The following is a 71657-nucleotide window of genomic DNA, read 5'->3' on the forward strand; positions in this document are numbered from 1 at the left end:
CATGGGGAGATGGGGGGGTTCTGATGCGCTTGGGGTGCTCTGAATCCCTATGGGATGCTCTGGAGCTCTGTATTATGCTGTGGTTGTGTGATGCTGTGAATCTCTGCGGGGTGCTCTGCTTGGTGGGATGCTCTGGAGCCCTGTGGGATGCTCTGGTGCCCTGTGGGATGCTCTGAATCCCTCTGGCATGCTCTGCTTGTGGGATGCTCTGAATCCTTGTGGGGTGCTCTGATTCCTTATGCGATGCTCTGACTGTGGGATGCTGTGAATCCCTGTGGGATGCTCTGCTTGTGGGATGCTCTGAATCCCTATGGGGATTTAAGGTCCCTTCCACCCCACACCACGCTGTCTGACTGTAAAGTACGATTTGCATTTGGCTGCAGAAGAGCTCTCAGCACTGCCCAGGCCCAGGAGCAGGTGCAGACATTTGTGCAGAACATCCTGTCTCTGCTGCTGGCCTTGCCAGAGGCCACTGGAGACCGCTGAGGGCAGGTCAGGCCTGGAGAACAGCCAGGATCAAGGGCAGCAGCGCCACCTCCTCTGAAGGAAGCCCAAGGGCTGAGGCTCTGCCGTCTCTCCTTTGCCCTGCACCACCCTTGGCTTTCAGCCCCACAGCAGAGCCCTTCTGCAGCCGCCTCTCAGCTCTTGTTGTTCGCTGGCAGCTTCCAAAGGCACTTGTGCCTCTGCCGGAGCCAGAGCAATGGCCCAGCCCGTGCTGCGGTGTGTGGGGCGCTCTGATGGCACCATCAAGGGAGTGCAGGGCTCGGCAGCGCTGGCAGGAGCAGAGCTGTGGGGCCTGACCCTGCTCCCGGGGCAGACGTGGGTGAGCTCCAGCACTTGGGGTTTTTGGGGAGGAACCTTGAGCAGTTAACCCCTAGGGTTAACTCCGGTTAGAGGTAACCCTAACCTTAACCCTAACCCTAACCCTAACCCTAGTTAACTCCGGTTAGGGTTAACCTAACCCTAAACTTAAGTCTAACGCTAAGCCAGACCCTAACCCTAACCCTAAGCCTGTGATTAAACCCGCAACTAGTGTTCATTCTGATTAGGGTTAATGCTAACACTAATCCTAACCCTAACCCAGGGGTTAACTCCGCCCCCAGGCTTAACTCTGGTGAAGGTTAACCCTAACCCTAACCCTAAACCCTAACCCTAATCCTAACCCTAAACCTGACCCTAACTGCAACTCTAACCCTAACCCTAAGACTCAACCTGGTCTTAACTCCACCCCTAGGGTTAACTCCGGTTACAGTTAACCCTAACCCTAACCCTAAGCCTGTGATTAAACCCGCAACTAGGGTTAATTCTGATTAGGGTTAATGCTAACACTAATCCTAACCCTAACCCTGGGGTTAACTCCGCCCCCAGGCTTAACTCTGGTGAAGGTTAACCCTAACCCTAACCCTAAACCCTAACCCTAATCCTAACCCTAAACCTGACCCTAACTGCAACTCTAACCCTAACCCTAAGACTCAACCTGGTCTTAACTCCACCCCTAGGGTTAACTCCGGTTACAGTTAACCCTAACCCTAACCCTATCCCTAACCCTAACACGTAACCCTAAACCTAACCCTATCCCTAAACCTAAGACCTAACCCTAAACCTAACCCTGTACCTAACCGTGACCCTGACCCTAACCCTAAAGCTAACTGTAACTCTAAACCTAACCCTAACCGTGATCCTAAGCCGTATAATATTCCTGGACCACGACCTGCCGTATCCAACACTTGTGGGTCTCGGCATTGGCCCAAGCCACGTCCATGATTCTGAGCATCATGAAGCAATCCGTGGTGAAGCTGGGAGGGAGTGGAAGAGCAGGGATTGGAGCCATAGGACAAGGGCTGATGGGTTCCGACAGGGAATTGCAGGCTGGAGATAAGGAAGGGATTCCCTAAGAGGGTGCTGGGGCACTGGGATGGCATGGATGGAGAAGGTTTGGATGCTCCATCCCTGGCAGTGCTGCAGGCCAGCTTGGAGCAAGCTGCTCTATGGAAGGCATCCCTGCCCATGGCAAGGGGTTGGAAGTGGATGATCTCAAGCTCCTTCCCACCCCACCCCACTCCATGATCCATAACCATTGCATTGCATTCCATTCCATTTTAATCTATTCTAATCCATTCTATGGAGAAGAGGGATGGGAAGGAGCCACATTCCGGCTGCTTCCCAAAGGAAAGCAGTGTGCCTTAGGCTCAAGGGCTGTCAAGCTGGAAGCAGCCTTCTCCTGAGCGCTCTTCCCAGTGCATCCAGGATGGGGAAGGGGACGGGCTGGGAGCTGCTCCTGGCCTATTCCCTATGGCTGCAATCCCTTCTCCCCCTTACTTTTGCCCGACGAAGCAGTGAGTGGCTGTGAGGACCCATTGAGGGGTGATCATAGAATCACAGAATCATAGAATAGTTAGGGTTGGAAAGGACCTTAAGATCATCTAGTTCCAACCCCCCTGCCATGGACAGGGACACCTCTCACTAAACCATCCCACACAAGGCTTCATCCAGCCTGGCCTTGAACACCGCCAGGGATGGAGCACTCGGAACCTCCCTGGGCAACCGATTCCAGCGTCTCCCCACCCTAACAGGAAAGAATTTCCTCCTTATATCCAATTTAAACTTCCCCTGTTTAAGTTTTAACCCATTACCCCTTGTCCTGTCACTAGAGTCCCTGACAAAGAGTCCCTCCCCAGCATCCCTGTAGGCCCCCTTCAGGTACTGGAAGGCTGCTATGAGGTCTCCACGCAGCCTTCTCTTCTCCAGGCTGAAAAGCCCCAACTTCCTCAGCCTGTCTTCATACGGGATGAGGGACCCCCCGCAGATGTGCGAGAATGCGGTGGCTGTGGGGAACTGGATGCTGAGCACCCGCGGCCAGGCGCCCTGGTGCGCATCCGTGCCTCCGACGATGCGCGACATCCCGTAAGAATCAGCCATGGGACGGGTACCGCAGGTCCCTCTTGAAGCGGAAGCCCAACACTTGATGCTTAGGGATGAAGGGCGAGCATTGTCCCGCCCCATTGGGTGCTGCAGGGAAAAGGGACCCTACGCAGTGTCCCAGAGATGAGCATCATCCTGCCTCCTAGGGTGCCGCAGGACACAGGACCCTATGGGGTGCCCCATAGCTGTGCTGTGCCAGCGCATGGGGTGATGGCAAGCAAGTGGGGCTCCTCAAATCCCACCTCCCCATTGGTGTGACCGTGGCTGGGAGCAGCAGCATCTCCCTATGGAATACCAGGAACCCTGGAGCCTGGAGCCACTCACCCACAGCTGTCCCAGGAGCCTTGCACCAGCCAGGCCGAAGCCAGCAGGATGATGACACGGAGCAAAGCCATCGCTGCCACCACCGCTAAGAGTGACACCAAGGAGGTGACACCAAGGAGCTGCAAGCAAGGAGCTGCAAGCACCACTGCACCCAAAGCGCAACTGCCCCGGGGATACAGGTGCTGGATGCAGGTCCCTTGGAGCTGGGGCTGATGTCATAGAGAGGCAGGTTCCATGGGGGGAGCTCCATGGGGAGGGGGGTGGGTCAGGGGTGTCGATGGGGGCTTCCATGGGGAGATGGGGGGGTTCTGATGCGCTTGGGGTGCTCTGAATCCCTATGGGATGCTCTGGAGCTCTGTATTATGCTGTGGTTGTGTGATGCTGTGAATCTCTGCGGGGTGCTCTGCTTGGTGGGATGCTCTGGAGCCCTGTGGGATGCTCTGGAGCCCTGTGGGATGCTCTGAATCCCTCTGGCATGCTCTGCTTGTGGGATGCTCTGAATCCTTGTGGGGTGCTCTGATTCTTTATGCGATGCTCTGACTGTGGGATGCTGTGAATCCCTGTGGGATGCTCTGCTTGTGGGATGCTCTGAATCCCTATGGGGATTTAAGGTCCCTTCCACCCCACACCACGCTGTCTGACTGTAAAGTACGATTTGCATTTGGCTGCAGAAGAGCTCTCAGCACTGCCCAGGCCCAGGAGCAGGTGCAGACATTTGTGCAGAACATCCTGTCTCTGCTGCTGGCCTTGCCAGAGGCCACTGGAGACCGCTGAGGGCAGGTCAGGCCTGGAGAACAGCCAGGATCAAGGGCAGCAGCGCCACCTCCTCTGAAGGAAGCCCAAGGGCTGAGGCTCTGCCGTCTCTCCTTTGCCCTGCACCACCCTTGGCTTTCAGCCCCACAGCAGAGCCCTTCTGCAGCCGCCTCTCAGCTCTTGTTGTTCGCTGGCAGCTTCCAAAGGCACTTGTGCCTCTGCCGGAGCCAGAGCAATGGCCCAGCCCGTGCTGAGGTGTGTGGGGCGCTCTGATGGCACCATCAAGGGAGTGCAGGGCTCGGCAGCGCTGGCAGGAGCAGAGCTGTGGGGCCTGACCCTGCTCCCGGGGCAGACGTGGGTAAGCTCCAGCACTTGGGGTTTTTGGGGAGGAACCTTGAGCAGTTAACCCCTAGGGTTAACTCCGGTTAGAGGTAACCCTAACCTTAACCCTAACCCTAACCCTAACCCTAGTTAACTCCGGTTAGGGTTAACCTAACCCTAAACTTAAGTCTAACGCTAAGCCAGACCCTAACCCTAACCCTAACCCTAAGCCTGTGATTAAACCCGCAACTAGGGTTCATTCTGATTAGGGTTAATGCTAACCCTAATCCTAACCCTAACTCTGGGGTTAACTCCGCCCCCAGGCTTAACTCTGGTGAAGGTTAACCCTAACCCTAACCCTAAACCCTAACCCTAATCCTAACCCTAAACCTGATCCTAACTGCAACTCTAACCCTAACCCTAAGACTCAGCCTGGTCTTAACTCCACCCCTAGGGTTAACTCCGGTTACAGTTAACCCTAACCCTAACCCTAACGCTAACCCTAACACGTAACCCTAAACCTAACCCTATCCCTAAACCTAAGACCTAACCCTAAACCTAACCCTGTACCTAACCGTGACCCTGACCCTAACCCTAAAGCTAACCCTAATTCTAAACCTAACCCTAACCGTGATCCTAAGCCGTATAATATTCCTGGACCACGACCTGCCGTATCCAACACTTGTGGGTCTCGGCATTGGCCCAAGCCACGTCCATGATTCTGAGCATCATGAAGCAATCCGTGGTGAAGCTGGGAGGGAGTGGAAGAGCAGGGATTGGATCCATAGGACAAGGGCTGATGGGTTCCGAAAGGGAATTGCAGGCTGGAGATAAGGAAGGGATTCCCTAAGAGGGTGCTGGGGCACTGGGATGGCATGGGTGGAGAAGGTTTGGATGCTCCATCCCTGGCAGTGCTGCAGGCCAGCTTGGAGCAAGCTGCTCTATGGAAGGCATCCCTGCCCATGGCAAGGGGTTGGAAGTGGATGATCTCAAGCTCCTTCCCACCCCACCCCACTCCATGATCCATAACCATTGCATTGCATTCCATTCCATTTAAATCTATTCCAATCCATTCTATGGAGAAGAGGGATGGGAAGGAGCCACATTGCGGCTGCTTCCCAAAGGAAAGCAGTGTGCCTTAGGCTCAAGGGCTGTCAAGCTGGAAGCAGCCTTCTCCTGAGCGCTCTTCCCAGTGCATCCAGGATGGGGAAGGGGACGGGCTGGGAGCTGCTCCTGGCCTATTCCCTATGGCTGCAATCCCTTCTCCCCCTTACTTTTGCCCGACGAAGCAGTGAGTGGCTGTGAGGACCCATTGAGGGGTGATCATAGAATCACAGAATCATAGAATAGTTAGGGTTGGAAAGGACCTTAAGATCATCTAGTTCCAACCCCCCTGCCATGGACAGGGACACCTCTCACTAAAGCATCCCACACAAGGCTTCATCCAACCTGGCCTTGAACACCGCCAGGGATGGAGCACTCGGAACCTCCCTGGGCAACCGATTCCAGCGTCTCCCCACCCTAACAGGAAAGAATTTCCTCCTTATATCCAATTTAAACTTCCCCTGTTTAAGTTTTAACCCATTACCCCTTGTCCTGTCACTACAGTCCCTGACAAAGAGTCCCTCCCCAGCATCCCTGTAGGCCCCCTTCAGGTACTGGAAGGCTGCTCTGAGGTCTCCACGCAGCCTTCTCTTCTCCAGGCTGAAAAGCCCCAACTTCCTCAGCCTGTCTTCATACGGGATGAGGGACCCCCCGCAGATGTGCGAGAATGCGGTGGCTGTGGGGAACTGGATGCTGAGCACCCGCGGCCAGGCGCCCTGGTGCGCATCCGTGCCTCCGACGATGCGCGACATCCCGTAAGAATCAGCCATGGGACGGGTACCGCAGGTCCCTCTTGAAGCGGAAGCCCAACACTTGATGCTTAGGGATGAAGGGCGAGCATTGTCCCGCCCCATTGGGTGCTGCAGGGAAAAGGGACCCTACGCAGTGTCCCAGAGATGAGCATCATCCTGCCTCCTAGGGTGCTGCAGGACACAGGACCCTATGGGGTGCCCCATAGCTGTGCTGTGCCAGCGCATGGGGTGATGGCAAGCAAGTGGGGCTCCTCAAATCCCACCTCCCCATTGGTGTGACCGTGGCTGGGAGCAGCAGCATCTCCCTATGGAATACCAGGAACCCTGGAGCCTGGAGCCACTCACCCACAGCTGTCCCAGGAGCCTTGCACCAGCCAGGCCGAAGCCAGCAGGATGATGACACGGAGCAAAGCCATCGCTGCCACCACCGCTAAGAGTGACACCAAGGAGGTGACACCAAGGAGCTGCAAGCAAGGAGCTGCAAGCACCACTGCACCCAAAGCGCAACTGCCCCGGGGATACAGGTGCTGGATGCAGGTCCCTTGGAGCTGGGGCTGATGTCATAGAGAGTCAGGTTCCATGGGGGGAGCTCCATGGGGAGGGGGGTGGGTCAGAGGTGTGGATGGGGGCTTCCATGGGGAGATGGGGGGGGTTCTGATGCGCTTGGGGTGCTCTGAATCCCTATGGGATGCTCTGGAGCTCTGTATTATGCTGTGGTTGTGTGATGCTGTGAATCTCTGCGGAGTGCTCTGCTTGGTGGGATGCTCTGGAGCCCTGTGGGATGCTCTGGAGCCCTGTGGGATGCTCTGAATCCCTCTGGCATGCTCTGCTTGTGGGATGCTCTGAATCCTTGTGGGATGCTCTGATTCCTTATGCGATGCTCTGCCTGTGGGATGCTGTGAATCCCTGTGGGATGCTCTGCTTGTGGGATGCTCTGAATCCCTATGGGGATTTAAAGTCCCTTCCACCCCACACCACGCTGTCTGACTGTAAAGTACGATTTGCATTTGGCTGCAGAAGAGCTCTCAGCACCGCCCAGGCCCAGGAGCAGGTGCAGACATTTGTGCAGAACATCCTGTCTCTGCTGCTGGCCTTGCCAGAGGCCACTGGAGACCGCTGAGGGCAGGTCAGGCCTGGAGAACAGCCAGGATCAAGGGCAGCAGCGCCACCTCCTCTGAAGGAAGCCCAAGGGCTGAGGCTCTGCCGTCTCTCCTTTGCCCTGCACCACCCTTGGCTTTCAGCCCCACAGCAGAGCCCTTCTGCAGCCGCCTCTCAGCTCTTGTTGTTCGCTGGCAGCTTCCAAAGGCACTTGTGCCTCTGCCGGAGCCAGAGCAATGGCCCAGCCCGTGCTGCGGTGTGTGGGGCGCTCTGATGGCACCATCAAGGGAGTGCAGGGCTCGGCAGCGCTGGCAGGAGCAGAGCTGTGGGGCCTGACCCTGCTCCCGGGGCAGACGTGGGTGAGCTCCAGCGCTTGGGGTTTTTGGGGAGGAACCTTGAGCAGTTAACCCCTAGGGTTAACTCCGGTTAGAGGTAACCCTAACCTTAACCCTAACCCTAACCCTAACCCTAGTTAACTCCGGTTAGGGTTAACCTAACCCTAAACTTAAGTCTAACGCTAAGCCAGACCCTAACCCTAACCCTAACCCTAAGCCTGTGATTAAACCCGCAACTAGGGTTCATTCTGATTAGGGTTAATGCTAACACTAATCCTAACCCTAACCCTGGGGTTAACTCCGCCCCCAGGCTTAACTCTGGTGAAGGTTAACCCTAACCCTAACCCTAAACCCTAACCCTAATCCTAACCCTAAACCTGATCCTAACTGCAACTCTAACCCTAACCCTAAGACTCAGCCTGGTCTTAACTTCACCCCTAGGGTTAACTCCGGTTACAGTTAACCCTAACCCTAACCCTAACCCTAACCCTATCCCTAACCCTAACACGTAACCCTAAACCTAACCCTATCCCTAAACCTAAGACCTAACCCTAAACCTAACCCTGTACCTAACCGTGACCCTGACCCTAACCCTAAAGCTAACCGTAATTCTAAACCTAACCCTAACCGTGATCCTAAGCCGTATAATATTCCTGGACCACGACCTGCCGTATCCAACACTTGTGGGTCTCGGCATTGGCCCAAGCCACGTCCATGATTCTGAGCATCATGAAGCAATCCGTGGTGAAGCTGGGAGGGAGTGGAAGAGCAGGGATTGGAGCCATAGGACAAGGGCTGATGGGTTCCGACAGGGAATTGCAGGCTGGAGATAAGGATTCCTTAAGAGGGTGCTGGGGCACTGGGATGGCATGGATGGAGAAGGTTTGGATGCTCCATCCCTGGCAGTGCTGCAGGCCAGCTTGGAGCAAGCTGCTCTATGGAAGGCATCCCTGCCCATGGCAAGGGGTTGGAAGTGGATGATCTCAAGCTCCTTCCCACCCCACCCCACTCCATGATCCATAACCATTGCATTGCATTCCATTCCATTTTAATCTCTTCTAATCCATTCTATGGAGAAGAGGGATGGGAAGGAGCCACATTCCGGCTGCTTCCCAAAGGAAAGCAGTGTGCCTTAGGCTCAAGGGCTGTCAAGCTGGAAGCAGCCTTCTCCTGAGCGCTCTTCCCAGTGCATCCAGGATGGGGAAGGGGACGGGCTGGGAGCTGCTCCTGGCCTATTCCCTATGGCTGCAATCCCTTCTCCCCCTTACTTTTGCCCGACGAAGCAGTGAGTGGCTGTGAGGACCCATTGAGGGGTGATCATAGAATCACAGAATCATAGAATAGTTAGGGTTGGAAAGGACCTTAAGATCATCTAGTTCCAACCCCCCTGCCATGGACAGGGACACCTCTCACTAAAGCATCCCACACAAGGCTTCATCCAGCCTGGCCTTGAACACCGCCAGGGATGGAGCACTCGGAACCTCCCTGGGCAACCGATTCCAGCGTCTCCCCACCCTAACAGGAAAGAATTTCCTCCTTATATCCAATTTAAACTTCCCCTGTTTATGTTTTAACCCATTACCCCTTGTCCTGTCACTACAGTCCCTGACAAAGAGTCCCTCCCCAGCATCCCTGTAGGCCCCCTTCAGGTACTGGAAGGCTGCTATGAGGTCTCCACGCAGCCTTCTCTTCTCCAGGCTGAAAAGCCCGAACTTCCTCAGCCTGTCTTCATACGGGATGAGGGACCCCCCGCAGATGTGCGAGAATGCGGTGGCTGTGGGGAACTGGATGCTGAGCACCCGCGGCCAGGCGCCCTGGTGCGCATCCGTGCCTCCGATGATGTGCGACATCCCGTAAGAATCAGCCATGGGACGGGTACCGCAGGTCCCTCTTGAAGCAGAAGCCCAACACTTGATTCTTAGGGATGAAGGGCGAGCATTGTCCCGCCCCATTGGGTGCTGCAGGGAAAAGGGACCCTACGCAGTGTCCCAGAGGTGAGCATCATCCTGCCTCCTAGGGTGCTGCAGGACACAGGACCCTATGGTGTGTCCCATAGCTGTGCTGTGCCAGCGCATGGGGTGATGGCAAGCAAGTGGGGCTCCTCAAATCCCACCTCCCCATTGGTGTGACCGTGGCTGGGAGCAGCAGCATCTCCCTATGGAATACCAGGAACCCTGGAGCCTGGAGCCACTCACCCACAGCTGTCCCAGGAGCCTTGCACCAGCCAGGCCGAAGCCAGCAGGATGATGACACGGAGCAAAGCCATCGCTGCCACCACCGCTAAGAGTGACACCAAGGAGGTGACACCAAGGAGCTACAAGCAAGGAGCTGCAAGCACCACTGCACCCAAAGCGCAACTGCCCCGGGGATGCAGGGGCTGGATGCAGGTCCCTTGGAGCTGGGGCTGATGTCATAGAGAGGCAGGTTCCATGGGGGGAGCTCCATGGGGAGGGGGGTGGGTCAGGGGTGTCGATGGGGGCTTCCATGGGGAGATGGGGGGGTTCTGATGCGCTTGGGGTGCTCTGAATCCCTATGGGATGCTCTGGAGCTCTGTATTATGCTGTGGTTGTGTGATGCTGTGAATCTCTGCGGGGTGCTCTGCTTGGTGGGATGCTCTGGAGCCCTGTGGGATGCTCTGGAGCCCTGTGGGATGCTCTGAATCCCTCTGGCATGCTCTGCTTGTGGGATGCTCTGAATCCTTGTGGGATGCTCTGATTCCTTATGCGATGCTCTGCCTGTGGGATGCTGTGAATCCCTGTGGGATGCTCTGCTTGTGGGATGCTCTGAATCCCTATGGGGATTTAAGGTCCCTTCCACCCCACACCACGCTGTCTGACTGTAAAGTACGATTTGCATTTGGCTGCAGAAGAGCTCTCAGCACTGGCCAGGCCCAGGAGCAGGTGCAGACATTTGTGCAGAACATCCTGTCTCTGCTGCTGGCCTTGCCAGAGGCCACTGGAGACCGCTGAGGGCAGGTCAGGCCTGGAGAACAGCCAGGATCAAGGGCAGCAGCGCCACCTCCTCTGAAGGAAGCCCAAGGGCTGAGGCTCTGCCGTCTCTCCTTTGCCCTGCACCACCCTTGGCTTTCAGCCCCACAGCAGAGCCCTTCTGCAGCCGCCTCTCAGCTCTTGTTGTTCGCTGGCAGCTTCCAAAGGCACTCGTGCCTCTGCCGGAGCCAGAGCAATGGCCCAGCCCGTGCTGCGGTGTGTGGGGCGCTCTGATGGCACCATCAAGGGAGTGCAGGGCTCGGCAGCGCTGGCAGGAGCAGAGCTGTGGGGCCTGACCCTGCTCCCGGGGCAGACGTGGGTGAGCTCCAGCGCTTGGGGTTTTTGGGGAGGAACCTTGAGCAGTTAACCCCTAGGGTTAACTCCGGTTAGAGGTAACCCTAACCTTAACCCTAACCCTAACCCTAACCCTAGTTAACTCCGGTTAGGGTTAACCTAACCCTAAACTTAAGTCTAACGCTAAGCCAGACCCTAACCCTAACCCTAACCCTAAGCCTGTGATTAAACCCGCAACTAGGGTTAATTCTGATTAGGGTTAATGCTAACACTAATCCTAACCCTAACCCTGGGGTTAACTCCGCCCCCAGGCTTAACTCTGGTGAAGGTTAACCCTAACCCTAAACCCTAACCCTAATCCTGTGGGAATCGCCGGGAGACGAGCTCATCCGATGATGACCGACAAGTCTCATTTATTGCTAAGCAGATGGATACTTATATACCTTGCTTGCATGTTTATAGTTTGGTTACAGAGAGATCATTGGTTTATAGCTTCTACATGTTACAAGATCATTGATTTATAGCTTCTACATTTTTTTGCAGCTACACCGTGCACCCCCCCACCATCCTCCTTCTCATGCACTTATCACTTAGTGGCCTTGGCTGTGATTGGCCATAGTATGTTGCTGTTTGCCATTGTCCTTCATTTCCTCATTATCTGGCGTGAGAGGTTTGCACCATGTTCTACACAGATGTCTTGTTTCAGCTCGTTGATGGGAGCGTGACCTTTTGACCTTTTTCAACAAGCCAATCCTCCACAATTCCCCCTTTTTCTTTATAAAGGAGTAAGGACTGAGTCAGGAGTCGTAAACCAGCAGAACAACATTGCAAAGCATAACAAAATAACAAACCCCCTATAATTATGATACCTATAACCGCGAAGCAGCTTGTAAAGCAAACGTATATGCAGCTCTATGAAGTGAAACTTCTGAAATCAGCTAAGTATTTCTGAAGCGCTATAAGCGGGTTACATAAAAGATAATTTGACAGAATATACAAAAAGTCTTTGTTTCAGCTAACTCTGGCGAAGATGCCTTATAGACTGACAACCACCACAATATAATTCTACTGTAGGGTCACACTGATGACAAAAACTACAGAGTTATCGAAGCACTTGTTGTATCACCAATCTCAGTTGTACCACTATATGCCTGTGGCCATGGACCAGATCTAGGAGGGCAACCGTGCTCAACGAAAGCTCTGTGTTGACTAAGGAGTTAAGTTCTTCTATTAGTGGCTGTAGCGCTTGGCGCAAGCAACGCTCCTCCCGGGCCTGCGAGTCAGGGTCCATACACTAGCTCGGAGACGCCATCACTGGAGCTTCTGCAACAGCCGGTCTTAGTCACTTGGATGGTACCCACAAGGGTCCTGCAGGAGCAGAAACACAGGCGTAACCACGGCCCAGATATATTACTTCTGCCGGTCCCTGCCACAAATCTGTATTAGGATCTTGATAGTACGCCTTAAAAGAAGGCTTTATCTTCTGTTTGTACAAAGTGCTTAATAACCGCTGGAGTTTGTTCATCACCAAAGTGCATAAATAATTTAACGTAATTTCACCCATATAATCAGCATCGATGACACCTGGAACAATGAGCAGTCCTTTCAACGCAGATGATGATCTCCCCAGTAGCAAGGCTAGTTTCATAGATTCTTTTAACAATTCTGGACCTAGCTGGACTTGAGCCTCCTTAGTGGAGAACTGTCCAGTTCCCATCAGGTGTTGTAATTGCACCCCAATCAGGGGATCTCCCTGGCCTCGCTGAACTGCAACTGCCTCTTGACAGGTTTTCTGCCAATACATGTTCCATAACAACAACTGCAAAGGGGTGAGGATTAATTTCACAATACTTTTAATATAACAGCAAATCTGTTCCCCAAATATATGACAACATCTGCCTAGTGGGTTCAAACTGAATGCCTGTAGAAATAACAGTTTGCCTTAACTGAGATAGCAATTTCAATTTAAGGGAGACATTTCAGCATTTACTGCCTGACCTTGAGCGTTAATCTGGTACTTAACAGGAAAGGCGAGAATCTTTTCCTGCAACAATCAAAATCATTGTTTGACAGAGCCTCTCTAATAGATTTCCAATCTATCACCTGGATTCGCATTTGTCTACCTGTGCTCTGCAACTTTACCTTCCTTTCTTCTCTCCCCACCCCCTCTTTTTTTATTTATTTATTTTTTTTTTTTTTTTCCCAAAAGTTGTTCACTCTGCTTTGCACGGCTACAAACAGCAGCCTGCTCGGCAGCAGCTACAGCTGCCTGCCTGCTTCAGCAGCAGCCATAAATACCTGTCAGCAACCACACTTTTGCATTAACCCTTTCTTGCCTGAAATGTTAAACCACTACCTGTTAAAAACTTTTACATGAACACGATAACAAAAAAAAAATACATAGCACACCATCTGCTCTCATCACACACACACACACACATACATACAGAATCACAGAATCACAGAATCCCAAGGGTTGGAAGGGACCTAAAAAGATCATCTAGTCCAACCCCCCTGCAAGAGCAGGGTAACCTACAGTACATCACACAGGAACTTGTCCAGGCGGGCCTTGAATATCTCCAGTGTAGGAGACTCCACAACCCCCCTGGGCAACCTGTTCCAGTGCTCTGTCACTCTTACAGTAAAGAAGTTCTTCCTGATGTTAACGTGGAACTTCCTATGTTCCAGTTTACACCCATTGCCCCTTGTCCTATCACTGGATATCACTGAAAAAAGCCTAGCTCCATCATCCTGACACCTACCCTTCACATATTTGTAAACATTGATGAGGTCACCCCTCAGTCTCCTCTTCTCCAAGCTAAAGAGACCCAGCTCCCTCAGCCTCTCCTCATAAGGGAGATGTTCCACTCCCTTAATCATCTTTGTGGCTCTGCGCTGGACTCCTTCAAGCAATTCCCTGTCCTTCTTGAACAGAGGGGCCCAGAACTGGACGCAATATTCCAGATGCGGCCTCACCAAGGCTGAGTAGAGGGGGAGGAGAACCTCTCTTGACCTACTAACCACTCCCTTTCTAATGCACCCTAAGATGCCATTTGCCTTCTTGGCCACAAGAGCACATTGCTGGCTCATGGTCATCCTCCTATCCACCAGGACCCCCAGGTCCCTTTCCCCTTCACTACTTTCCAGCAGGTCAACCCCCAACCTGTACTGGTACGTGGGGTTCTTCTTCCCCAGATGCAAGACTCTACACTTGCCCTTGTTAAATTTCATCAAGTTTCTCCCCGCCCAACTCTCCAGCCTGTCCAGGTCTCGCTGAATGGCTGCACAGTCCTCTGGTGTGTCAGCCACTCCTCCCAGTTTTGTGTCATCAGCAAACTTGCTGAGGGTGCACTCAGTTCCCTCATCCAGGTCATTGATGAAAATATTAAACAGCACCGGTCCCAGCACCGACCCCTGGGGAACTCCACTAGTCACAGACCTCCAGCTAGATTCTGGGCCATTGACCACAACTCTCTGCCTTCTTCCTTTCAACCAGTTCTCGATCCACCTCACTACTTGATCGTCAAGCCCACACTTCCTTAGCTTATCTATGAGGATGGTGTGGGAGACAGTATCAAATGCCTTACTGAAATCAAGAAAAACTACATCTACCGCTCTACCATCATCCCTCCACCTAGTCACTTCCTCATAGAAGGCTATAAGGTTGGTCATACATGACTTCCCCCTCATAAAACCATGCGTATGCATATGGGATCCCACAAGCACATTTCACACAACTACAATGTTTGAAACACAAAATCCAGACAATCATTACTCGCACTACACAGTCCCACGTACAGAACGTGGCACAAGGACTCTGTGAAGACAGCTCCAACAAGCTCCAACAAGCATCATCGCAGTGTGAGGTGGCAAGCTCAGCCCTAGCGAGCGTCCCCGCAGAGGATCTGCCTCCCTCACATCGCATGAGGTTTGGGCTTTTATACTGATCAAAATGCACACTCATTCTGACACAGGTGGCCAGCCTATGTCAGTAGAAGTGGCCAGCAATATCTATAAAGGTTTCCAAGCATCAATAGAATCATAGACATTTGCTAACTTCTAGTACATGAGTATCACAGAGAGACTGTATCAAATGAGTTGTATATGGGGCCCCAAGTCCACAGTCCGTCACAGTCCACCACAGTCCTCCCAATACCCCTGATAAGGGCATACGAGACCTTCCCACCGCGGGTCTTGATCCAGCACATACATCACAGGGAAAGCACACAATACATCTGCATCCCACACCCATCTCGCTTCTCCCTTTACAGCTGTCCATTTATCATGAGGATCTGGGGGATATAAATTAGGCTTCTTTTCCGGCTCCATGTCAAAAGGATCATCCAGGTCAGCATCAGAATTAACAGGCGTCAGAACTTCAGGAGCAGCAACAGCAGCCTGATGAGCATGCACAGGCTCTTTCTTGGGGTCAATAGGGTCCGGGTCAAAAAGACTGTCTTCATCTCTGTCTTCAGACTTTGCAGCCGCGGCGGCAACTGGCAGAGGCTCAAGGGTGGCCAGGGGTGGGGGGGGCACTGGGTTCCACGATCTCACTTTTTGACTTTAACATCTCTAAAATAGTTCTCCAAATGACCAACAAATGTTTCACAGTGTCACTGCCTTCCGTGGCTGCATTCTTCAGAGCTTTCCCGATCCCTGCTGTCTTCCCAGCCTGTTGTTTTAGCAGGGTATTATATATAGCTTGCCAAATCTTATCTCCAAATTTTCGCCATTCTGCTAATTCATGGACAGTGTGAGGGTTAACAAAACATCCCTTAGACTGTCCATAAGCTAACAGTCCCTGCAGCTCTTTCTGCAGGTCGATCCCTTTAACCTGCCGCTTTTGTAAGAAGGCAGTAAATAAATCATGCGCCGCTTGCCTTTCCATACCTTAGCGCGCTTGTTGCAGCCCCTTCAGGATTCGGCGGCGCGTATCGGCCGGGCTCGTCTATACGGTCACACAGGGTCCGGCGCTTAAAATCCTGAGATCTTGGCGCTTTGACCGTCCTGTGGCTGCGATCAGGACCCGAGCAGAACTTACGTCGTCCCACCGTGGTGTTCGAGGGATCACGTCGGGGTCATCATTTGTGGGAATCGCCGGGAGACGAGCTCATCCGATGATGACCGACAAGTCTCATTTATTGCTAAGCAGATGGATACTTATATACCTTGCTCGCATGTTTATAGTTTGGTTACAGAGAGATCATTGGCTTATAGCTTTTACATGTTACAAGATCATTGGTTTATAGCTACTGCATGTTACAAGATCATTGATTTATAGCTTCTACATTTTTTTGCAGCTACACCGTGCACCCCCCCACCATCCTCCTTCTCATGCACTTATCACTTAGTGGCCTTGGCTGTGATTGGCCATAGTATGTTGCTGTTTGCCGGTGTCCTTCATTTCCTCATTATCTGGCGTGAGAGGTTTGCACCATGTTCTACACAGATATCTTGTTTCAGCTCGTTGATGGGAGCGTGACCTTTTGACCTTTTTCAACAAGCCAATCCTCCACATAATCCTAACCCTAAACCTGATCCTAACTGCAACTCTAACCCTAACCCTAAGACTCAACCTGGTCTTAACTCCACCCCTAGGGTTAACTCCGGTTACAGTTAACCCTAACCCTAACCCTAACCCTAACCCTATCCCTAACCCTAACACGTAACCCTAAACCTAACCCTATCCCTAAACCTAAGACCTAACCCTAAACCTAACCCTGTACCTAACCGTGACCCTGACCCTAACCCTAAAGCTAACCCTAATTCTAAACCTAACCCTAACCCTAAGCCGTATAATATTCCTGGACCACGACCTGCCGTATCCAACACTTGTGGGTCTCGGCATTGGCCCAAGCCACGTCCATGATTCTGACCATCATGAAGCAATCCGTAGTGAAGCTGGGAGGGAGTGGAAGAGCAGGGATTGGAGCCATAGGACAAGGGCTGATGGGTTCCGAGAGGGAATTGCAGGCTGGAGATAAGGAAGGGATTCCCTAAGAGGGTGCTGGGGCACTGGGATGGCATGGATGGAGAAGGTTTGGATGCTCCATCCCTGGCAGTGCTGCAGGCCAGCTTGGAGCAAGCTGCTCTATGGAAGGCATCCCTGCCCATGGCAAGGGGTTGGAAGTGGATGATCTCAAGCTCCTTCCCACCCCACCCCACTCCATGATCCATAACCATTGCATTGCATTCCATTCCATTTTAATCTATTCTAATCCATTCTATGGAGAAGAGGGATGGGAAGGAGCCACATTCCGGCTGCTTCCCAAAGGAAAGCAGTGTGCCTTAGGCTCAAGGGCTGTCAAGCTGGAAGCAGCCTTCTCCTGAGCGCTCTTCCCAGTGCATCCAGGATGGGGAAGGGGACGGGCTGGGAGCTGCTCCTGGCCTATTCCCTATGGCTGCAATCCCTTCTCCCCCTTACTTTTGCCCGACGAAGCAGTGAGCGGCTGTGAGGACCCATTGAGGGGTGATCATAGAATCACAGAATCATAGAATAGTTAGGGTTGGAAAGGACCTTAAGATCATCTAGTTCCAACCCCCCTGCCATGGACAGGGACACCTCTCACTAAAGCATCCCACACAAGGCTTCATCCAACCTGGCCTTGAACACCGCCAGGGATGGAGCACTCGGAACCTCCCTGGGCAACCGATTCCAGCGTCTCCCCACCCTAACAGGAAAGAATTTCCTCCTTATATCCAATTTAAACTTCCCCTGTTTAAGTTTTAACCCATTACCCCTTGTCCTGTCACTACAGTCCCTGACAAAGAGTCCCTCCCCAGCATCCCTGTAGGCCCCCTTCAGGTACTGGAAGGCTGCTATGAGGTCTCCACGCAGCCTTCTCTTCTCCAGGCTGAAAAGCCCCAACTTCCTCAGCCTGTCTTCATACGGGATGAGGGACCCCCCGCAGATGTGCGAGAATGCGGTGGCTGTGGGGAACTGGATGCTGAGCATCCGTGGCCAGGCAACCTGGTGCGCATCCGTGCCTCCGACGATGCGCGACATCCCGTTAGAATCAGCCATGGGACGGGTACCGCAGGTCCCTCTTGAAGCAGAAGCCCAACACTTGATGCTTAGGGATGAAGGGCGAGCATTGTCCCGCCCCATTGGGTGCTGCAGGGAAAAGGGACCCTACGCAGTGTCCCAGAGATGAGCATCGTCCTGCCTCCTAGGGTGCTGCAGGACACAGGACCCTATGGGGTGCCCCATAGCTGTGCTGTGCCAGCGCATGGGGTGATGGCAAGCAAGTGGGGCTCCTCAAATCCCACCTCCCCATTGGTGTGACCGTGGCTGGGAGCAGCAGCATCTCCCTATGGAATACCAGGAACCCTGGAGCCTGGAGCCACTCACCCACAGCTGTCCCAGGAGCCTTGCACCAGCCAGGCCGAAGCCAGCAGGATGATGACACGGAGCAAAGCCATCGCTGCCACCACCGCTAAGAGTGACACCAAGGAGGTGACACCAAGGAGCTGCAAGCAAGGAGCTGCAAGCACCACTGCACCCAAAGCGCAACTGCCCCGGGGATACAGGTGCTGGATGCAGGTCCCTTGGAGCTGGGGCTGATGTCATAGAGAGGCAGGTTCCATGGGGGGAGCTCCATGGGGAGGGGGGTGGGTCAGGGGTGTCGATGGGGGCTTCCATGGGGAGATGGGGGGGTTCTGATGCGCTTGGGGTGCTCTGAATCCCTATGGGATGCTCTGGAGCTCTGTATTATGCTGTGGTTGTGTGATGCTGTGAATCTCTGTGGGGTGCTCTGCTTGGTGGGATGCTCTGGAGCCCTGTGGGATGCTCTGGAGCCCTGTGGGATGCTCTGAATCCCTCTGGCATGCTCTGCTTGTGGGATGCTCTGAATCCTTGTGGGATGCTCTGATTCCTTATGCGATGCTCTGACTGTGGGATGCTGTGAATCCCTGTGGGATGCTCTGCTTGTGGGATGCTCTGAATCCCTATGGGGATTTAAGGTCCCTTCCACCCCACACCACGCTGTCTGACTGTAAAGTACGATTTGCATTTGGCTGCAGAAGAGCTCTCAGCACCGCCCAGGCCCAGGAGCAGGTGCAGACATTTGTGCAGAACATCCTGTCTCTGCTGCTGGCCTTGCCAGAGGCCACTGGAGACCGCTGAGGGCAGGTCAGGCCTGGAGAACAGCCAGGATCAAGGGCAGCAGCGCCACCTCCTCTGAAGGAAGCCCAAGGGCTGAGGCTCTGCCGTCTCTCCTTTGCCCTGCACCACCCTTGGCTTTCAGCCCCACAGCAGAGCCCTTCTGCAGCCGCCTCTCAGCTCTTGTTGTTCGCTGGCAGCTTCCAAAGGCACTTGTGCCTCTGCCGGAGCCAGAGCAATGGCCCAGCCCGTGCTGCGGTGTGTGGGGCGCTCTGATGGCACCATCAAGGGAGTGCAGGGCTCGGCAGCGCTGGCAGGAGCAGAGCTGTGGGGCCTGACCCTGCTCCCGGGGCAGACGTGGGTGAGCTCCAGCACTTGGGGTTTTTGGGGAGGAACCTTGAGCAGTTAACCCCTAGGGTTAACTCCGGTTAGAGGTAACCCTAACCTTAACCCTAACCCTATCCCTAACCCTAGTTAACTCCGGTTAGGGTTAACCTAACCCTAAACTTAAGTCTAACGCTAAGCCAGACCCTAACCCTAACCCTAACCCTAAGCCTGTGATTAAACCCGCAACTAGGGTTAATTCTGATTAGGGTTAATGCTAACACTAATCCTAACCCTAACCCTGGGGTTAACTCCGCCCCCAGGCTTAACTCTGGTGAAGGTTAACCCTAACCCTAACCCTAAACCCTAACCCTAATCCTACCCCTAAACCTGATCCTAACTGCAACTCTAACACTAACCCTAAGACTCAACCTGGTCTTAACTCCACCCCTAGGGTTAACTCCGGTTACAGTTAACCCTAACCCTAACCCTAACCCTAACCCTATCCCAAACCCTAACACGTAACCCTAAACCTAACCCTATCCCTAAACCTAAGACCTAACCCTAAACCTAACCCTGTACCTAACCGTGACCCTGACCCTAACCCTAAAGCTAACCCTAATTCTAAACCTAACCCTAACCCTAAGCCGTATAATATTCCTGGACCACGACCTGCCGTATCCAACACTTGTGGGTCTCGGCATTGGCCCAAGCCACGTCCATGATTCTGACCATCATGAAGCAATCCGTAGTGAAGCTGGGAGGGAGTGGAAGAGCAGGGATTGGAGCCATAGGACAAGGGCTGATGGGTTCCGACAGGGAATTGCAGGCTGAAGATAAGGAAGGGATTCCCTAAGAGGGTGCTGGGGCACTGGGATGGCATGGATGGAGAAGGTTTGGATGCTCCATCCCTGGCAGTGCTGCAGGCCAGCTTGGAGCAAGCTGCTCTATGGAAGGCATCCCTGCCCATGGCAAGGGGTTGGAAGTGGATGATCTCAAGCTCCTTCCCAACCCACCCCACTCCATGATCCATAACCATTGCATTGCATTCCATTCCATTTTAATCTATTCTAATCCATTCTATGGAGAAGAGGGATGGGAAGGAGCCACATTCCGGCTGCTTCCCAAAGGAAAGCAGTGTGCCTTAGGCTCAAGGGCTGTCAAGCTGGAAGCAGCCTTCTCCTGAGCGCTCTTCCCAGTGCATCCAGGATGGGGAAGGGGACGGGCTGGGAGCTGCTCCTGGCCTATTCCCTATGGCTGCAATCCCTTCTCCCCCTTACTTTTGCCCGACGAAGCAGTGAGTGGCTGTGAGGACCCATTGAGGGGTGATCATAGAATCACAGAATCATAGAATAGTTAGGGTTGGAAAGGACCTTAAGATCATCTAGTTCCAACCCCCCTGCCATGGACAGGGACACCTCTCACTAAAGCATCCCACACAAGGCTTCATCCAACCTGGCCTTGAACACCGCCAGGGATGGAGCACTCGGAACCTCCCTGGGCAACCGATTCCAGCGTCTCCCCACCCTAACAGGAAAGAATTTCCTCCTTATATCCAATTTAAACTTCCCCTGTTTAAGTTTTAACCCATTACCCCTTGTCCTGTCACTACAGTCCCTGACAAAGAGTCCCTCCCCAGCATCCCTGTAGGCCCCCTTCAGGTACTGGAAGGCTGCTATGAGGTCTCCACGCAGCCTTCTCTTCTCCAGGCTGAAAAGCCCGAACTTCCTCAGCCTGTCTTCATACGGGATGAGGGACCCCCCGCAGATGTGCGAGAATGCGGTGGCTGTGGGGAACTGGATGCTGAGCATCCGTGGCCAGGCAACCTGGTGCGCATCCGTGCCTCCGACGATGCGCGACATCCCGTTAGAGTCAGCCATGGGACGGGTACCGCAGGTCCCTCTTGAAGCAGAAGCCCAACACTTGATGCTTAGGGATGAAGGGCGAGCATTGTCCCACCCCATTGGGTGCTGCAGGGAAAAGGGACCCTACGCAGTGTCCCAGAGATGAGCATCGTCCTGCCTCCTAGGGTGCTGCAGGACACAGGACCCTATGGGGTGCCCCATAGCTGTGCTGTGCCAGCGCATGGGGTGATGGCAAGCAAGTGGGGCTCCTCAAATCCCACCTCCCCATTGGTGTGACCGTGGCTGGGAGCAGCAGCATCTCCCTATGGAATACCAGGAACCCTGGAGCCTGGAGCCACTCACCCACAGCTGTCCCAGGAGCCTTGCACCAGCCAGGCCGAAGCCAGCAGGATGATGACACGGAGCAAAGCCATCGCTGCCACCACCGCTAAGAGTGACACCAAGGAGGTGACACCAAGGAGCTGCAAGCAAGGAGCTGCAAGCACCACTGCACCCAAAGCGCAACTGCCCCGGGGATACAGGTGCTGGATGCAGGTCCCTTGGAGCTGGGGCTGATGTCATAGAGAGGCAGGTTCCATGGGGGGAGCTCCATGGGGAGGGGGGTGGGTCAGGGGTGTCGATGGGGGCTTCCATGGGGAGATGGGGGGGTTCTGATGCGCTTGGGGTGCTCTGAATCCCTATGGGATGCTCTGGAGCTCTGTATTATGCTGTGGTTGTGTGATGCTGTGAATCTCTGCGGGGTGCTCTGCTTGGTGGGATGCTCTGGAGCCCTGTGGGATGCTCTGGAGCCCTGTGGGATGCTCTGAATCCCTCTGGCATGCTCTGCTTGTGGGATGCTCTGAATCCTTGTGGGATGCTCTGATTCCTTATGCGATGCTCTGCCTGTGGGATGCTGTGAATCCCTGTGGGATGCTCTGCTTGTGGGATGCTCTGAATCCCTATGGGGATTTAAGGTCCCTTCCACCCCACACCACGCTGTCTGACTGTAAAGTACGATTTGCATTTGGCTGCAGAAGAGCTCTCAGCACCGCCCAGGCCCAGGAGCAGGTGCAGACATTTGTGCAGAACATCCTGTCTCTGCTGCTGGCCTTGCCAGAGGCCACTGGAGACCGCTGAGGGCAGGTCAGGCCTGGAGAACAGCCAGGATCAAGGGCAGCAGCGCCACCTCCTCTGAAGGAAGCCCAAGGGCTGAGGCTCTGCCGTCTCTCCTTTGCCCTGCACCACCCTTGGCTTTCAGCCCCACAGCAGAGCCCTTCTGCAGCCGCCTCTCAGCTCTTGTTGTTCGCTGGCAGCTTCCAAAGGCACTTGTGCCTCTGCCGGAGCCAGAGCAATGGCCCAGCCCGTGCTGCGGTGTGTGGGGCGCTCTGATGGCACCATCAAGGGAGTGCAGGGCTCGGCAGCGCTGGCAGGAGCAGAGCTGTGGGGCCTGACCCTGCTCCCGGGGCAGACGTGGGTGAGCTCCAGCACTTGGGGTTTTTGGGGAGGAACCTTGAGCAGTTAACCCCTAGGGTTAACTCCGGTTAGAGGTAACCCTAACCTTAACCCTAACCATAACCCTAACCCTAGTTAACTCCGGTTAGGGTTAACCTAACCCTAAACTTAAGTCTAACGCTAAGCCAGACCCTAAGCCTAACCCTAACCCTAAGCCTGTGATTAAACCCGCAACTAGGGTTAATTCTGATTAGGGTTAATGCTAACACTAATCCTAACCCTAACCCTGGGGTTAACTCCGCCCCCAGGCTTAACTCTGGTGAAGGTTAACCCTAAACCTAACCCTAAACCCTAACCCTAATCCTACCCCTAAACCTGATCCTAACTGCAACTCTAACCCTAACCCTAAGACTCAACCTGGACTTAACTCCACCCCTAGGGTTAACTCCGGTTACAGTTAACCCTAACCCTAACCCTAACCCTAACCCTAACCCGAACCCTATCTCTAACCCTAACACGTAACCCTAAACCTAACCCTATCCCTAAACCTAAGACCTAACCCTAAACCTAACCCTGTACCTAACCGTGACCCTGACCCTAACCCTAAAGCTAACCGTAATTCTAAACCTAACCCTAACCGTGATCCTAAGCCGTATAATATTCCTGGACCACGACCTGCCGTATCCAACACTTGTGGGTCTCGGCATTGGCCCAAGCCACGTCCATGATTCTGACCATCATGAAGCAATCCGTGGTGAAGCTGGGAGGGAGTGGAAGAGCAGGGATTGGAGCCATAGGACAAGGGCTGATGGGTTCCGAGAGGGAATTGCAGGCTGGAGATAAGGAAGGGATTCCCTAAGAGGGTGCTGGGGCACTGGGATGGCATGGATGGAGAAGGTTTGGATGCTCCATCCCTGGCAGTGCTGCAGGCCAGCTTGGAGCAAGCTGCTCTATGGAAGGCATCCCTGCCCATGGCAAGGGGTTGGAAGTGGATGATCTCAAGCTCCTTCCCACCCCACCCCACTCCATGATCCATAACCATTGCATTGCATTCCATTCCATTTTAATCTATTCTAATCCATTCTATGGAGAAGAGGGATGGGAAGGAGCCACATTCCGGCTGCTTCCCAAAGGAAAGCAGTGTGCCTTAGGCTCAAGGGCTGTCAAGCTGGAAGCAGCCTTCTCCTGAGCGCTCTTCCCAGTGCATCCAGGATGGGGAAGGGGACGGGCTGGGAGCTGCTCCTGGCCTATTCCCTATGGCTGCAATCCCTTCTCCCCCTTACTTTTGCCCGACGAAGCAGTGAGTGGCTGTGAGGACCCATTGAGGGGTGATCATAGAATCACAGAATCATAGAATAGTTAGGGTTGGAAAGGACCTTAAGATCATCTAGTTCCAACCCCCCTGCCATGGACAGGGACACCTCTCACTAAAGCATCCCACACAAGGCTTCATCCAACCTGGCCTTGAACACCGCCAGGGATGGAGCACTCGGAACCTCCCTGGGCAACCGATTCCAGCGTCTCCCCACCCTAACAGGAAAGAATTTCCTCCTTATATCCAATTTAAACTTCCCCTGTTTAAGTTTTAACCCATTACCCCTTGTCCTGTCACTAGAATCCCTGACAAAGAGTCCCTCCCCAGCATCCCTGTAGGCCCCCTTCAGGTACTGGAAGGCTGCTATGAGGTCTCCACGCAGCCTTCTCTTCTCCAGGCTGAAAAGCCCCAACTTCCTCAGCCTGTCTTCATACGGGATGAGGGACCCCCCGCAGATGTGCGAGAATGCGGTGGCTGTGGGGAACTGGATGCTGAGCACCCGCGGCCAGGCGCCCTGGTGCGCATCCGTGCCTCCGACGATGCGCGACATCCCGTAAGAATCAGCCATGGGACGGGTACCGCAGGTCCCTCTTGAAGCAGAAGCCCAACACTTGATGCTTAGGGATGAAGGGCGAGCATTGTCCCGCCCCATTGGGTGCTGCAGGGAAAAGGGACCCTACGCAGTGTCCCAGAGATGAGCATCGTCCTGCCTCCTAGGGTGCCGCAGGACACAGGACCCTATGGGGTGCCCCATAGCTGTGCTGCGCCAGCGCATGGGGTGATGGCAAGCAAGTGGGGCTCCTCAAATCCCACCTCCCCATTGGTGTGACCGTGGCTGGGAGCAGCAGCATCTCCCTATGGAATACCAGGAACCCTGGAGCCTGGAGCCACTCACCCACAGCTGTCCCAGGAGCCTTGCACCAGCCAGGCCGAAGCCAGCAGGATGATGACACGGAGCAAAGCCATCGCTGCCACCACCGCTAAGAGTGACACCAAGGAGGTGACACCAAGGAGCTGCAAGCAAGGAGCTGCAAGCACCACCGCACCCAAAGCGCAACTGCCCCGGGGATACAGGTGCTGGATGCAGGTCCCTTGGAGCTGGGGCTGATGTCATAGAGAGGCAGGTTCCATGGGGGGAGCTCCATGGGGAGGGGGGTGGGTCAGGGGTGTCGATGGGGGCTTCCATGGGGAGATGGGGGGGTTCTGATGCGCTTGGGGTGCTCTGAATCCCTATGGGATGCTCTGGAGCTCTGTATTATGCTGTGGTTGTGTGATGCTGTGAATCTCTGCGGGGTGCTCTGCTTGGTGGGATGCTCTGGAGCCCTGTGGGATGCTCTGGAGCCCTGTGGGATGCTCTGAATCCCTCTGGCATGCTCTGCTTGTGGGATGCTCTGAATCCTTGTGGGATGCTCTGATTCCTTATGCGATGCTCTGCCTGTGGGATGCTGTGAATCCCTGTGGGATGCTCTGCTTGTGGGATGCTCTGAATCCCTATGGGGATTTAAGGTCCCTTCCACCCCACACCACGCTGTCTGACTGTAAAGTACGATTTGCATTTGGCTGCAGAAGAGCTCTCAGCACCGCCCAGGCCCAGGAGCAGGTGCAGACATTTGTGCAGAACATCCTGTCTCTGCTGCTGGCCTTGCCAGAGGCCACTGGAGACCTCTGAGGGCAGGTCAGGCCTGGAGAACAGCCAGGATCAAGGGCAGCAGCGCCACCTCCTCTGAAGGAAGCCCAAGGGCTGAGGCTCTGCCGTCTCTCCTTTGCCCTGCACCACCCTTGGCTTTCAGCCCCACAGCAGAGCCCTTCTGCAGCCGCCTCTCAGCTCTTGTTGTTCGCTGGCAGCTTCCAAAGGCACTTGTGCCTCTGCCGGAGCCAGAGCAATGGCCCAGCCCGTGCTGCGGTGTGTGGGGCGCTCTGATGGCACCATCAAGGGAGTGCAGGGCTCGGCAGCGCTGGCAGGAGCAGAGCTGTGGGGCCTGACCCTGCTCCCGGGGCAGACGTGGGTGAGCTCCAGCACTTGGGGTTTTTGGGGAGGAACCTTGAGCAGTTAACCCCTAGGGTTAACTCCGGTTAGAGGTAACCCTAACCTTAACCCTAACCCTAACCCTAACCCTAGTTAACTCCGGTTAGGGTTAACCTAACCCTAAACTTAAGTCTAACGCTAAGCCAGACCCTAACCCTAACCCTAAGCCTAAGCCTGTGATTAAACCCGCAACTAGGGTTAATTCTGATTAGGGTTAATGCTAACACTAATCCTAACCCTAACCCTGGGGTTAACTCCGCCCCCAGGCTTAACTCTGGTGAAGGTTAACCCTAACCCTAACCCTAAACCCTAACCCTAATCCTACCCCTAAACCTGATCCTAACTGCAACTCTAACCCTAACCCTAAGACTCAACCTGGTCTTAACTCCACCCCTAGGGTTAACTCCGGTTACAGTTAACCCTAACCCTAACCCTAACCCTAACCCGAACCCTATCTCTAACCCTAACACGTAACCCTAAACCTAACCCTATCCCTAAACCTAAGACCTAACCCTAAACCTAACCCTGTACCTAACCGTGACCCTGACCCTAACCCTAAAGCTAACCCTAATTCTAAACCTAACCCTAACCCTAAGCCGTATAATATTCCTGGACCACGACCTGCTGTATCCAACACTTGTGGGTCTCGGCATTGGCCCAAGCCACGTCCATGATTCTGACCATCATGAAGCAATCCGTGGTGAAGCTGGGAGGGAGTGGAAGAGCAGGGATTGGAGCCATAGGACAAGGGCTGATGGGTTCCGAGAGGGAATTGCAGGCTGGAGATAAGGAAGGGATTCCCTAAGAGGGTGCTGGGGCACTGGGATGGCATGGATGGAGAAGGTTTGGATGCTCCATCCCTGGCAGTGCTGCAGGCCAGGTTGGAGCAAGCTGCTCTATGGAAGGCATCCCTGCCCATGGCAAGGGGTTGGAAGTGGATGATCTCAAGCTCCTTCCCAACCCACCCCACTCCATGATCCATAACCATTGCATTGCATTCCATTCCATTTTAATCTATTCTAATCCATTCTATGGAGAAGAGGGATGGGAAGGAGCCACATTCCGGCTGCTTCCCAAAGGAAAGCAGTGTGCCTTAGGCTCAAGGGCTGTCAAGCTGGAAGCAGCCTTCTCCTGAGCGCTCTTCCCAGTGCATCCAGGATGGGGAAGGGGACGGGCTGGGAGCTGCTCCTGGCCTATTCCCTATGGCTGCAATCCCTTCTCCCCCTTACTTTTGCCCGACGAAGCAGTGAGTGGCTGTGAGGACCCATTGAGGGGTGATCATAGAATCACAGAATCATAGAATAGTTAGGGTTGGAAAGGACCTTAAGATCATCTAGTTCCAACCCCCCTGCCATGGACAGGGACACCTCTCACTAAAGCATCCCACACAAGGCTTCATCCAACCTGGCCTTGAACACCGCCAGGGATGGAGCACTCGGAACCTCCCTGGGCAACCGATTCCAGCGTCTCCCCACCCTAACAGGAAAGAATTTCCTCCTTATATCCAATTTAAACTTCCCCTGTTTAAGTTTTAACCCATTACCCCTTGTCCTGTCACTACAGTCCCTGACAAAGAGTCCCTCCCCAGCATCCCTGTAGGCCCCCTTCAGGTACTGGAAGGCTGCTCTGAGGTCTCCACGCAGCCTTCTCTTCTCCAGGCTGAAAAGCCCCAACTTCCTCAGCCTGTCTTCATACGGGATGAGGGACCCCCCGCAGATGTGCGAGAATGCGGTGGCTGTGGGGAACTGGATGCTGAGCACCCGCGGCCAGGCGCCCTGGTGCGCATCCGTGCCTCCGACGATGCGCGACATCCCGTAAGAATCAGCCATGGGACGGGTAGCGCAGGTCCCTCTTGAAGCAGAAGCCCAACACTTGATGCTTAGGGATGAAGGGCGAGCATTGTCCCGCCCCATTGGGTGCTGCAGGGAAAAGGGACCCTACGCAGTGTCCCAGAGATGAGCATCGTCCTGCCTCCTAGGGTGCTGCAGGACACAGGACCCTATGGGGTGCCCCATAGCTGTGCTGCGCCAGCGCATGGGGTGATGGCAAGCAAGTGGGGCTCCTCAAATCCCACCTCCCCATTGGTGTGACCGTGGCTGGGAGCAGCAGCATCTCCCTATGGAATACCAGGAACCCTGGAGCCTGGAGCCACTCACCCACAGCTGTCCCAGGAGCCTTGCACCAGCCAGGCCGAAGCCAGCAGGATGATGACACGGAGCAAAGCCATCGCTGCCACCACCGCTAAGAGTGACACCAAGGAGGTGACACCAAGGAGCTGCAAGCAAGGAGCTGCAAGCACCACCGCACCCAAAGCGCAACTGCCCCGGGGATACAGGTGCTGGATGCAGGTCCCTTGGAGCTGGGGCTGATGTCATAGAGAGGCAGGTTCCATGGGGGGAGCTCCATGGGGAGGGGGGTGGGTCAGGGGTGTCGATGGGGGCTTCCATGGGGAGATGGGGGGGTTCTGATGCGCTTGGGGTGCTCTGAATCCCTATGGGATGCTCTGGAGCTCTGTATTATGCTGTGGTTGTGTGATGCTGTGAATCTCTGCGGGGTGCTCTGCTTGGTGGGATGCTCTGGAGCCCTGTGGGATGCTCTGGAGCCCTGTGGGATGCTCTGAATCCCTCTGGCATGCTCTGCTTGTGGGATGCTCTGAATCCTTGTGGGGTGCTCTGATTCCTTATGCGATGCTCTGACTGTGGGATGCTGTGAATCCCTGTGGGATGCTCTGCTTGTGGGATGCTCTGAATCCCTATGGGGATTTAAGGTCCCTTCCACCCCACACCACGCTGTCTGACTGTAAAGTACGATTTGCATTTGGCTGCAGAAGAGCTCTCAGCACCGCCCAGGCCCAGGAGCAGGTGCAGACATTTGTGCAGAACATCCTGTCTCTGCTGCTGGCCTTGCCAGAGGCCACTGGAGACCGCTGAGGGCAGGTCAGGCCTGGAGAACAGCCAGGATCAAGGGCAGCAGCGCCACCTCCTCTGAAGGAAGCCCAAGGGCTGAGGCTCTGCCGTCTCTCCTTTGCCCTGCACCACCCTTGGCTTTCAGCCCCACAGCAGAGCCCTTCTGCAGCCGCCTCTCAGCTCTTGTTGTTCGCTGGCAGCTTCCAAAGGCACTTGTGCCTCTGCCGGAGCCAGAGCAATGGCCCAGCCCGTGCTGCGGTGTGTGGGGCGCTCTGATGGCACCATCAAGGGAGTGCAGGGCTCGGCAGCGCTGGCAGGAGCAGAGCTGTGGGGCCTGACCCTGCTCCCGGGGCAGACGTGGGTGAGCTCCAGCACTTGGGGTTTTTGGGGAGGAACCTTGAGCAGTTAACCCCTAGGGTTAACTCCGGTTAGAGGTAACCCTAACCTTAACCCTAACCCTAACCCTAGTTAACTCCGGTTAGGGTTAACCTAACCCTAAACTTAAGTCGAACGCTAAGCCAGACCCTAACCCTAACCCTAAGCCTAAGCCTGTGATTAAACCCGCAACTAGGGTTAATTCTGATTAGGGTTAATGCTAACACTAATCCTAACCCTAACCCTGGGGTTAACTCCGCCCCCAGGTTTAACTCTGGTGAAGGTTAACCCTAACCCTAACCCTAAACCCTAACCCTAATCCTACCCCTAAACCTGATCCTAACTGCAACTCTAACCCTAACCCTAAGACTCAACCTGGTCTTAACTCCACCCCTAGGGTTAACTCCGGTTACAGTTAACCCTAACCCTAACCCTAACCCTAACCCTAACCCGAACCCTATCTCTAACCCTAACACGTAACCCTAAACCTAACCCTATCCCTAAACCTAAGACCTAACCCTAAACCTAACCCTGTACCTAACCGTGACCCTGACCCTAACCCTAAAGCTAACCGTAATTCTAAACCTAACCCTAACCGTGATCCTAAGCCGCATAATATTCCTGGACCACGACCTGCCGTATCCAACACTTGTGGGTCTCGGCATTGGCCCAAGCCACGTCCATGATTCTGACCATCATGAAGCAATCCGTGGTGAAGCTGGGAGGGAGTGGAAGAGCAGGGATTGGAGCCATAGGACAAGGGCTGATGGGTTCCGAGAGGGAATTGCAGGCTGGAGATAAGGAAGGGATTCCCTAAGAGGGTGCTGGGGCACTGGGATGGCATGGATGGAGAAGGTTTGGATGCTCCATCCCTGGCAGTGCTGCAGGCCAGCTTGGAGCAAGCTGCTCTATGGAAGGCATCCCTGCCCATGGCAAGGGGTTGGAAGTGGATGATCTCAAGCTCCTTCCCAACCCACCCCACTCCATGATCCATAACCATTGCATTGCATTCCATTCCATTTTAATCTATTCTAATCCATTCTATGGAGAAGAGGGATGGGAAGGAGCCACATTCCGGCTGCTTCCCAAAGGAAAGCAGTGTGCCTTAGGCTCAAGGGCTGTCAAGCTGGAAGCAGCCTTCTCCTGAGCGCTCTTCCCAGTGCATCCAGGATGGGGAAGGGGACGGGCTGGGAGCTGCTCCTGGCCTATTCCCTATGGCTGCAATCCCTTCTCCCCCTTACTTTTGCCCGACGAAGCAGTGAGTGGCTGTGAGGACCCATTGAGGGGTGATCATAGAATCACAGAATCATAGAATAGTTAGGGTTGGAAAGGACCTTAAGATCATCTAGTTCCAACCCCCCTGCCATGGACAGGGACACCTCTCACTAAAGCATCCCACACAAGGCTTCATCCAACCTGGCCTTGAACACTGCCAGGGATGGAGCACTCGGAACCTCCCTGGGCAACCGATTCCAGCGTCTCCCCACCCTAACAGGAAAGAATTTCCTCCTTATATCCAATTTAAACTTCCCCTGTTTAAGTTTTAACCCATTACCCCTTGTCCTGTCACTACAGTCCCTGACAAAGAGTCCCTCCCCAGCATCCCTGTAGGCCCCCTTCAGGTACTGGAAGGCTGCTCTGAGGTCTCCACGCAGCCTTCTCTTCTCCAGGCTGAAAAGCCCCAACTTCCTCAGCCTGTCTTCATACGGGATGAGGGACCCCCCGCAGATGTGCGAGAATGCGGTGGCTGTGGGGAACTGGATGCTGAGCACCCGCGGCCAGGCGCCCTGGTGCGCATCCGTGCCTCCGACGATGCGCGACATCCCGTAAGAATCAGCCATGGGACGGGTACCGCAGGTCCCTCTTGAAGCAGAAGCCCAACACTTGATGCTTAGGGATGAAGGGCGAGCATTGTCCCGCCCCATTGGGTGCTGCAGGGAAAAGGGACCCTACGCAGTGTCCCAGAGATGAGCATCGTCCTGCCTCCTAGGGTGCTGCAGGACACAGGACCCTATGGGGTGCCCCATAGCTGTGCTGCGCCAGCGCATGGGGTGATGGCAAGCAAGTGGGGCTCCTCAAATCCCACCTCCCCATTGGTGTGACCGTGGCTGGGAGCAGCAGCATCTCCCTATGGAATACCAGGAACCCTGGAGCCTGGAGCCACTCACCCACAGCTGTCCCAGGAGCCTTGCACCAGCCAGGCCGAAGCCAGCAGGATGATGACTCGGAGCAAAGCCATCGCTGCCACCACCGCTAAGAGTGACACCAAGGAGGTGACACCAAGGAGCTGCAAGCAAGGAGCTGCAAGCACCACCGCACCCAAAGCGCAACTGCCCCGGGGATACAGGTGCTGGATGCAGGTCCCTTGGAGCTGGGGCTGATGTCATAGAGAGGCAGGTTCCATGGGGGGAGCTCCATGGGGAGGGGGGTGGGTCAGGGGTGTCGATGGGGGCTTCCATGGGGAGATGGGGGGGTTCTGATGCGCTTGGGGTGCTCTGAATCCCTATGGGATGCTCTGGAGCTCTGTATTATGCTGTGGTTGTGTGATGCTGTGAATCTCTGCGGGGTGCTCTGCTTGGTGGGATGCTCTGGAGCCCTGTGGGATGCTCTGGAGCCCTGTGGGATGCTCTGAATCCCTCTGGCATGCTCTGCTTGTGGGATGCTCTGAATCCTTGTGGGATGCTCTGATTCCTTATGCGATGCTCTGCCTGTGGGATGCTGTGAATCCCTGTGGGATGCTCTGCTTGTGGGATGCTCTGAATCCCTATGGGGATTTAAGGTCCCTTCCACCCCACACCACGCTGTCTGACTGTAAAGTACGATTTGCACTTGGCTGCAGAAGAGCTCTCAGCACCGCCCAGGCCCAGGAGCAGGTGCAGACATTTGTGCAGAACATCCTGTCTCTGCTGCTGGCCTTGCCAGAGGCCACTGGAGACCGCTGAGGGCAGGTCAGGCCTGGAGAACAGCCAGGATCAAGGGCAGCAGCGCCACCTCCTCTGAAGGAAGCCCAAGGGCTGAGGCTCTGCCGTCTCTCCTTTGCCCTGCACCACCCTTGGCTTTCAGCCCCACAGCAGAGCCCTTCTGCAGCCGCCTCTCAGCTCTTGTTGTTCGCTGGCAGCTTCCAAAGGCACTTGTGCCTCTGCCGGAGCCAGAGCAATGGCCCAGCCCGTGCTGCGGTGTGTGGGGCGCTCTGATGGCACCATCAAGGGAGTGCAGGGCTCGGCAGCGCTGGCAGGAGCAGAGCTGTGGGGCCTGACCCTGCTCCCGGGGCAGACGTGGGTGAGCTCCAGCACTTGGGGTTTTTGGGGAGGAACCTTGAGCAGTTAACCCCTAGGGTTAACTCCGGTTAGAGGTAACCCTAACCTTAACCCTAACCCTAACCCTAGTTAACTCCGGTTAGGGTTAACCTAACCCTAAACTTAAGTCGAACGCTAAGCCAGACCCTAACCCTAACCCTAAGCCTAAGCCTGTGATTAAACCCGCAACTAGGGTTAATTCTGATTAGGGTTAATGCTAACACTAATCCTAACCCTAACCCTGGGGTTAACTCCGCCCCCAGGTTTAACTCTGGTGAAGGTTAACCCTAACCCTAACCCTAAACCCTAACCCTAATCCTACCCCTAAACCTGATCCTAACTGCAACTCTAACCCTAACCCTAAGACTCAACCTGGTCTTAACTCCACCCCTAGGGTTAACTCCGGTTACAGTTAACCCTAACCCTAACCCTAACCCTAACCCTAACCCGAACCCTATCTCTAACCCTAACACGTAACCCTAAACCTAACCCTATCCCTAAACCTAAGACCTAACCCTAAACCTAACCCTGTACCTAACCGTGACCCTGACCCTAACCCTAAAGCTAACCGTAATTCTAAACCTAACCCTAACCGTGATCCTAAGCCGTATAATATTCCTGGACCACGACCTGCCGTATCCAACACTTGTGGGTCTCAGCATTGGCCCAAGCCACGTCCATGATTCTGACCATCATGAAGCAATCCGTGGTGAAGCTGGGAGGGAGTGGAAGAGCAGGGATTGGAGCCATAGGACAAGGGCTGATGGGTTCCGAGAGGGAATTGCAGGCTGGAGATAAGGAAGGGATTCCCTAAGAGGGTGCTGGGGCACTGGGATGGCATGGATGGAGAAGGTTTGGATGCTCCATCCCTGGCAGTGCTGCAGGCCAGGTTGGAGCAAGCTGCTCTATGGAAGGCATCCCTGCCCATGGCAAGGGGTTGGAAGTGGATGATCTCAAGCTCCTTCCCAACCCACCCCACTCCATGATCCATAACCATTGCATTGCATTCCATTCCATTTTAATCTATTCTAATCCATTCTATGGAGAAGAGGGATGGGAAGGAGCCACATTCCGGCTGCTTCCCAAAGGAAAGCAGTGTGCCTTAGGCTCAAGGGCTGTCAAGCTGGAAGCAGCCTTCTCCTGAGCGCTCTTCCCAGTGCATCCAGGATGGGGAAGGGGACGGGCTGGGAGCTGCTCCTGGCCTATTCCCTATGGCTGCAATCCCTTCTCCCCCTTACTTTTGCCCGACGAAGCAGTGAGTGGCTGTGAGGACCCATTGAGGGGTGATCATAGAATCACAGAATCATAGAATAGTTAGGGTTGGAAAGGACCTTAAGATCATCTAGTTCCAACCCCCCTGCCATGGACAGGGACACCTCTCACTAAAGCATCCCACACAAGGCTTCATCCAACCTGGCCTTGAACACCGCCAGGGATGGAGCACTCGGAACCTCCCTGGGCAACCGATTCCAGCGTCTCCCCACCCTAACAGGAAAGAATTTCCTCCTTATATCCAATTTAAACTTCCCCTGTTTAAGTTTTAACCCATTGCCCCTTGTCGTGTCACTACAGTCCCTGACAAAGAGTCCCTCCCCAGCATCCCTGTAGGCCCCCTTCAGGTACTGGAAGGCTGCTCTGAGGTCTCCACGCAGCCTTCTCTTCTCCAGGCTGAAAAGCCCCAACTTCCTCAGCCTGTCTTCATACGGGATGAGGGACCCCCCGCAGATGTGCGAGAATGCGGTGGCTGTGGGGAACTGGATGCTGAGCACCCGCGGCCAGGCGCCCTGGTGCGCATCCGTGCCTCCGACGATGCGCGACATCCCGTAAGAATCAGCCATGGGACGGGTACCGCAGGTCCCTCTTGAAGCGGAAGCCCAACACTTGATGCTTAGGGATGAAGGGCGAGCATTGTCCCGCCCCATTGGGTGCTGCAGGGAAAAGGGACCCTACGCAGTGTCCCAGAGATGAGCATCGTCCTGCCTCCTAGGGTGCTGCAGGACACAGGACCCTATGGGGTGCCCCATAGCTGTGCTGTGCCAGCGCATGGGGTGATGGCAAGCAAGTGGGGCTCCTCAAATCCCACCTCCCCATTGGTGTGACCGTGGCTGGGAGCAGCAGCATCTCCCTATGGAATACCAGGAACCCTGGAGCCTGGAGCCACTCACCCACAGCTGTCCCAGGAGCCTTGCACCAGCCAGGCCGAAGCCAGCAGGATGATGACACGGAGCAAAGCCATCGCTGCCACCACCGCTAAGAGTGACACCAAGGAGGTGACACCAAGGAGCTGCAAGCAAGGAGCTGCAAGCACCACCGCACCCAAAGCGCAACTGCCCCGGGGATACAGGTGCTGGATGCAGGTCCCTTGGAGCTGGGGCTGATGTCATAGAGAGGCAGGTTCCATGGGGGGAGCTCCATGGGGAGGGGGGTGGGTCAGGGGTGTCAATGGGGGCTTCCATGGGGAGATGGGGGGGTTCTGATGCGCTTGGGGTGCTCTGAATCCCTATGGGATGCTCTGGAGCTCTGTATTATGCTGTGGTTGTGTGATGCTGTGAATCTCTGCGGGGTGCTCTGCTTGGTGGGATGCTCTGGAGCCCTGTGGGATGCTCTGGAGCCCTGTGGGATGCTCTGAATCCCTCTGGCATGCTCTGCTTGTGGGATGCTCTGAATCCTTGTGGGATGCTCTGATTCCTTATGCGATGCTCTGCCTGTGGGATGCTGTGAATCCCTGTGGGATGCTCTGCTTGTGGGATGCTCTGAATCCCTATGGGGATTTAAGGTCCCTTCCACCCCACACCACGCTGTCTGACTGTAAAGTACGATTTGCATTTGGCTGCAGAAGAGCTCTCAGCTCCGCCCAGGCCCAGGAGCAGGTGCAGACATTTGTGCAGAACATCCTGTCTCTGCTGCTGGCCTTGCCAGAGGCCACTGGAGACCTCTGAGGGCAGGTCAGGCCTGGAGAACAGCCAGGATCAAGGGCAGCAGCGCCACCTCCTCTGAAGGAAGCCCAAGGGCTGAGGCTCTGCCGTCTCTCCTTTGCCCTGCACCACCCTTGGCTTTCAGCCCCACAGCAGAGCCCTTCTGCAGCCGCCTCTCAGCTCTTGTTGTTCGCTGGCAGCTTCCAAAGGCACTTGTGCCTCTGCCGGAGCCAGAGCAATGGCCCAGCCCGTGCTGCGGTGTGTGGGGCGCTCTGATGGCACCATCAAGGGAGTGCAGGGCTCGGCAGCGCTGGCAGGAGCAGAGCTGTGGGGCCTGACCCTGCTCCCGGGGCAGACGTGGGTGAGCTCCAGCACTTGGGGTTTTTGGGGAGGAACCTTGAGCAGTTAACACCTAGGGTTAACTCCGGTTAGAGGTAACCCTAACCTTAACCCTAACCCTAACCCTAACCCTAGTTAACTCCGGTTAGGGTTAACCTAACCCTAAACTTAAGTCTAACGCTAAGCCAGACCCTAACCCTAACCCTAAGCCTAAGCCTGTGATTAAACCCGCAACTAGGATTAATTCTGATTAGGGTTAATGCTAACACTAATCCTAACCCTAACCCTGGGGTTAACTCCGCCCCCAGGCTTAACTCTGGTGAAGGTTAACCCTAACCCTAACCCTAAACCCTAACCCTAATCCTACCCCTAAACCTGATCCTAACTGCAACTCTAACCCTAACCCTAAGACTCAACCTGGACTTAACTCCACCCCTAGGGTTAACTCCGGTTACAGTTAACCCTAACCCTAACCCTAACCCTAACCCGAACCCTATCTCTAACCCTAACACGTAACCCTAAACCTAACCCTATCCCTAAACCTAAGACCTAACCCTAAACCTAACCCTGTACCTAACCGTGACCCTGACCCTAACCCTAAAGCTAACCCTAATTCTAAACCTAACCCTAACCGTGATCCTAAGCCGTATAATATTCCTGGACCACGACCTGCCGTATCCAACACTTGTGGGTCTCGGCATTGGCCCAAGCCACGTCCATGATTCTGAGCATCATGAAGCAATCCGTGGTGAAGCTGGGAGGGAGTGGAAGAGCAGGGATTGGAGCCATAGGACAAGGGCTGATGGGTTCCGAGAGGGAATTGCAGGCTGGAGATAAGGAAGGGATTCCCTAAGAGGGTGCTGGGGCACTGGGATGGCATGGATGGAGAAGGTTTGGATGCTCCATCCCTGGCAGTGCTGCAGGCCAGCTTGGAGCAAGCTGCTCTATGGAAGGCATCCCTGCCCATGGCAAGGGGTTGGAAGTGGATGATCTCAAGCTCCTTCCCAACCCACCCCACTCCATGATCCATAACCATTGCATTGCATTCCATTCCATTTTAATCTATTCTAATCCATTCTATGGAGAAGAGGGATGGGAAGGAGCCACATTCCGGCTGCTTCCCAAAGGAAAGCAGTGTGCCTTAGGCTCAAGGGCTGTCAAGCTGGAAGCAGCCTTCTCCTGAGCGCTCTTCCCAGTGCATCCAGGATGGGGAAGGGGACGGGCTGGGAGCTGCTCCTGGCCTATTCCCTATGGCTGCAATCCCTTCTCCCCCTTACTTTTGCCCGACGAAGCAGTGAGTGGCTGTGAGGACCCATTGAGGGGTGATCATAGAATCACAGAATCATAGAATAGTTAGGGTTGGAAAGGACCTTAAGATCATCTAGTTCCAACCCCCCTGCCATGGACAGGGACACCTTTCACTAAACCATCCCACACAAGGCTTCATCCAACCTGGCCTTGAACACCGCCAGGGATGGAGCACTCGGAACCTCCCTGGGCAACCGATTCCAGCGTCTCCCCACCCTAACAGGAAAGAATTTCCTCCTTATATCCAATTTAAACTTCCCCTGTTTAAGTTTTAACCCATTACCCCTTGTCCTGTCACTACCGTCCCTGACAAAGAGTCCCTCCCCAGCATCCCTGTAGGCCCCCTTCAGGTACTGGAAGGCTGCTCTGAGGTCTCCACGCAGCCTTCTCTTCTCCAGGCTGAAAAGCCCCAACTTCCTCAGCCTGTCTTCATACGGGATGAGGGACCCCCCGCAGATGTGCGAGAATGCGGTGGCTGTGGGGAACTGGATGCTGAGCACCCGCGGCCAGGCGCCCTGGTGCGCATCCGTGCCTCCGACGATGCGCGACATCCCGTAAGAATCAGCCATGGGACGGGTAGCGCAGGTCCCTCTTGAAGCAGAAGCCCAACACTTGATGCTTAGGGATGAAGGGCGAGCATTGTCCCGCCCCATTGGGTGCTGCAGGGAAAAGGGACCCTACGCAGTGTCCCAGAGATGAGCATCGTCCTGCCTCCTAGGGTGCTGCAGGACACAGGACCCTATGGGGTGCCCCATAGCTGTGCTGCGCCAGCGCATGGGGTGATGGCAAGCAAGTGGGGCTCCTCAAATCCCACCTCCCCATTGGTGTGACCGTGGCTGGGAGCAGCAGCATCTCCCTATGGAATACCAGGAACCCTGGAGCCTGGAGCCACTCACCCACAGCTGTCCCAGGAGCCTTGCACCAGCCAGGCCGAAGCCAGCAGGATGATGACACGGAGCAAAGCCATCGCTGCCACCACCGCTAAGAGTGACACCAAGGAGGTGACACCAAGGAGCTGCAAGCAAGGAGCTGCAAGCACCACCGCACCCAAAGCGCAACTGCCCCGGGGATACAGGTGCTGGATGCAGGTCCCTTGGAGCTGGGGCTGATGTCATAGAGAGGCAGGTTCCATGGGGGGAGCTCCATGGGGAGGGGGGTGGGTCAGGGGTGTCGATGGGGGCTTCCATGGGGAGATGGGGGGGTTCTGATGCGCTTGGGGTGCTCTGAATCCCTATGGGATGCTCTGGAGCTCTGTATTATGCTGTGGTTGTGTGATGCTGTGAATCTCTGCGGGGTGCTCTGCTTGGTGGGATGCTCTGGAGCCCTGTGGGATGCTCTGGAGCCCTGTGGGATGCTCTGAATCCCTCTGGCATGCTCTGCTTGTGGGATGCTCTGAATCCTTGTGGGATGCTCTGATTCCTTATGCGATGCTCTGCCTGTGGGATGCTGTGAATCCCTGTGGGATGCTCTGCTTGTGGGATGCTCTGAATCCCTATGGGGATTTAAGGTCCCTTCCACCCCACACCACGCTGTCTGACTGTCAAGTACGATTTGCATTTGGCTGCAGAAGAGCTCTCAGCACCGCCCAGGCCCAGGAGCAGGTGCAGACATTTGTGCAGAACATCCTGTCTCTGCTGCTGGCCTTGCCAGAGGCCACTGGAGACCGCTGAGGGCAGGTCAGGCCTGGAGAACAGCCAGGATCAAGGGCAGCAGCGCCACCTCCTCTGAAGGAAGCCCAAGGGCTGAGGCTCTGCCGTCTCTCCTTTGCCCTGCACCACCCTTGGCTTTCAGCCCGACAGCAGAGCCCTTCTGCAGCCGCCTCTCAGCTCTTGTTGTTCGCTGGCAGCTTCCAAAGGCACTTGTGCCTCTGCCGGAGCCAGAGCAATGGCCCAGCCCGTGCTGCGGTCTGTGGGGCGCTCTGATGGCACCATCAAGGGAGTGCAGGGCTCGGCAGCGCTGGCAGGAGCAGAGCTGTGGGGCCTGACCCTGCTCCCGGGGCAGACGTGGGTGAGCTCCAGCACTTGGGGTTTTTGGGGAGGAACCTTGAGCAGTTAACCCCTAGGGTTAACTCCGGTTAGAGGTAACCCTAACCTTAACCCTAACCCTAACCCTAGTTAACTCCGGTTAGGGTTAACCTAACCCTAAACTTAAGTCTAACGCTAAGCCAGACCCTAAGCCTAACCCTAACCCTAAGCCTGTGATTAAACCCGCAACTAGGGTTAATTCTGATTAGGGTTAATGCTAACACTAATCCTAACCCTAACCCTGGGGTTAACTCCGCCCCCAGGTTTAACTCTGGTGAAGGTTAACCCTAACCCTAACCCTAAACCCTAACCCTAATCCTACCCCTAAACCTGATCCTAACTGCAACTCTAACCCTAACCCTAAGACTCAACCTGGTCTTAACTCCACCCCTAGGGTTAACTCCGGTTACAGTTAACCCTAACCCTAACCCTAACCCTAACCCTAACCTGAACCCTATCTCTAACCCTAACACGTAACCCTAAACCTAACCCTATCCCTAAACCTAAGACCTAACCCTAAACCTAACCCTGTACCTAACCGTGACCCTGACCCTAACCCTAAAGCTAACCGTAATTCTAAACCTAACCCTAACCGTGATCCTAAGCCGTATAATATTCCTGGACCACGACCTGCCGTATCCAACACTTGTGGGTCTCGGCATTGGCCCAAGCCACGTCCATGATTCTGACCATCATGAAGCAATCCGTGGTGAAGCTGGGAGGGAGTGGAAGAGCAGGGATTGGAGCCATAGGACAAGGGCTGATGGGTTCCGACAGGGAATTGCAGGCTGGAGATAAGGAAGGGATTCCCTAAGAGGGTGCTGGGGCACTGGGATGGCATGGATGGAGAAGGTTTGGATGCTCCATCCCTGGCAGTGCTGCAGGCCAGCTTGGAGCAAGCTGCTCTATGGAAGGCATCCCTGCCCATGGCAAGGGGTTGGAAGTGGATGATCTCAAGCTCCTTCCCAACCCACCCCACTCCATGATCCATAACCATTGCATTGCATTCCATTCCATTTTAATCTATTCTAATCCATTCTATGGAGAAGAGGGATGGGAAGGAGCCACATTGCGGCTGCTTCCCAAAGGAAAGCAGTGTGCCTTAGGCTCAAGGGCTGTCAAGCTGGAAGCAGCCTTCTCCTGAGCGCTCTTCCCAGTGCATCCAGGATGGGGAAGGGGACGGGCTGGGAGCTGCTCCTGGCCTATTCCCTATGGCTGCAATCCCTTCTCCCCCTTTCTTTTGCCCGACGAAGCAGTGAGTGGCTGTGAGGACCCATTGAGGGGTGATCATAGAATCACAGAATCATAGAATAGTTAGGGTTGGAAAGGACCTTAAGATCATCTAGTTCCAACCCCCCTGCCATGGACAGGGACACCTCTCACTAAACCATCCCACACAAGGCTTCATCCAACCTGGCCTTGAACACCGCCAGGGATGGAGCACTCGGAACCTCCCTGGGCAACCGATTCCAGCGTCTCCCCACCCTAACAGGAAAGAATTTCCTCCTTATATCCAATTTAAACTTCCCCTGTTTAAGTTTTAACCCATTACCCCTTGTCCTGTCACTACAGTCCCTGACAAAGAGTCCCTCCCCAGCATCCCTGTAGGCCCCCTTCAGGTACTGGAAGGCTGCTCTGAGGTCTCCACGCAGCCTTCTCTTCTCCAGGCTGAAAAGCCCCAACTTCCTCAGCCTGTCTTCATACGGGATGAGGGACCCCCCGCAGATGTGCGAGAATGCGGTGGCTGTGGGGAACTGGATGCTGAGCACCCGCGGCCAGGCGCCCTGGTGCGCATCCGTGCCTCCGACGATGCGCGACATCCCGTAAGAATCAGCCATGGGACGGGTACCGCAGGTCCCTCTTGAAGCAGAAGCCCAACACTTGATGCTTAGGGATGAAGGGCGAGCATTGTCCCGCCCCATTGGGTGCTGCAGGGAAAAGGGACCCTACGCAGTGTCCCAGAGATGAGCATCGTCCTGCCTCCTAGGGTGCTGCAGGACACAGGACCCTATGGGGTGCCCCATAGCTGTGCTGCGCCAGCGCATGGGGTGATGGCAAGCAAGTGGGGCTCCTCAAATCCCACCTCCCCATTGGTGTGACCGTGGCTGGGAGCAGCAGCATCTCCCTATGGAATACCAGGAACCCTGGAGCCTGGAGCCACTCACCCACAGCTGTCCCAGGAGCCTTGCACCAGCCAGGCCGAAGCCAGCAGGATGATGACACGGAGCAAAGCCATCGCTGCCACCACCGCTAAGAGTGACACCAAGGAGGTGACACCAAGGAGCTGCAAGCAAGGAGCTGCAAGCACCACCGCACCCAAAGCGCAACTGCCCCGGGGATACAGGTGCTGGATGCAGGTCCCTTGGAGCTGGGGCTGATGTCATAGAGAGGCAGGTTCCATGGGGGGAGCTCCATGGGGAGGGGGGTGGGTCAGGGGTGTCGATGGGGGCTTCCATGGGGAGATGGGGGGGTTCTGATGCGCTTGGGGTGCTCTGAATCCCTATGGGATGCTCTGGAGCTCTGTATTATGCTGTGGTTGTGTGATGCTGTGAATCTCTGCGGGGTGCTCTGCTTGGTGGGATGCTCTGGAGCCCTGTGGGATGCTCTGAATCCCTCTGGCATGCTCTGCTTGTGGGATGCTCTGAATCCTTGTGGGGTGCTCTGATTCCTTATGCGATGCTCTGCCTGTGGGATGCTGTGAATCCCTGTGGGATGCTCTGCTTGTGGGATGCTCTGAATCCCTATGGGGATTTAAGGTCCCTTCCACCCCACACCACGCTGTCTGACTGTCAAGTACGATTTGCATTTGGCTGCAGAAGAGCTCTCAGCACCGCCCAGGCCCAGGAGCAGGTGCAGACATTTGTGCAGAACATCCTGTCTCTGCTGCTGGCCTTGCCAGAGGCCACTGGAGACCGCTGAGGGCAGGTCAGGCCTGGAGAACAGCCAGGATCAAGGGCAGCAGCGCCACCTCCTCTGAAGGAAGCCCAAGGGCTGAGGCTCTGCCGTCTCTCCTTTGCCCTGCACCACCCTTGGCTTTCAGCCCCACAGCAGAGCCCTTCTGCAGCCGCCTCTCAGCTCTTGTTGTTCGCTGGCAGCTTCCAAAGGCACTTGTGCCTCTGCCGGAGCCAGAGCAATGGCCCAGCCCGTGCTGCGGTGTGTGGGGCGCTCTGATGGCACCATCAAGGGAGTGCAGGGCTCGGCAGCGCTGGCAGGAGCAGAGCTGTGGGGCCTGACCCTGCTCCCGGGGCAGACGTGGGTGAGCTCCAGCACTTGGGGTTTTTGGGGAGGAACCTTGAGCAGTTAACCCCTAGGGTTAACTCCGGTTAGAGGTAACCCTAACCTTAACCCTAACCCTAACCCTAACCCTAGTTAACTCCGGTTAGGGTTAACCTAACCCTAAACTTAAGTCTAACGCTAAGCCAGACCCTAACCCTAACCCTAAGCCTAAGCCTGTGATTAAACCCGCAACTAGGGTTAATTCTGATTAGGGTTAATGCTAACACTAATCCTAACCCTAACCCTGGGGTTAACTCCGCCCCCAGGCTTAACTCTGGTGAAGGTTAACCCTAACCCTAACCCTAAACCCTAACCCTAATCCTACCCCTAAACCTGATCCTAACTGCAACTCTAACCCTAACCCTAAGACTCAACCTGGTCTTAACTCCACCCCTAGGGTTAACTCCGGTTACAGTTAACCCTAACCCTAACCCTAACCCTAACCCTAACCTGAACCCTATCTCTAACCCTAACACGTAACCCTAAACCTAACCCTATCCCTAAACCTAAGACCTAACCCTAAACCTAACCCTGTACCTAACCGTGACCCTGACCCTAACCCTAAAGCTAACCGTAATTCTAAACCTAACCCTAACCGTGATCCTAAGCCGTATAATATTCCTGGACCACGACCTGCCGTATCCAACACTTGTGGGTCTCGGCATTGGCCCAAGCCACGTCCATGATTCTGACCATCATGAAGCAATCCGTGGTGAAGCTGGGAGGGAGTGGAAGAGCAGGGATTGGAGCCATAGGACAAGGGCTGATGGGTTCCGACAGGGAATTGCAGGCTGGAGATAAGGAAGGGATTCCCTAAGAGGGTGCTGGGGCACTGGGATGGCATGGATGGAGAAGGTTTGGATGCTCCATCCCTGGCAGTGCTGCAGGCCAGCTTGGAGCAAGCTGCTCTATGGAAGGCATCCCTGCCCATGGCAAGGGGTTGGAAGTGGATGATCTCAAGCTCCTTCCCAACCCACCCCACTCCATGATCCATAACCATTGCATTGCATTCCATTCCATTTTAATCTATTCTAATCCATTCTATGGAGAAGAGGGATGGGAAGGAGCCACATTGCGGCTGCTTCCCAAAGGAAAGCAGTGTGCCTTAGGCTCAAGGGCTGTCAAGCTGGAAGCAGCCTTCTCCTGAGCGCTCTTCCCAGTGCATCCAGGATGGGGAAGGGGACGGGCTGGGAGCTGCTCCTGGCCTATTCCCTATGGCTGCAATCCCTTCTCCCCCTTACTTTTGCCCGACGAAGCAGTGAGTGGCTGTGAGGACCCATTGAGGGGTGATCATAGAATCACAGAATCATAGAATAGTTAGGGTTGGAAAGGACCTTAAGATCATCTAGTTCCAACCCCCCTGCCATGGACAGGGACACCTCTCACTAAAGCATCCCACACAAGGCTTCATCCAACCTGGCCTTGAACACCGCCAGGGATGGAGCACTCGGAACCTCCCTGGGCAACCGATTCCAGCGTCTCCCCACCCTAACAGGAAAGAATTTCCTCCTTATATCCAATTTAAACTTCCCCTGTTTAAGTTTTAACCCATTACCCCTTGTCCTGTCACTACAGTCCCTGACAAAGAGTCCCTCCCCAGCATCCCTGTAGGCCCCCTTCAGGTACTGGAAGGCTGCTCTGAGGTCTCCACGCAGCCTTCTCTTCTCCAGGCTGAAAAGCCCCAACTTCCTCAGCCTGTCTTCATACGGGATGAGGGACCCCCCGCAGATGTGCGAGAATGCGGTGGCTGTGGGGAACTGGATGCTGAGCACCCGCGGCCAGGCGCCCTGGTGCGCATCCGTGCCTCCGACGATGTGCGACATCCCGTAAGAATCAGCCATGGGACGGGTACCGCAGGTCCCTCTTGAAGCGGAATCACAGAATCACAGAATCCCAAGGGTTGGAAGGGACCTAAAAAGATCATCTAGTCCAACCCCCCTGCAAGAGCAGGGTAACCTACAGTACATCACACAGGAACTTGTCCAGGCGGGCCTTGAATATCTCCAGTGTAGGAGACTCCACAACCCCCCTGGGCAACCTGTTCCAGTGCTCTGTCACTCTTACAGTAAAGAAGTTCTTCCTGATGTTAACGTGGAACTTCCTATGTTCCAGTTTACACCCATTGCCCCTTGTCCTATCACTGGATATCACTGAAAAAAGCCTAGCTCCATCATCCTGACACCTACCCTTCACATATTTGTAAACATTGATGAGGTCACCCCTCAGTCTCCTCTTCTCCAAGCTAAAGAGACCCAGCTCCCTCAGCCTCTCCTCATAAGGGAGATGTTCCACTCCCTTAATCATCTTTGTGGCTCTGCGCTGGACTCCTTCAAGCAATTCCCTGTCCTTCTTGAACAGAGGGGCCCAGAACTGGACGCAATATTCCAGATGCGGCCTCACCAAGGCTGAGTAGAGGGGGAGGAGAACCTCTCTTGACCTACTAACCACTCCCTTTCTAATGCACCCTAAGATGCCATTTGCCTTCTTGGCCACAAGAGCACATTGCTGGCTCATGGTCATCCTCACATCTGTAAATCGATGGGTCCGGATGGAATGCACCCACGGGTGCTGAGGGAGCTGGCGGAGGTCATTGCTAGGCCACTTTCCATCATCTTTGGTAAGTCGTGGGAAACGGGCGAGGTGCCTGAGGATTGGCGGATGGCAAAGGTCACACCAATCTATAAGAAGGGCAAGAAGGAGGACCCGGGTAATTATAGACCGGTCAGCCTTACCTCCATCCCTGGAAAGGTGATGGAACAACTTATTCTTGACTCCATCACTAGGCATATCAAGGATGAGGGGGTCATTAAGAACAGCCAACATGGTTTTATGAGGGGGAAGTCATGTATGACCAACCTTATAGCCTTCTATGAGGAAGTGACTAGGTGGAGGGATGATGGTAGAGCGGTAGATGTAGTTTTTCTTGATTTCAGTAAGGCATTTGATACTGTCTCCCACAGCATCCTCATAGATAAGCTAAGGAAGTGTGGGCTTGACGATCAAGTAGTGAGGTGGATCGAGAACTGGTTGAAAGGAAGAAGGCAGAGAGTTGTGGTCAATGGCGCAGAATCTAGCTGGAGGTCTGTGACTAGTGGAGTTCCTCAGGGGTCGGTGCTGGGACCGGTGCTGTTTAATATTTTCATCAATGACCTGGATGAGGGAACTGAGTGCACCCTCAGCAAGTTTGCTGATGACACAAAACTGGGAGGGAAGCCCAACACTTGATGCTTAGGGATGAAGGGCGAGCATTGTCCCGCCCCATTGGGTGCTGCAGGGAAAAGGGACCCTACGCAGTGTCCCAGAGATGAGCATCGTCCTGCCTCCTAGGGTGCTGCAGGACACAGGACCCTATGGGGTGCCCCATAGCTGTGCTGCGCCAGCGCATGGGGTGATGGCAAGCAAGTGGGGCTCCTCAAATCCCACCTCCCCATTGGTGTGACCGTGGCTGGGAGCAGCAGCATCTCCCTATGGAATACCAGGAACCCTGGAGCCTGGAGCCACTCACCCACAGCTGTCCCAGGAGCCTTGCACCAGCCAGGCCGAAGCCAGCAGGATGATGACACGGAGCAAAGCCATCGCTGCCACCACCGCTAAGAGTGACACCAAGGAGGTGACACCAAGGAGCTGCAAGCAAGGAGCTGCAAGCACCACTGCACCCAAAGCGCAACTGCCCCGGGGATACAGGTGCTGGATGCAGGTCCCTTGGAGCTGGGGCTGATGTCATAGAGAGGCAGGTTCCATGGGGGGAGCTCCATGGGGAGGGGGGTGGGTCAGGGGTGTCGATGGGGGCTTCCATGGGGAGATGGGGGGGTTCTGATGCGCTTGGGGTGCTCTGAATCCCTATGGGATGCTCTGGAGCTCTGTATTATGCTGTGGTTGTGTGATGCTGTGAATCTCTGCGGGGTGCTCTGCTTGGTGGGATGCTCTGGAGCCCTGTGGGATGCTCTGGAGCCCTGTGGGATGCTCTGAATCCCTCTGGCATGCTCTGCTTGTGGGATGCTCTGAATCCTTGTGGGATGCTCTGATTCCTTATGCGATGCTCTGACTGTGGAATGCTGTGAATCCCTGTGGGATGCTCTGCTTGTGGGATGCTTTGAATCCCTATGGGGATTTAAGGTCCCTTCCACCCCACACCACGCTGTCTGACTGTCAAGTACGATTTGCATTTGGCTGCAGAAGAGCTCTCAGCACCGCCCAGGCCCAGGAGCAGGTGCAGACATTTGTGCAGAACATCCTGTCTCTGCTGCTGGCCTTGCCAGAGGCCACTGGAGACTGCTGAGGGCAGGTCAGGCCTGGAGAACAGCCAGGATCAAGGGCAGCAGCGCCACCTCCTCTGAAGGAAGCCCAAGGGCTGAGGCTCTGCCGTCTCTCCTTTGCCCTGCACCACCCTTGGCTTTCAGCCCCACAGCAGAGCCCTTCTGCAGCCGCCTCTCAGCTCTTGTTGTTCGCTGGCAGCTTCCAAAGGCACTTGTGCCTCTGCCGGAGCCAGAGCAATGGCCCAGCCCGTGCTGCGGTGTGTGGGGCGCTCTGATGGCACCATCAAGGGAGTGCAGGGCTCAGCAGCGCTGGCAGGAGCAGAGCTGTGGGGCCTGACCCTGCTCCCGGGGCAGACGTGGGTGAGCTCCAGCACTTGGGGTTTTTGGGGAGGAACCTTGAGCAGTTAACCCCTAGGGTTAACTCCGGTTAGAGGTAACCCTAACCTTAAGCCTAACCCTAACCCTAACCCTAGTTAACTCCGGTTAGGGTTAACCTAACCCTAAACTTAAGTCTAACGCTAAGCCAGACCCTAACCCTAACCCTAACCCTAAGCCTGTGATTAAACCCGCAACTAGGGTTAATTCTGATTAGGGTTAATGCTAACACTAATCCTAACCCTAACCCTGGGGTTAACTCCGCCCCCAGGCTTAACTCTGGTGAAGGTTAACCCTAACCCTAACCCTAAACCCTAACCCTAATCCTAACCCTAAACCTGATCCTAACTGCAACTCTAACCCTAACCCTAAGACTCAACCTGGTCTTAACTCCACCCCTAGGGTTAACTCCGGTTACAGTTAACCCTAACCCTAACCCTAACCCTATCCCTAACCCTAACACGTAACCCTAAACCTAACCCTATCCCTAAACCTAAGACCTAACCCTAAACCTAGCCCTGTACCTAACCGTGACCCTGACCCTAACCCTAAAGCTAACCCTAATTCTAAACCTAACCCTAACCGTGATCCTAAGCCGTATAATATTCCTGGACCACGACCTGCCGTATCCAACACTTGTGGGTCTCGGCATTGGCCCAAGCCACGTCCATGATTCTGACCATCATGAAGCAATCCGTGGTGAAGCTGGGAGGGAGTGGAAGAGCAGGGATTGGAGCCATAGGACAAGGGCTGATGGGTTCCGAGAGGGAATTGCAGGCTGGAGATAAGGAAGGGATTCCCTAAGAGGGTGCTGGGGCACTGGGATGGCATGGATGGAGAAGGTTTGGATGCTCCATCCCTGGCAGTGCTGCAGGCCAGCTTGGAGCAAGCTGCTCTATGGAAGGCATCCCTGCCCATGGCAAGGGGTTGGAAGTGGATGATCTCAAGCTCCTTCCCAACCCACCCCACTCCATGATCCATAACCATTGCATTGCATTCCATTCCATTTTAATCTATTCTAATCCATTCTATGGAGAAGAGGGATGGGAAGGAGCCACATTCCGGCTGCTTCCCAAAGGAAAGCAGTGTGCCTTAGGCTCAAGGGCTGTCAAGCTGGAAGCAGCCTTCTCCTGAGCGCTCTTCCCAGTGCATCCAGGATGGGGAAGGGGACGGGCTGGGAGCTGCTCCTGGCCTATTCCCTATGGCTGCAATCCCTTCTCCCCCTTACTTTTGCCCGACGAAGCAGTGAGTGGCTGTGAGGACCCATTGAGGGGTGATCATAGAATCACAGAATCATAGAATAGTTAGGGTTGGAAAGGACCTTAAGATCATCTAGTTCCAACCCCCCTGCCATGGACAGGGACACCTCTCACTAAACCATCCCACACAAGGCTTCATCCAACCTGGCCTTGAACACCGCCAGGGATGGAGCACTCGGAACCTCCCTGGGCAACCGATTCCAGCGTCTCCCCACCCTAACAGGAAAGAATTTCCTCCTTATATCCAATTTAAACTTCCCCTGTTTAAGTTTTAACCCATTACCCCTTGTCCTGTCACTACAGTCCCTGACAAAGAGTCCCTCCCCAGCATCCCTGTAGGCCCCCTTCAGGTACTGGAAGGCTGCTCTGAGGTCTCCACGCAGCCTTCTCTTCTCCAGGCTGAAAAGCCCCAACTTCCTCAGCCTGTCTTCATACGGGATGAGGGACCCCCCGCAGATGTGCGAGAATGCGGTGGCTGTGGGGAACTGGATGCTGAGCACCCGCGGCCAGGCGCCCTGGTGCGCATCCGTGCCTCCGACGATGCGCGACATCCCGTAAGAATCAGCCATGGGACGGGTACCGCAGGTCCCTCTTGAAGCGGAAGCCCAACACTTGATGCTTAGGGATGAAGGGCGAGCATTGTCCCGCCCCATTGGGTGCTGCAGGGAAAAGGGACCCTACGCAGTGTCCCAGAGATGAGCATCGTCCTGCCTCCTAGGGTGCTGCAGGACACAGGACCCTATGGGGTGCCCCATAGCTGTGCTGTGCCAGCGCATGGGGTGATGGCAAGCAAGTGGGGCTCCTCAAATCCCACCTCCCCATTGGTGTGACCGTGGCTGGGAGCAGCAGCATCTCCCTATGGAATACCAGGAACCCTGGAGCCTGGAGCCACTCACCCACAGCTGTCCCAGGAGCCTTGCACCAGCCAGGCCGAAGCCAGCAGGATGATGACACGGAGCAAAGCCATCGCTGCCACCACCGCTAAGAGTGACACCAAGGAGGTGACACCAAGGAGCTGCAAGCAAGGAGCTGCAAGCACCACTGCACCCAAAGCGCAACTGCCCCGGGGATACAGGTGCTGGATGCAGGTCCCTTGGAGCTGGGGCTGATGTCATAGAGAGGCAGGTTCCATGGGGGGAGCTCCATGGGGAGGGGGGTGGGTCAGGGGTGTCGATGGGGGCTTCCATGGGGAGATGGGGGGGTTCTGATGCGCTTGGGGTGCTCTGAATCCCTATGGGATGCTCTGGAGCTCTGTATTATGCTGTGGTTGTGTGATGCTGTGAATCTCTGCGGGGTGCTCTGCTTGGTGGGATGCTCTGGAGCCCTGTGGGATGCTCTGGAGCCCTGTGGGATGCTCTGAATCCCTCTGGCATGCTCTGCTTGTGGGATGCTCTGAATCCTTGTGGGATGCTCTGATTCCTTATGCGATGCTCTGCCTGTGGGATGCTGTGAATCCCTGTGGGATGCTCTGCTTGTGGGATGCTCTGAATCCCTATGGGGATTTAAGGTCCCTTCCACCCCACACCACGCTGTCTGACTGTAAAGTACGATTTGCATTTGGCTGCAGAAGAGCTCTCAGCACCGCCCAGGCCCAGGAGCAGGTGCAGACATTTGTGCAGAACATCCTGTCTCTGCTGCTGGCCTTGCCAGAGGCCACTGGAGACCGCTGAGGGCAGGTCAGGCCTGGAGAACAGCCAGGATCAAGGGCAGCAGCGCCACCTCCTCTGAAGGAAGCCCAAGGGCTGAGGCTCTGCCGTCTCTCCTTTGCCCTGCACCACCCTTGGCTTTCAGCCCGACAGCAGAGCCCTTCTGCAGCCGCCTCTCAGCTCTTGTTGTTCGCTGGCAGCTTCCAAAGGCACTTGTGCCTCTGCCGGAGCCAGAGCAATGGCCCAGCCCGTGCTGCGGTGTGTGGGGCGCTCTGATGGCACCATCAAGGGAGTGCAGGGCTCGGTAGCACTGGCAGGAGCAGAGCTGTGGGGCCTGACCCTGCTCCCGGGGCAGACGTGGGTGAGCTCCAGCACTTGGGGTTTTTGGGGAGGAACCTTGAGCAGTTAACCCCTAGGGTTAACTCCGGTTAGAGGTAACCCTAACCTTAACCCTAACCCTAACCCTAACCCTAGTTAACTCCGGTTAGGGTTAACCTAACCCTAAACTTAAGTCTAACGCTAAGCCAGACCCTAACCCTAACCCTAACCCTAAGCCTGTGACTAAACCCGCAACTAGGGTTAATTCTGATTAGGGTTAATGCTAACACTAATCCTAACCCTAACCCTGGGGTTAACTCCGCCCCCAGGCTTAACTCTGGTGAAGGTTAACCCTAACCCTAACCCTAAACCCTAACCCTAATCCTACCCCTAAACCTGATCCTAACTGCAACTCTAACCCTAACCCTAAGACTCAACCTGGTCTTAACTCCACCCCTAGGGTTAACTCCGGTTACAGTTAACCCTAACCCTAACCCTAACCCTATCCCTAACCCTAACACGTAACCCTAAACCTAACCCTATCCCTAAACCTAAGACCTAACCCTAAACCTAACCCTGTACCTAACCGTGACCCTGACCCTAACCCTAAAGCTAACCCTAATTCTAAACCTAACCCTAACCGTGATCCTAAGCCGTATAATATTCCTGGACCACGACCTGCCGTATCCAACACTTGTGGGTCTCGGCATTGGCCCAAGCCACGTCCATGATTCTGACCATCATGAAGCAATCCGTGGTGAAGCTGGGAGGGAGTGGAAGAGCAGGGATTGGAGCCATAGGACAAGGGCTGATGGGTTCCGAGAGGGAATTGCAGGCTGGAGATAAGGAAGGGATTCCCTAAGAGGGTGCTGGGGCACTGGGATGGCATGGATGGAGAAGGTTTGGATGCTCCATCCCTGGCAGTGCTGCAGGCCAGCTTGGAGCAAGCTGCTCTATGGAAGGCATCCCTGCCCATGGCAAGGGGTTGGAAGTGGATGATCTCAAGCTCCTTCCCAACCCACCCCACTCCATGATCCATAACCATTGCATTGCATTCCATTCCATTTTAATCTATTCTAATCCATTCTATGGAGAAGAGGGATGGGAAGGAGCCACATTCCGGCTGCTTCCCAAAGGAAAGCAGTGTGCCTTAGGCTCAAGGGCTGTCAAGCTGGAAGCAGCCTTCTCCTGAGCGCTCTTCCCAGTGCATCCAGGATGGGGAAGGGGACGGGCTGGGAGCTGCTCCTGGCCTATTCCCTATGGCTGCAATCCCTTCTCCCCCTTACTTTTGCCCGACGAAGCAGTGAGTGGCTGTGAGGACCCATTGAGGGGTGATCATAGAATCACAGAATCATAGAATAGTTAGGGTTGGAAAGGACCTTAAGATCATCTAGTTCCAACCCCCCTGCCATGGACAGGGACACCTCTCACTAAAGCATCCCACACAAGGCTTCATCCAACCTGGCCTTGAACACCGCCAGGGATGGAGCACTCGGAACCTCCCTGGGCAACCGATTCCAGCGTCTCCCCACCCTAACAGGAAAGAATTTCCTCCTTATATCCAATTTAAACTTCCCCTGTTTAAGTTTTAACCCATTACCCCTTGTCCTGTCACTACAGTCCCTGACAAAGAGTCCCTCCCCAGCATCCCTGTAGGCCCCCTTCAGGTACTGGAAGGCTGCTCTGAGGTCTCCACGCAGCCTTCTCTTCTCCAGGCTGAAAAGCCCCAACTTCCTCAGCCTGTCTTCATACGGGATGAGGGACCCCCCGCAGATGTGCGAGAATGCGGTGGCTGTGGGGAACTGGATGCTGAGCACCCGCGGCCAGGCGCCCTGGTGCGCATCCGTGCCTCCGACGATGCGCGACATCCCGTAAGAATCAGCCATGGGACGGGTACCGCAGGTCCCTCTTGAAGCGGAAGCCCAACACTTGATGCTTAGGGATGAAGGGCGAGCATTGTCCCGCCCCATTGGGTGCTGCAGGGAAAAGGGACCCTACGCAGTGTCCCAGAGATGAGCATCGTCCTGCCTCCTAGGGTGCTGCAGGACACAGGACCCTATGGGGTGCCCCATAGCTGTGCTGCGCCAGCGCATGGGGTGATGGCAAGCAAGTGGGGCTCCTCAAATCCCACCTCCCCATTGGTGTGACCGTGGCTGGGAGCAGCAGCATCTCCCTATGGAATACCAGGAACCCTGGAGCCTGGAGCCACTCACCCACAGCTGTCCCAGGAGCCTTGCACCAGCCAGGCCGAAGCCAGCAGGATGATGACACGGAGCAAAGCCATCGCTGCCACCACCGCTAAGAGTGACACCAAGGAGGTGACACCAAGGAGCTGCAAGCAAGGAGCTGCAAGCACCACTGCACCCAAAGCGCAACTGCCCCGGGGATACAGGTGCTGGATGCAGGTCCCTTGGAGCTGGGGCTGATGTCATAGAGAGGCAGGTTCCATGGGGGGAGCTCCATGGGGAGGGGGGTGGGTCAGGGGTGTCGATGGGGGCTTCCATGGGGAGATGGGGGGGTTCTGATGCGCTTGGGGTGCTCTGAATCCCTATGGGATGCTCTGGAGCTCTGTATTATGCTGTGGTTGTGTGATGCTGTGAATCTCTGCGGGGTGCTCTTCTTGGTGGGATGCTCTGGAGCCCTGTGGGATGCTCTGGAGCCCTGTGGGATGCTCTGAATCCCTCTGGCATGCTCTGCTTGTGGGATGCTCTGAATCCTTGTGGGATGCTCTGATTCCTTGTGGGATGCTCTGATTCCTTATGCGATGCTCTGCCTGTGGGATGCTGTGAATCCCTGTGGGATGCTCTGCTTGTGGGATGCTCTGAATCCCTATGGGGATTTAAGGTCCCTTCCACCCCACACCACGCTGTCTGACTGTCAAGTACGATTTGCATTTGGCTGCAGAAGAGCTCTCAGCACCGCCCAGGCCCAGGAGCAGGTGCAGACATTTGTGCAGAACATCCTGTCTCTGCTGCTGGCCTTGCCAGAGGCCACTGGAGACCGCTGAGGGCAGGTCAGGCCTGGAGAACAGCCAGGATCAAGGGCAGCAGCGCCACCTCCTCTGAAGGAAGCCCAAGGGCTGAGGCTCTGCCGTCTCTCCTTTGCCCTGCACCACCCTTGGCTTTCAGCCCCACAGCAGAGCCCTTCTGCAGCCGCCTCTCAGCTCTTGTTGTTCGCTGGCAGCTTCCAAAGGCACTTGTGCCTCTGCCGGAGCCAGAGCAATGGCCCAGCCCGTGCTGCGGTGTGTGGGGCGCTCTGATGGCACCATCAAGGGAGTGCAGGGCTCGGCAGCGCTGGCAGGAGCAGAGCTGTGGGGCCTGACCCTGCTCCCGGGGCAGACGTGGGTGAGCTCCAGCACTTGGGGTTTTTGGGGAGGAACCTTGAGCAGTTAACCCCTAGGGTTAACTCCGGTTAGAGGTAACCCTAACCTTAACCCTAACCCTAACCCTAACCCTAGTTAACTCCGGTTAGGGTTAACCTAACCCTAAACTTAAGTCTAACGCTAAGCCAGACCCTAAGCCTAACCCTAACCCTAAGCCTGTGATTAAACCCGCAACTAGGGTTAATTCTGATTAGGGTTAATGCTAACACTAATCCTAACCCTAACCCTGGGGTTAACTCCGCCCCCAGGCTTAACTCTGGTGAAGGTTAACCCTAACCCTAACCCTAAACCCTAACCCTAATCCTACCCCTAAACCTGATCCTAACTGCAACTCTAACCCTAACCCTAAGACTCAACCTGGTCTTAACTCCACCCCTAGGGTTAACTCCGGTTACAGTTAACCCTAACCCTAACCCTAACCCTAACCCGAACCCTATCTCTAACCCTAACATGTAACCCTAAACCTAACCCTATCCCTAAACCTAAGACCTAACCCTAAACCTAACCCTGTACCTAACCGTGACCCTGACCCTAACCCTAAAGCTAAACCTAATTCTAAACCTAACCCTAACCGTGATCCTAAGCCGTATAATATTCCTGGACCACGACCTGCCGTATCCAACACTTGTGGGTCTCGGCATTGGCCCAAGCCACGTCCATGATTCTGACCATCATGAAGCAATCCGTGGTGAAGCTGGGAGGGAGTGGAAGAGCAGGGATTGGAGCCATAGGACAAGGGCTGATGGGTTCCGAGAGGGAATTGCAGGCTGGAGATAAGGAAGGGATTCCCTAAGAGGGTGCTGGGGCACTGGGATGGCATGGATGGAGAAGGTTTGGATGCTCCATCCCTGGCAGTGCTGCAGGCCAGCTTGGAGCAAGCTGCTCTATGGAAGGCATCCCTGCCCATGGCAAGGGGTTGGAAGTGGATGATCTCAAGCTCCTTCCCAACCCACCCCACTCCATGATCCATAACCATTGCATTGCATTCCATTCCATTTTAATCTATTCTAATCCATTCTATGGAGAAGAGGGATGGGAAGGAGCCACATTCCGGCTGCTTCCCAAAGGAAAGCAGTGTGCCTTAGGCTCAAGGGCTGTCAAGCTGGAAGCAGCCTTCTCCTGAGCGCTCTTCCCAGTGCATCCAGGATGGGGAAGGGGACGGGCTGGGAGCTGCTCCTGGCCTATTCCCTATGGCTGCAATCCCTTCTCCCCCTTACTTTTGCCCGACGAAGCAGTGAGTGGATGTGAGGACCCATTGAGGGGTGATCATAGAATCACAGAATCATAGAATAGTTAGGGTTGGAAAGGACCTTAAGATCATCTAGTTCCAACCCCCCTGCCATGGACAGGGACACCTCTCACTAAAGCATCCCACACAAGGCTTCATCCAACCTGGCCTTGAACACCGCCAGGGATGGAGCACTCGGAACCTCCCTGGGCAACCGATTCCAGCGTCTCCCCACCCTAACAGGAAAGAATTTCCTCCTTATATCCAATTTAAACTTCCCCTGTTTAAGTTTTAACCCATTACCCCTTGTCCTGTCACTACAGTCCCTGACAAAGAGTCCCTCCCCAGCATCCCTGTAGGCCCCCTTCAGGTACTGGAAGGCTGCTCTGAGGTCTCCACGCAGCCATCTCTTCTCCAGGCTGAAAAGCCCCAACTTCCTCAGCCTGTCTTCATACGGGATGAGGGACCCCCCGCAGATGTGCGAGAATGCGGTGGCTGTGGGGAACTGGATGCTGAGCACCCGCGGCCAGGCGCCCTGGTGCGCATCCGTGCCTCCGACGATGCGCGACATCCCGTAAGAATCAGCCATGGGACGGGTACCGCAGGTCCCTCTTGAAGCGGAAGCCCAACACTTGATGCTTAGGGATGAAGGGCGAGCATTGTCCCGCCCCATTGGGTGCTGCAGGGAAAAGGGACCCTACGCAGTGTCCCAGAGATGAGTATCGTCCTGCCTCCTAGGGTGCTGCAGGACACAGGACCCTATGGGGTGCCCCATAGCTGTGCTGTGCCAGCGCATGGGGTGATGGCAAGCAAGTGGGGCTCCTCAAATCCCACCTCCCCATTGGTGTGACCGTGGCTGGGAGCAGCAGCATCTCCCTATGGAATACCAGGAACCCTGGAGCCTGGAGCCACTCACCCACAGCTGTCCCAGGAGCCTTGCACCAGCCAGGCCGAAGCCAGCAGGATGATGACACGGAGCAAAGCCATCGCTGCCACCACCGCTAAGAGTGACACCAAGGAGGTGACACCAAGGAGCTGCAAGCAAGGAGCTGCAAGCACCACCGCACCCAAAGCGCAACTGCCCCGGGGATACAGGTGCTGGATGCAGGTCCCTTGGAGCTGGGGCTGATGTCATAGAGAGGCAGGTTCCATGGGGGGAGCTCCATGGGGAGGGGGGTGGGTCAGGGGTGTCGATGGGGGCTTCCATGGGGAGATGGGGGGGTTCTGATGCGCTTGGGGTGCTCTGAATCCCTATGGGATGCTCTGGAGCTCTGTATTATGCTGTGGTTGTGTGATGCTGTGAATCTCTGCGGGGTGCTCTGCTTGGTGGGATGCTCTGGAGCCCTGTGGGATGCTCTGGAGCCCTGTGGGATGCTCTGAATCCCTCTGGCATGCTCTGCTTGTGGGATGCTCTGAATCCTTGTGGGATGCTCTGATTCCTTATGCGATGCTCTGCCTGTGGGATGCTGTGAATCCCTGTGGGATGCTCTGCTTGTGGGATGCTCTGAATCCCTATGGGGATTTAAGGTCCCTTCCACCCCACACCACGCTGTCTGACTGTAAAGTACGATTTGCATTTGGCTGCAGAAGAGCTCTCAGCACCGCCCAGGCCCAGGAGCAGGTGCAGACATTTGTGCAGAACATCCTGTCTCTGCTGCTGGCCTTGCCAGAGGCCACTGGAGACCGCTGAGGGCAGGTCAGGCCTGGAGAACAGCCAGGATCAAGGGCAGCAGCGCCACCTCCTCTGAAGGAAGCCCAAGGGCTGAGGCTCTGCCGTCTCTCCTTTGCCCTGCACCACCCTTGGCTTTCAGCCCCACAGCAGAGCCCTTCTGCAGCCGCCTCTCAGCTCTTGTTGTTCGCTGGCAGCTTCCAAAGGCACTTGTGCCTCTGCCGGAGCCAGAGCAATGGCCCAGCCCGTGCTGCGGTGTGTGGGGCGCTCTGATGGCACCATCAAGGGAGTGCAGGGCTCGGCAGCGCTGGCAGGAGCAGAGCTGTGGGGCCTGACCCTGCTCCCGGGGCAGACGTGGGTGAGCTCCAGCACTTGGGGTTTTTGGGGAGGAACCTTGAGCAGTTAACCCCTAGGGTTAACTCCGGTTAGAGGTAACCCTAACCTTAACCCTAACCCTAACCCTAACCCTAGTTAACTCCGGTTAGGGTTAACCTAACCCTAAACTTAAGTCTAACGCTAAGCCAGACCCTAAGCCTAACCCTAACCCTAAGCCTGTGATTAAACCCGCAACTAGGGTTAATTCTGATTAGGGTTAATGCTAACACTAATCCTAACCCTAACCCTGGGGTTAACTCCGCCCCCAGGCTTAACTCTGGTGAAGGTTAACCCTAACCCTAACCCTAAACCCTAACCCTAATCCTACCCCTAAACCTGATCCTAACTGCAACTCTAACCCTAACCCTAAGACTCAACCTGGTCTTAACTCCACCCCTAGGGTTAACTCCGGTTACAGTTAACCCTAACCCTAACCCTAACCCTAACCCGAACCCTATCTCTAACCCTAACATGTAACCCTAAACCTAACCCTATCCCTAAACCTAAGACCTAACCCTAAACCTAACCCTGTACCTAACCGTGACCCTGACCCTAACCCTAAAGCTAAACCTAATTCTAAACCTAACCCTAACCGTGATCCTAAGCCGTATAATATTCCTGGACCACGACCTGCCGTATCCAACACTTGTGGGTCTCGGCATTGGCCCAAGCCACGTCCATGATTCTGACCATCATGAAGCAATCCGTGGTGAAGCTGGGAGGGAGTGGAAGAGCAGGGATTGGAGCCATAGGACAAGGGCTGATGGGTTCCGACAGGGAATTGCAGGCTGGAGATAAGGAAGGGATTCCCTAAGAGGGTGCTGGGGCACTGGGATGGCATGGATGGAGAAGGTTTGGATGCTCCATCCCTGGCAGTGCTGCAGGCCAGCTTGGAGCAAGCTGCTCTATGGAAGGCATCCCTGCCCATGGCAAGGGGTTGGAAGTGGATGATCTCAAGCTCCTTCCCAACCCACCCCACTCCATGATCCATAACCATTGCATTGCATTCCATTCCATTTTAATCTATTCTAATCCATTCTATGGAGAAGAGGGATGGGAAGGAGCCACATTCCGGCTGCTTCCCAAAGGAAAGCAGTGTGCCTTAGGCTCAAGGGCTGTCAAGCTGGAAGCAGCCTTCTCCTGAGCGCTCTTCCCAGTGCATCCAGGATGGGGAAGGGGACGGGCTGGGAGCTGCTCCTGGCCTATTCCCTATGGCTGCAATCCCTTCTCCCCCTTACTTTTGCCCGACGAAGCAGTGAGTGGATGTGAGGACCCATTGAGGGGTGATCATAGAATCACAGAATCATAGAATAGTTAGGGTTGGAAAGGACCTTAAGATCATCTAGTTCCAACCCCCCTGCCATGGACAGGGACACCTCTCACTAAAGCATCCCACACAAGGCTTCATCCAACCTGGCCTTGAACACCGCCAGGGATGGAGCACTCGGAACCTCCCTGGGCAACCGATTCCAGCGTCTCCCCACCCTAACAGGAAAGAATTTCCTCCTTATATCCAATTTAAACTTCCCCTGTTTAAGTTTTAACCCATTACCCCTTGTCCTGTCACTACAGTCCCTGACAAAGAGTCCCTCCCCAGCATCCCTGTAGGCCCCCTTCAGGTACTGGAAGGCTGCTCTGAGGTCTCCACGCAGCCATCTCTTCTCCAGGCTGAAAAGCCCCAACTTCCTCAGCCTGTCTTCATACGGGATGAGGGACCCCCCGCAGATGTGCGAGAATGCGGTGGCTGTGGGGAACTGGATGCTGAGCACCCGCGGCCAGGCGCCCTGGTGCGCATCCGTGCCTCCGACGATGCGCGACATCCCGTAAGAATCAGCCATGGGACGGGTACCGCAGGTCCCTCTTGAAGCGGAAGCCCAACACTTGATGCTTAGGGATGAAGGGCGAGCATTGTCCCGCCCCATTGGGTGCTGCAGGGAAAAGGGACCCTACGCAGTGTCCCAGAGATGAGCATCGTCCTGCCTCCTAGGGTGCTGCAGGACACAGGACCCTATGGGGTGCCCCATAGCTGTGCTGTGCCAGCGCATGGGGTGATGGCAAGCAAGTGGGGCTCCTCAAATCCCACCTCCCCATTGGTGTGACCGTGGCTGGGAGCAGCAGCATCTCCCTATGGAATACCAGGAACCCTGGAGCCTGGAGCCACTCACCCACAGCTGTCCCAGGAGCCTTGCACCAGCCAGGCCGAAGCCAGCAGGATGATGACACGGAGCAAAGCCATCGCTGCCACCACCGCTAAGAGTGACACCAAGGAGGTGACACCAAGGAGCTGCAAGCAAGGAGCTGCAAGCACCACCGCACCCAAAGCGCAACTGCCCCGGGGATACAGGTGCTGGATGCAGGTCCCTTGGAGCTGGGGCTGATGTCATAGAGAGGCAGGTTCCATGGGGGGAGCTCCATGGGGAGGGGGGTGGGTCAGGGGTGTCAATGGGGGCTTCCATGGGGAGATGGGGGGGTTCTGATGCGCTTGGGGTGCTCTGAATCCCTATGGGATGCTCTGGAGCTCTGTATTATGCTGTGGTTGTGTGATGCTGTGAATCTCTGCGGGGTGCTCTGCTTGGTGGGATGCTCTGGAGCCCTGTGGGATGCTCTGGAGCCCTGTGGGATGCTCTGAATCCCTCTGGCATGCTCTGCTTGTGGGATGCTCTGAATCCTTGTGGGATGCTCTGATTCCTTATGCGATGCTCTGCCTGTGGGATGCTGTGAATCCCTGTGGGATGCTCTGCTTGTGGGATGCTCTGAATCCCTATGGGGATTTAAGGTCCCTTCCACCCCACACCACGCTGTCTGACTGTCAAGTACGATTTGCATTTGGCTGCAGAAGAGCTCTCAGCACCGCCCAGGCCCAGGAGCAGGTGCAGACATTTGTGCAGAACATCCTGTCTCTGCTGCTGGCCTTGCCAGAGGCCACTGGAGACCGCTGAGGGCAGGTCAGGCCTGGAGAACAGCCAGGATCAAGGGCAGCAGCGCCACCTCCTCTGAAGGAAGCCCAAGGGCTGAGGCTCTGCCGTCTCTCCTTTGCCCTGCACCACCCTTGGCTTTCAGCCCCACAGCAGAGCCCTTCTGCAGCCGCCTCTCAGCTCTTGTTGTTCGCTGGCAGCTTCCAAAGGCACTTGTGCCTCTGCCGGAGCCAGAGCAATGGCCCAGCCCGTGCTGCGGTGTGTGGGGCGCTCTGATGGCACCATCAAGGGAGTGCAGGGCTCGGCAGCGCTGGCAGGAGCAGAGCTGTGGGGCCTGACCCTGCTCCCGGGGCAGACGTGGGTGAGCTCCAGCACTTGGGGTTTTTGGGGAGGAACCTTGAGCAGTTAACCCCTAGGGTTAACTCCGGTTAGAGGTAACCCTAACCTTAACCCTAACCCTAACCCTAACCCTAGTTAACTCCGGTTAGGGTTAACCTAACCCTAAACTTAAGTCTAACGCTAAGCCAGACCCTAACCCTAACCCTAAGCCTAAGCCTGTGATTAAACCCGCAACTAGGATTAATTCTGATTAGGGTTAATGCTAACACTAATCCTAACCCTAACCCTGGGGTTAACTCCGCCCCCAGGCTTAACTCTGGTGAAGGTTAACCCTAACCCTAACCCTAAACCCTAACCCTAATCCTACCCCTAAACCTGATCCTAACTGCAACTCTAACCCTAACCCTAAGACTCAACCTGGACTTAACTCCACCCCTAGGGTTAACTCCGGTTACAGTTAACCCTAACCCTAACCCTAACCCTAACCCTAACCCTATCCCTAACCCTAACACGTAACCCTAAACCTAACCCTATCCCTAAACCTAAGACCTAACCCTAAACCTAACCCTGTACCTAACCGTGACCCTGACCCTAACCCTAAAGCTAACCGTAATTCTAAACCTAACCCTAACCGTGATCCTAAGCCGTATAATATTCCTGGACCACGACCTGCCGTATCCAACACTTGTGGGTCTCGGCATTGGCCCAAGCCACGTCCATGATTCTGACCATCATGAAGCAATCCGTGGTGAAGCTGGGAGGGAGTGGAAGAGCAGGGATTGGAGCCATAGGACAAGGGCTGATGGGTTCCGAGAGGGAATTGCAGGCTGGAGATAAGGAAGGGATTCCCTAAGAGGGTGCTGGGGCACTGGGATGGCATGGATGGAGAAGGTTTGGATGCTCCATCCCTGGCAGTGCTGCAGGCCAGCTTGGAGCAAGCTGCTCTATGGAAGGCATCCCTGCCCATGGCAAGGGGTTGGAAGTGGATGATCTCAAGCTCCTTCCCAACCCACCCCACTCCATGATCCATAACCATTGCATTGCATTCCATTCCATTTTAATCTCTTCTAATCCATTCTATGGAGAAGAGGGATGGGAAGGAGCCACATTGCGGCTGCTTCCCAAAGGAAAGCAGTGTGCCTTAGGCTCAAGGGCTGTCAAGCTGGAAGCAGCCTTCTCCTGAGCGCTCTTCCCAGTGCATCCAGGATGGGGAAGGGGACGGGCTGGGAGCTGCTCCTGGCCTATTCCCTATGGCTGCAATCCCTTCTCCCCCTTACTTTTGCCCGACGAAGCAGTGAGTGGCTGTGAGGACCCATTGAGGGGTGATCATAGAATCACAGAATCATAGAATAGTTAGGGTTGGAAAGGACCTTAAGATCATCTAGTTCCAACCCCCCTGCCATGGACAGGGACACCTCTCACTAAACCATCCCACACAAGGCTTCATCCAACCTGGCCTTGAACACCGCCAGGGATGGAGCACTCGGAACCTCCCTGGGCAACCGATTCCAGCGTCTCCCCACCCTAACAGGAAAGAATTTCCTCCTTATATCCAATTTAAACTTCCCCTGTTTACGTTTTAACCCATTACCCCTTGTCCTGTCACTACAGTCCCTGACAAAGAGTCCCTCCCCAGCATCCCTGTAGGCCCCCTTCAGGTACTGGAAGGCTGCTCTGAGGTCTCCACGCAGCCTTCTCTTCTCCAGGCTGAAAAGCCCCAACTTCCTCAGCCTGTCTTCATACGGGATGAGGGACCCCCCGCAGATGTGCGAGAATGCGGTGGCTGTGGGGAACTGGATGCTGAGCACCCGCGGCCAGGCGCCCTGGTGCGCATCCGTGCCTCCGACGATGCGCGACATCCCGTAAGAATCAGCCATGGGACGGGTACCGCAGGTCCCTCTTGAAGCGGAAGCCCAACACTTGATGCTTAGGGATGAAGGGCGAGCATTGTCCCGCCCCATTGGGTGCTGCAGGGAAAAGGGACCCTACGCAGTGTCCCAGAGGTGAGCATCGTCCTGCCTCCTAGGGTGCTGCAGGACACAGGACCCTATGGGGTGCCCCATAGCTGTGCTGTGCCAGCGCATGGGGTGATGGCAAGCAAGTGGGGCTCCTCAAATCCCACCTCCCCATTGGTGTGACCGTGGCTGGGAGCAGCAGCATCTCCCTATGGAATACCAGGAACCCTGGAGCCTGGAGCCACTCACCCACAGCTGTCCCAGGAGCCTTGCACCAGCCAGGCCGAAGCCAGCAGGATGATGACACGGAGCAAAGCCATCGCTGCCACCACCGCTAAGAGTGACACCAAGGAGGTGACACCAAGGAGCTGCAAGCAAGGAGCTGCAAGCACCACCGCACCCAAAGCGCAACTGCCCCGGGGATACAGGTGCTGGATGCAGGTCCCTTGGAGCTGGGGCTGATGTCATAGAGAGGCAGGTTCCATGGGGGGAGCTCCATGGGGAGGGGGGTGGGTCAGGGGTGTCGATGGGGGCTTCCATGGGGAGATGGGGGGGTTCTGATGCGCTTGGGGTGCTCTGAATCCCTATGGGATGCTCTGGAGCTCTGTATTATGCTGTGGTTGTGTGATGCTGTGAATCTCTGCGGGGTGCTCTGCTTGGTGGGATGCTCTGGAGCCCTGTGGGATGCTCTGGAGCCCTGTGGGATGCTCTGAATCCCTCTGGCATGCTCTGCTTGTGGGATGCTCTGAATCCTTGTGGGATGCTCTGATTCCTTATGCGATGCTCTGACTGTGGAATGCTGTGAATCCCTGTGGGATGCTCTGCTTGTGGGATGCTCTGAATCCCTATGGGGATTTAAGGTCCCTTCCACCCCACACCACGCTGTCTGACTGTCAAGTACGATTTGCATTTGGCTGCAGAAGAGCTCTCAGCACCGCCCAGGCCCAGGAGCAGGTGCAGACATTTGTGCAGAACATCCTGTCTCTGCTGCTGGCCTTGCCAGAGGCCACTGGAGACCGCTGAGGGCAGGTCAGGCCTGGAGAACAGCCAGGATCAAGGGCAGCAGCGCCACCTCCTCTGAAGGAAGCCCAAGGGCTGAGGCTCTGCCGTCTCTCCTTTGCCCTGCACCACCCTTGGCTTTCAGCCCCACAGCAGAGCCCTTCTGCAGCCGCCTCTCAGCTCTTGTTGTTCGCTGGCAGCTTCCAAAGGCACTTGTGCCTCTGCCGGAGCCAGAGCAATGGCCCAGCCCGTGCTGCGGTGTGTGGGGCGCTCTGATGGCACCATCAAGGGAGTGCAGGGCTCGGCAGCGCTGGCAGGAGCAGAGCTGTGGGGCCTGACCCTGCTCCCGGGGCAGACGTGGGTGAGCTCCAGCACTTGGGGTTTTTGGGGAGGAACCTTGAGCAGTTAACCCCTAGGGTTAACTCCGGTTAGAGGTAACCCTAACCTTAACCCTAACCCTAACCCTAGTTAACTCCGGTTAGGGTTAACCTAACCCTAAACTTAAGTCTAACGCTAAGCCAGACCCTAACACTAACCCTAACCCTAAGCCTGTGATTAAACCCGCAACTAGGGTTAATTCTGATTAGGGTTAATGCTAACACTAATCCTAACCCTAACCCTGGGGTTAACTCCGCCCCCAGGCTTAACTCTGGTGAAGGTTAACCCTAACCCTAACCCTAAACCCTAACCCTAATCCTACCCCTAAACCTGATCCTAACTGCAACTCTAACCCTAAACCTAAGACTCAACCTGGTCTTAACTCCACCCCTAGGGTTAACTCCGGTTACAGTTAACCCTAACCCTAACCCTAACCCTAACCCTAACCCTATCCCTAACCCTAACACGTAACCCTAAACCTAACCCTATCCCTAAACCTAAGACCTAACCCTAAACCTAACCCTGTACCTAACCGTGACCCTGACCCTAACCGTTAAGCTAACCGTAATTCTAAACCTAACCCTAACCGTGATCCTAAGCCGTATAATATTCCTGGACCACGACCTGCCGTATCCAACACTTGTGGGTCTCGGCATTGGCCCAAGCCACGTCCATGATTCTGACCATCATGAAGCAATCCGTGGTGAAGCTGGGAGGGAGTGGAAGAGCAGGGATTGGAGCCATAGGACAAGGGCTGATGGGTTCCGAGAGGGAATTGCAGGCTGGAGATAAGGAAGGGATTCCCTAAGAGGGTGCTGGGGCACTGGGATGGCATGGATGGAGAAGGTTTGGATGCTCCATCCCTGGCAGTGCTGCAGGCCAGCTTGGAGCAAGCTGCTCTATGGAAGGCATCCCTGCCCATGGCAAGGGGTTGGAAGTGGATGATCTCAAGCTCCTTCCCACCCCACCCCACTCCATGATCCATAACCATTGCATTGCATTCCATTCCATTTTAATCTATTCTAATCCATTCTATGGAGAAGAGGGATGGGAAGGAGCCACATTCCGGCTGCTTCCCAAAGGAAAGCAGTGTGCCTTAGGCTCAAGGGCTGTCAAGCTGGAAGCAGCCTTCTCCTGAGCGCTCTTCCCAGTGCATCCAGGATGGGGAAGGGGACGGGCTGGGAGCTGCTCCTGGCCTATTCCCTATGGCTGCAATCCCTTCTCCCCCTTACTTTTGCCCGACGAAGCAGTGAGTGGCTGTGAGGACCCATTGAGGGGTGATCATAGAATCACAGAATCATAGAATAGTTAGGGTTGGAAAGGACCTTAAGATCATCTAGTTCCAACCCCCCTGCCATGGACAGGGACACCTCTCACTAAACCATCCCACACAAGGATTCATCCAACCTGGCCTTGAACTCCGCCAGGGATGGAGCACTCGGAACCTCCCTGGGCAACCGATTCCAGCGTCTCCCCACCCTAACAGGAAAGAATTTCCTCCTTATATCCAATTTAAACTTCCCCTGTTTAAGTTTTAACCCATTACCCCTTGTCCTGTCACTACAGTCCCTGACAAAGAGTCCCTCCCCAGCATCCCTGTAGGCCCCCTTCAGGTACTGGAAGGCTGCTCTGAGGTCTCCACGCAGCCTTCTCTTCTCCAGGCTGAAAAGCCCCAACTTCCTCAGCCTGTCTTCAGACGGGATGAGGGACCCCCCGCAGATGTGCGAGAATGCGGTGGCTGTGGGGAACTGGATGCTGAGCACCCGCGGCCAGGCGCCCTGGTGCGCATCCGTGCCTCCGACGATGCGCGACATCCCGTAAGAATCAGCCATGGGACGGGTACCGCAGGTCCCTCTTGAAGCAGAAGCCCAACACTTGATGCTTAGGGATGAAGGGCGAGCATTGTCCCGCCCCATTGGGTGCTGCAGGGAAAAGGGACCCTACGCAGTGTCCCAGAGATGAGCATCGTCCTGCCTCCTAGGGTGCTGCAGGACACAGGACCCTATGGGGTGCCCCATAGCTGTGCTGTGCCAGCGCATGGGGTGATGGCAAGCAAGTGGGGCTCCTCAAATCCCACCTCCCCATTGGTGTGACCGTGGCTGGGAGCAGCAGCATCTCCCTATGGAATACCAGGAACCCTGGAGCCTGGAGCCACTCACCCACAGCTGTCCCAGGAGCCTTGCACCAGCCAGGCCGAAGCCAGCAGGATGATGACACGGAGCAAAGCCATCGCTGCCACCACCGCTAAGAGTGACACCAAGGAGGTGACACCAAGGAGCTGCAAGCAAGGAGCTGCAAGCACCACTGCACCCAAAGCACAACTGCCCCGGGGATACAGGTGCTGGATGCAGGTCCCTTGGAGCTGGGGCTGATGTCATAGAGAGGCAGGTTCCATGGGGGGAGCTCCATGGGGAGGGGGGTGGGTCAGGGGTGTCAATGGGGGCTTCCATGGGGAGATGGGGGGGTTCTGATGCGCTTGGGGTGCTCTGAATCCCTATGGGATGCTCTGGAGCTCTGTATTATGCTGTGGTTGTGTGATGCTGTGAATCTCTGCGGGGTGCTCTGCTTGGTGGGATGCTCTGGAGCCCTGTGGGATGCTCTGGAGCCCTGTGGGATGCTCTGAATCCCTCTGGCATGCTCTGCTTGTGGGATGCTCTGAATCCTTGTGGGATGCTCTGATTCCTTATGCGATGCTCTGCCTGTGGGATGCTGTGAATCCCTGTGGGATGCTCTGCTTGTGGGATGCTCTGAATCCCTATGGGGATTTAAGGTCCCTTCCACCCCACACCACGCTGTCTGACTGTCAAGTACGATTTGCATTTGGCTGCAGAAGAGCTCTCAGCACCGCCCAGGCCCAGGAGCAGGTGCAGACATTTGTGCAGAACATCCTGTCTCTGCTGCTGGCCTTGCCAGAGGCCACTGGAGACCGCTGAGGGCAGGTCAGGCCTGGAGAACAGCCAGGATCAAGGGCAGCAGCGCCACCTCCTCTGAAGGAAGCCCAAGGGCTGAGGCTCTGCCGTCTCTCCTTTGCCCTGCACCACCCTTGGCTTTCAGCCCCACAGCAGAGCCCTTCTGCAGCCGCCTCTCAGCTCTTGTTGTTCGCTGGCAGCTTCCAAAGGCACTTGTGCCTCTGCCGGAGCCAGAGCAATGGCCCAGCCCGTGCTGCGGTGTGTGGGGCGCTCTGATGGCACCATCAAGGGAGTGCAGGGCTCGGCAGCGCTGGCAGGAGCAGAGCTGTGGGGCCTGACCCTGCTCCCGGGGCAGACGTGGGTGAGCTCCAGCACTTGGGGTTTTTGGGGAGGAACCTTGAGCAGTTAACCCCTAGGGTTAACTCCGGTTAGAGGTAACCCTAACCTTAAGCCTAACCCTAACCCTAACCCTAGTTAACTCCGGTTAGGGTTAACCTAACCCTAAACTTAAGTCTAACGCTAAGCCAGACCCTAAGCCTAACCCTAACCCTAAGCCTGTGATTAAACCCGCAACTAGGGTTAATTCTGATTAGGGTTAATGCTAACACTAATCCTAACCCTAACCCTGGGGTTAACTCCGCCCCCAGGCTTAACTCTGGTGAAGGTTAACCCTAACCCTAACCCTAAACCCTAACCCTAATCCTACCCCTAAACCTGATCCTAACTGCAACTCTAACCCTAAACCTAAGACTCAACCTGGTCTTAACTCCACCCCTAGGGTTAACTCCGGTTACAGTTAACCCTAACCCTAACCCTAACCCTAACCCTAACCCTAACCCTATCCCTAACCCTAACACGTAACCCTAAACCTAACCCTATCCCTAAACCTAAGACCTAACCCTAAACCTAACCCTGTACCTAACCGTGACCCTGACCCTAACCCTAAAGCTAACCGTAATTCTAAACCTAACCCTAACCGTGATCCTAAGCCGTATAATATTCCTGGACCACGACCTGCCGTATCCAACACTTGTGGGTCTCGGCATTGGCCCAAGCCACGTCCATGATTCTGAGCATCATGAACCAATTCGTGGTGAAGCTGGGAGGGAGTGGAAGAGCAGGGATTGGAGCCATAGGACAAGGGCTGATGGGTTCCGACAGGGAATTGCAGGCTGGAGATAAGGAAGGGATTCCCTAAGAGGGTGCTGGGGCACTGGGATGGCATGGATGGAGAAGGTTTGGATGCTCCATCCCTGGCAGTGCTGCAGGCCAGCTTGGAGCAAGCTGCTCTATGGAAGGCATCCCTGCCCATGGCAAGGGGTTGGAAGTGGATGACCTCAAGCTCCTTCCCAACTCACCCCACTCCATGATCCATAACCATTGCATTGCATTCCATTCCATTTTAATCTCTTCTAATCCATTCTATGGAGAAGAGGGATGGGAAGGAGCCACATTCCGGCTGCTTCCCAAAGGAAAGCAGTGTGCCTTAGGCTCAAGGGCTGTCAAGCTGGAAGCAGCCTTCTCCTGAGCGCTCTTCCCAGTGCATCCAGGATGGGGAAGGGGACGGGCTGGGAGCTGCTCCTGGCCTATTCCCTATGGCTGCAATCCCTTCTCCCCCTTACTTTTGCCCGACGAAGCAGTGAGTGGCTGTGAGGACCCATTGAGGGGTGATCATAGAATCACAGAATCATAGAATAGTTAGGGTTGGAAAGGACCTTAAGATCATCTAGTTCCAACCCCCCTGCCATGGACAGGGACACCTCTCACTAAACCATCCCACACAAGGATTCATCCAACCTGGCCTTGAACTCCGCCAGGGATGGAGCACTCGGAACCTCCCTGGGCAACCGATTCCAGCGTCTCCCCACCCTAACAGGAAAGAATTTCCTCCTTATATCCAATTTAAACTTCCCCTGTTTAAGTTTTAACCCATTACCCCTTGTCCTGTCACTACAGTCCCTGACAAAGAGTCCCTCCCCAGCATCCCTGTAGGCCCCCTTCAGGTACTGGAAGGCTGCTCTGAGGTCTCCACGCAGCCTTCTCTTCTCCAGGCTGAAAAGCCCCAACTTCCTCAGCCTGTCTTCATACGGGATGAGGGACCCCCCGCAGATGTGCGAGAATGCGGTGGCTGTGGGGAACTGGATGCTGAGCACCCGCGGCCAGGCGCCCTGGTGCGCATCCGTGCCTCCGACGATGCGCGACATCCCGTAAGAATCAGCCATGGGACGGGTACCGCAGGTCCCTCTTGAAGCAGAAGCCCAACACTTGATGCTTAGGGATGAAGGGCGAGCATTGTCCCGCCCCATTGGGTGCTGCAGGGAAAAGGGACCCTACGCAGTGTCCCAGAGATGAGCATCGTCCTGCCTCCTAGGGTGCTGCAGGACACAGGACCCTATGGGGTGCCCCATTCCTGTGCTGCGCCAGCGCATGGGGTGATGGCAAGCAAGTGGGGCTCCTCAAATCCCACCTCCCCATTGGTGTGACCGTGGCTGGGAGCAGCAGCATCTCCCTATGGAATACCAGGAACCCTGGAGCCTGGAGCCACTCACCCACAGCTGTCCCAGGAGCCTTGCACCAGCCAGGCCGAAGCCAGCAGGATGATGACACGGAGCAAAGCCATCGCTGCCACCACCGCTAAGAGTGACACCAAGGAGGTGACACCAAGGAGCTGCAAGCAAGGAGCTGCAAGCACCACTGCACCCAAAGCGCAACTGCCCCGGGGATACAGGTGCTGGATGCAGGTCCCTTGGAGCTGGGGCTGATGTCATAGAGAGGCAGGTTCCATGGGGGGAGCTCCATGGGGAGGGGGGTGGGTCAGGGGTGTCGATGGGGGCTTCCATGGGGAGATGGGGGGGTTCTGATGCGCTTGGGGTGCTCTGAATCCCTATGGGATGCTCTGGAGCTCTGTATTATGCTGTGGTTGTGTGATGCTGTGAATCTCTGCGGGGTGCTCTGCTTGGTGGGATGCTCTGGAGCCCTGTGGGATGCTCTGGAGCCCTGTGGGATGCTCTGAATCCCTCTGGCATGCTCTGCTTGTGGGATGTTCTGAATCCTTGTGGGATGCTCTGATTCCTTATGCGATGCTCTGACTGTGGGATGCTGTGAATCCCTGTGGGATGCTCTGCTTGTGGGATGCTCTGAATCCCTATGGGGATTTAAGGTCCTTCCACCCCACACCACGCTGTCTGACTGTAAAGTACGATTTGCATTTGGCTGCAGAAGAGCTCTCAGCACCGCCCAGGCCCAGGAGCAGGTGCAGACATTTGTGCAGAACATCCTGTCTCTGCTGCTGGCCTTGCCAGAGGCCACTGGAGACCGCTGAGGGCAGGTCAGGCCTGGAGAACAGCCAGGATCAAGGGCAGCAGCGCCACCTCCTCTGAAGGAAGCCCAAGGGCTGAGGCTCTGCCGTCTCTCCTTTGCCCTGCACCACCCTTGGCTTTCAGCCCGACAGCAGAGCCCTTCTGCAGCCGCCTCTCAGCTCTTGTTGTTCGCTGGCAGCTTCCAAAGGCACTTGTGCCTCTGCCGGAGCCAGAGCAATGGCCCAGCCCGTGCTGCGGTGTGTGGGGCGCTCTGATGGCACCATCAAGGGAGTGCAGGGCTCGGCAGCGCTGGCAGGAGCAGAGCTGTGGGGCCTGACCCTGCTCCCGGGGCAGACGTGGGTGAGCTCCAGCACTTGGGGTTTTTGGGGAGGAACCTTGAGCAGTTAACCCCTAGGGTTAACTCCGGTTAGAGGTAACCCTAACCTTAAGCCTAACCCTAACCCTAACCCTAGTTAACTCCGGTTAGGGTTAACCTAACCCTAAACTTAAGTCTAACGCTAAGCCAGACCCTAAGCCTAACCCTAACCCTAAGCCTGTGATTAAACCCGCAACTAGGGTTAATTCTGATTAGGGTTAATGCTAACACTAATCCTAACCCTAACCCTGGGGTTAACTCCGCCCCCAGGCTTAACTCTGGTGAAGGTTAACCCTAACCCTAACCCTAAACCCTAACCCTAATCCTACCCCTAAACCTGATCCTAACTGCAACTCTAACCCTAACCCTAAGACTCAACCTGGACTTAACTCCACCCCTAGGGTTAACTCCGGTTACAGTTAACCCTAACCCTAACCCTAACCCTAACCCTAACCCTAACCCTATCCCTAACCCTAACACGTAACCCTAAACCTAACCCTATCCCTAAACCTAAGACCTAACCCTAAACCTAACCCTGTACCTAACCGTGACCCTGACCCTAACCCTAAAGCTAACCGTAATTCTAAACCTAACCCTAACCGTGATCCTAAGCCGTATAATATTCCTGGACCACGACCTGCCGTATCCAACACTTGTGGGTCTCGGCATTGGCCCAAGCCACGTCCATGATTCTGAGCATCATGAAGCAATCCGTGGTGAAGCTGGGAGGGAGTGGAAGAGCAGGGATTGGAGCCATAGGACAAGGGCTGATGGGTTCCGAGAGGGAATTGCAGGCTGGAGATAAGGAAGGGATTCCCTAAGAGGGTGCTGGGGCACTGGGATGGCATGGATGGAGAAGGTTTGGATGCTCCATCCCTGGCAGTGCTGCAGGCCAGCTTGGAGCAAGCTGCTCTATGGAAGGCATCCCTGCCCATGGCAAGGGGTTGGAAGTGGATGACCTCAAGCTCCTTCCCAACTCACCCCACTCCATGATCCATAACCATTGCATTGCATTCCATTCCATTTTAATCTCTTCTAATCCATTCTATGGAGAAGAGGGATGGGAAGGAGCCACATTCCGGCTGCTTCCCAAAGGAAAGCAGTGTGCCTTAGGCTCAAGGGCTGTCAAGCTGGAAGCAGCCTTCTCCTGAGCGCTCTTCCCAGTGCATCCAGGATGGGGAAGGGGACGGGCTGGGAGCTGCTCCTGGCCTATTCCCTATGGCTGCAATCCCTTCTCCCCCTTACTTTTGCCCGACGAAGCAGTGAGTGGCTGTGAGGACCCATTGAGGGGTGATCATAGAATCACAGAATCATAGAATAGTTAGGGTTGGAAAGGACCTTAAGATCATCTAGTTCCAACCCCCCTGCCATGGACAGGGACACCTCTCACTAAAGCATCCCACACAAGGCTTCATCCAACCTGGCCTTGAACACCGCCAGGGATGGAGCACTCGGAACCTCCCTGGGCAACCGATTCCAGCGTCTCCCCACCCTAACAGGAAAGAATTTCCTCCTTATATCCAATTTAAACTTCCCCTGTTTAAGTTTTAACCCATTACCCCTTGTCCTGTCACTACAGTCCCTGACA

This window comes from Lathamus discolor, unplaced genomic scaffold, assembly GCF_037157495.1.
Source record: "Lathamus discolor isolate bLatDis1 unplaced genomic scaffold, bLatDis1.hap1 Scaffold_73, whole genome shotgun sequence".
In the NCBI taxonomy this organism is placed as follows: Eukaryota; Metazoa; Chordata; class Aves; order Psittaciformes; family Psittacidae; genus Lathamus; species Lathamus discolor.